The sequence below is a fragment of the Achroia grisella genome, unplaced genomic scaffold (genome assembly GCF_030625045.1).
Source record: "Achroia grisella isolate CSIRO2021 unplaced genomic scaffold, CSIRO_AGI_Agris_v1 utg1360, whole genome shotgun sequence".
Taxonomy (NCBI): domain Eukaryota; kingdom Metazoa; phylum Arthropoda; class Insecta; order Lepidoptera; family Pyralidae; genus Achroia; species Achroia grisella.
This window is the reverse complement of record NW_026712626.1, coordinates 2,244,389-2,316,477: the sequence shown is the minus strand read 5'-3', so window position 1 is coordinate 2,316,477 and position 72,089 is coordinate 2,244,389. Positions and strand designations below refer to the sequence as shown.

The 72,089-nt window shown below is 34.2% G+C and overlaps 2 protein-coding genes across 2 annotated transcripts; both read right to left on the bottom strand.

The window, feature by feature from the left end:
- Positions 1–22,934: 22,934 nt before the first annotated feature.
- On the bottom strand, positions 22,935–46,040 carry LOC131855367 (uncharacterized). Its single transcript, XM_059206626.1, has 4 exons — positions 45,740–46,040; positions 31,610–31,779; positions 25,075–25,192; positions 22,935–24,686 (listed from the first exon to the last, which is right to left on the bottom strand). Exons 1-4 carry the CDS (start codon positions 46,038–46,040, stop codon positions 24,559–24,561), a joined length of 717 nt encoding a protein of 238 aa, XP_059062609.1. The 3' UTR covers positions 22,935–24,558.
- Positions 46,041–60,013: 13,973 nt separating this feature from the next.
- Positions 60,014–70,759, bottom strand: LOC131855371 (UBX domain-containing protein 4). The gene is made up of 11 exons (XM_059206630.1): positions 70,529–70,759; positions 69,262–69,399; positions 68,603–68,728; positions 67,827–67,991; positions 66,805–66,974; positions 66,038–66,151; positions 65,379–65,474; positions 64,654–64,798; positions 62,009–62,133; positions 61,140–61,308; positions 60,014–60,674 (listed from the first exon to the last, which is right to left on the bottom strand). Exons 1-11 carry the CDS (start codon positions 70,608–70,610, stop codon positions 60,439–60,441), a joined length of 1,566 nt encoding a protein of 521 aa, XP_059062613.1. The 5' UTR covers positions 70,611–70,759; the 3' UTR covers positions 60,014–60,438.
- Positions 70,760–72,089: the final 1,330 nt, after the last annotated feature.

The following is a 72,089-nucleotide window of genomic DNA, read 5'->3' as shown; positions in this document are numbered from 1 at the left end:
TCTGTTGAGTAATTTTTATAATCTGTTCATTACAAATAAACAGATAGAAATATTTCAAGTTTAGAGTAACCAATAATGAGAGAGAGAGAGTTTTGTTATGACAAAACTGAACTCTAAAAATAATGTACTGGTTTGAGAAATTCTTTCACTCTTTTAAAGGTTATGTATCCGGAAAACAGTTGTTTCGCTGTATAAATATTGTGTTAATATCGCTATTAAATAAGGGGTTGATAGTAGAAGGGTGACAATAGAGATATGTATATATTTTTTAATTTCAAATCATTAAAAATTAAAAACATATCCTAAAAATTTCTGCGTGGGCCACCCTTATAACTTAGAATTATTAAAAATAGTTTACGCCTATTCGAGATCTCCTGAATCTTAAGCTTATTCATATTATAAACTGGAAAGTTTCTGAGTATGGATGGATGTTTGTTACTCTTTACACAAAATTAGTCAGAATAATATATAGCCTATTTTATTATTATGAAATTGAACGCGGATAAAACCGCCGGCACAGCTAGTATACACATAAAACTATATAAGAATCGGTCAAGCCGTATCGAAGGATCGAGTTTTGTTACAAACACTGTGACACGAGAATTTTATATCATCCATTAAGTTGTATATTATGTATGTATATTTATATAATCTGAAACATAGTTGAACCTAAATTAATAATTACGAACCGGTCCAGACATCCGGCCATAAAATATATTGTGTACGACCGCCAACTGCAATTTATTCGGTATTTCCAAAAGATACTTCGTTTTCATTTCGTTGTGATGACCGATTTCTGGGAAGGTTGAAGCCCCAAAATGCACTTTGTTCGATATTTGACTGTGTGTGTTTGATTCCTTTGCCCACAGAAATTTTATCTTTTTTTGTCGAATAAAGAAAAAACGTTTTTGGCGGGAATTTTAAATAAATAAAATAGACAACCCTGGGCAACTCACAGTGCAAAATATCGAAAATGAACAAAACATATTTTAAGATTTGGTTTGATAGCCAATAAATCAAATCAAATCAAAATATCTTTATTCATGTAGGTCTATTACAGACTTATGATATGTCAAATCTACCATCATTTCGGAGTTCTTTCGAGCTAGAAACTCGGCTCTTATCTTTTCAAATGTGTTCGTTCATGATTAAAAAAATAGATTCATTTTTAAATTCAATTAGAGAGAATATCGTGACCATCAGCATATGTTATTGCATTTTTATTAAAAGGAAATCTAATCTAATGAGTAGCCATAACCCGAACAGACCTGTAAAAGCAGTACTTGGCCTGCTCTATTCACTACGAGTAATTTAATCTTATTTAGTCACTTGATTGTGTATCTAATATTTTTAGTCTAATGAATTAGTGCTAGTTGGTAGTTTGCATTCTAATATTTCAACTTAAAAATGTAAAGTTACAGTAACTATTTAAAAGAGCAACACGCAAGTTTCTTGATAATTCTTCCTGTGATGAGACAGATTTCCGAAAAAAAGTATGTGTTGCAAACTCTTTGCACATTTTTATATGTTTATTTTCTACCAATTTTAAATGTATTTTTTTTTAGAATTGTCATATATTTTTATTGTCACTTTTTGTCTTACAACCGTTTGTACACGTATCTTCATTATAAGTATTTACCATATTATATCCATTTTTTTGGCGGATGATAATGGAATGGTGCACCAGCCTGCTCTAATGGTTTATGCTGGCTGGCACCAGTGGAGGATGATAAGATGAGCATGAGGTCAGGTCAGTTAGCCCATCGTGACAAATTCACCAGGAATTTAACAGGATGGTTTCCAGGGGGAACCGCGTGGAGGTCGACCTGACATGGTACATTGCTAGTAATGGGGTCATTATTCCACATTGCTAACAATCCCCCTTCCCCCCATATTATATCCATTGTTTGATTTACATCACACATACAGTCCACTCATTCTATCGCCCACATTTTGGTCCTACTTCGGTAGAATTCCAACATTTAGGTACATCCAACAGTAAGACTATTAAAAAGTGTATAAATTTAAGTGTATTTGAATAAAAAAATTTCTTTTCTATTCTTGTTAGTACTTCCAAATCCATAAAAATATATTTTCCCCATATTCGTCCATCTCTTTTTTAAATGATGGGACAGGCAAAGATCCTTATACACACAGCCTAGTCCAATTTTAAAATTCTTTGTATTTGTACAGATAATTAAGCTAAAGGCGCTATAAAAAGAGGTTTGATTTGAAACTGTTTTTTTTAATAGCTAAATCATAAAAGGAAATAAGGATGATGGCAACCTTGTCTATGATAGAGCTATAATTAGTAATAATTGAAAACTGCAACAATCGCCCACTTTGACATGATGAAATTGTTACAATCAACCTTCAACGTCTTGTGGCTTGTTTTCAGCACGATCGCTTCATTGTTGATTTCTAAACACATATCTATTTTTTACTAGCTTCTCCACGCCACTTCGTCTGTAACAAACTTACTTTTTTAACATTATATTATGCCCAATTTACATAATATCTTTTTAAATAATAACCTATCTGTTATTCTGATGTATAAGTTATATTGCTGTAGGTAGTATACAAGCTGTGCCCGCTGTCACCTGCGTGGAATTTATTATCCACGTGTTATTCTGATCTATAAGCTACACTGTAAAGTTTCATCGAAATCCGTTTAGTAGTTTTCGCGTGAAAGAGTAACAAACATCCATCCATACTCACAAACTCCAATGTTTATAATATTAGTAAGATTTATGTATATTTATGTATATATATATTTATGTATATATATATTTATGTATATATATACAATTTTAATTTCAATAATACACTGAAAATCAGCGCTGCAGTGACACACTGCGGCACCAGCTGTGTGGAAGCCCTCAGCTCAGCTCATAGCGAAATATTATTTTTATTTTGTACTATGATGTTGAATACATGATTATTACTATAATGCATACACAGTATTAAAAGTAACAGTACATTTGGCGGACTTAACACCATGCGGTATTTTCTACCAGTCAATCATAGGTAGTACAGAGAAATATTGTTGGCGGTGCAAATATCATAATGAAAAAAAAAACTAGGCATATAATGTTATATAATAATATTTATACTACTACATTTATATTACTATATCTACATATACACATATATTAGTCGTCGCCCAGTGGTCGAAATTCATATTTAATTTTACATTCAATAGACAAATAATATTAAAGATAAACGAAAAAAAAATTAATGTATTCTCAATTTAACCACAAACTTTAACAATAAACAAAAGAGTATATATGCAGAGTTATGCGTATATATAACAGTATATATACGCAGATATTTGAATAGATCCAGTTAGGTTCAATTCTCATAAAATTCTGACTCTCTGACCGTAGTGTTAATTGCTATGTGATGTTGATAATTTTTATTTATCTTGAATAAAACTTTAATATCACATACAAAATACTTTATTACAGTAACACAAAAAAAAACAAACAAGAAAAAAACGATTTTAAAGTACGAATTCAAAACCAAAACCGCACAGAACAGTGCATAATAAAACAGATAAATAAGATAAAGCTATCTACCACTGTACAGATACCATAGATTAAAAAAGAATAAAATATTTAATAAACAATATACAACAATAATAATTAATAAATACTTTTCTATATATTAACCAAAGAGAATTTGGTTTATATTTTTTTATCTGTACTCTCTGGTTACCCATGAATATGAGACCATAATACTTAGAAGGGAAGTGTGAATCTCGATCGATCCCTCGTCCAATTCAAACGAGGATCGAAATTACGGCCTGAGCCGAGGTTCGAACCCCTAGCGGTGCCCTCAGACTAAAATCGTATCCGTCAGGCAGGAGTTAACCTTCAGCCGCTCCATAAGTCCTTCTTTTGGTTTGGATTGCCATATGCATCCGCCCCCTATCGTCCAGTGCAGCTGTAGAGGCCAGCCGCGGCCAACATAATTTATTTTTTATATACTATATTATATGTACATGCATATAATATAACCTCCACATTTAAAAAGCAACTAGATTCTGAAATGTCAGTCACTAAATCTTTTAAAATAACTTACGAAAATTAGCGAATGCATTTTAACATTTGAAGGTCAAATTATCTTGCATTTGTTATAAAAATAGAACCATAAATATTGGTCAGAGACTAAAAAAAACATGAATAATCGTTCTTTTTTTTAATCAGATTAGATATTTTTAATGGATGACAACGGAAGTCGAGGGTCGAGGGTCCATAATGTTCCAAAACCAATTATTAACATCTTTCACCATGAAATATTGGCAGAACCAGATTCCGATGCAGCCAAGTTGTTGTTCTGGATGGTATTATATTAATTTAAGTTTACGATGGGATTGTCATCGTCACATTGTGTGCACAAAAATCCCAATAAATTATAAAAAAAAAAACATCTTTCACTGTAACATTATGGTTAATAAATATTGAGTATTGAGTATTGGAATGGCTCAGGTGAAGCACTAGTGGAGGATGATAGGATGAACATGATTAAAAAAAAAAAAGTCAGGTCAGTTGGTTGGTTTTCAAGTCTTCAAGGTGCCCCAAACATATAATGCTAGTAATGGTATCAGCAGTAGTTCTCATCATCATTTCGGCCTGGAAGAAGTTTACTGCTGAACAAATGCTTCCCCCAAAGATCTCCTCGGCAATAGTTCTCGTTACAAATTATGTGGTTTGTAGAGTCATATGTATGGGTACCTTTATCTCATCTTTCTGTTTACTTAGCAAGCCGCAAGGGTGATATATGGCAGTGAAATTATAGGGTACAGAGGCAAGATACCTTAATCCTCAAGATAGCAACGCATGTTCGTTAGTAGAGCAAAATATGTCTGACTGTTGGTTTAGAAATTGATCATAGTCATCACGTTATCATGCGACGCCCACGACACCACCAATGCGTTGTCATTCCTGAGAACTAAGATTACATACCTTTTATCCTGTAATTTAATTGCCATATATCATACTCTAATTGAAATAACTATCTTACAAAACAAATTGGATGGCGCCTCAGATAGATAGCTTTGGTAAACACGCGGGCGAATTTTTACAAAAATTAATTAAATAAATTATAATTGGTGACAATCCATGCTAATAAAAAAAAATCAGTACACACTAACTGTCAAAAATAAAGTAAAAATAATACGTCAAAAAATGGCGCCAAAATCAATTGGCCGCCATTGTTAGAAAAAATATAATCATCAATTAATTTAGACCACAGACAACAAATGAAATATTGTAAATTATAATAGTTCCAAATACAAAAAGTCACATTCTCCTATTTGCGTGGCTGTCTGAGTATAGCTGCCTAACTAAGCGTTATTTGCATATGACATTTTGTGTCGGTGTGTCTTGTTGTCTGCTTTGTAACCTTGAACATTGACATTTAGGAGAATGGAGTTAGGGATCTATTGGAGGATATAGAATCGAATTTACATCTAAATAAACTCGCGTTATTTAGATGTATTAGATAATATTGACTTCGCACAAGTGAAATCATTTTAGTGAATCTTTTTCTTTTAATCAAAGAGTGGCCCTCTTTGATTAAAAGTTACTACCTCAGAATGTAGCTTCCTACAGATGGATAAATATTTGAGATTTTTTTAAGTTGAACCACAACAAATAAAAAATAAATTCTTAATGTCTTTTATAATTAATATAATATGATAGAATAATGAACTCGCCTGCTCTAATGGTATATGGGTCAAAAATGAAGAATGAAAGATCTCTTAATCCAACGTAGTCAATTCAAAAAGAATGAACTGTAAAATCATTTTCAGGGGCCCGAGTAGGGTACATTTTTAACAAATGTCTTTTCTTCTGCTTCTTTAATACGCTTTCCATCCTTATTTTGCCATTTTAATCCCTGGGGATGAAAAGGATAGCTAACATATAATTTTAAAGTTTGTATTGTAAACGTTAAAATTTGTATAATTTCAAATTAGGACGAATATAAGGAACCCCTCTTTTATACAGAGCGCCAAAAATTCCTCCACATACCATAAGCAACCGATCCTCGCGAGTTTTTTTTTCATATATTATTTTTAAATCCGGCAACGGTCTAACGTCTCGGCGGGCAGTGCGCGCGCATCATCGATTATGGCGCCTCGCCTCGCGAAAATGTGTACCTCTGTCGGGCAAAATGGCGGTATAGATTGAATTTACAGTTGACTGTTATTTACCTACTGATTACACAAATATTGAATGGGTCAATCTATTAAAAACATCAGTTTCGTGAAGAAACTTTTTAAATCTCAGATGACAAGGATAATGACTTGAATTAATCAAAATTCCAACTAATTAATCAATTAACCAAATGACATTTGTCACGAACGTAACATAAAACATGTAACCTTTTGGAATTGGCACATCAACCGACCAGTTTCGTGTAGATACAGAAAAATTATCGATTCAATGTAATGCCGAGGACGTCGATTTTATACTTTTGCTCGGATGACGCGATTAGCGGACGATTAATTTCGATTCTCAGTTTGGATTCTGTATTTGTGCGTCGCCAACGTGTGTTGCGCGGGATTTTTTTATTGTGACAAAGACGTCGTAGCCAGGTACTGTCCTTGTTTTAGTTTGTCTATGGTAAATTTTGTTTAAATTTAGTTTTAATTTTTTTTCTTCTTGTGATGTGATTATGAACGTTTGGAAACCTGTTTTCTTTTGAATTATATTGTGTTTACGTTTTTTTTTATTATAATTGTTTTTTTTTATCTGTTTTTATAGCCTTCGGTATTACATCTGGTTTTCTCTTGTTTTAGTCAATGGGTATTTAAAATATTAATATTTATATTATGTGAAGGATAGACTTTAATTTATATATCTAATTTAAATCAATGAAATTCATTCTAGAGCGCCACTTTCTTTCATCGATTATTAAGTAAAATTTAAAGTTTTAAACCACACATTATAGTGATTTTAAAATTCTAGTTACTATAATTAAATATAATATATCTGTGGTTCAAAATACAAGTTCTTTTTATTTTATAAGTTTGACGGACTCGGTGGTCAAGCGGTTTAGTTACGATGGTCGCGGATTTGTTTCCTCGTTTTCAAACATTTGTATTCATACATATTAATATTTGTATTGGGCTAGCTATTTACAAATGTGTGTATGATTATGTAAACTGATCAAATACACATATTTTTTGATCTAATTGTTTAATATTAATTAATTATTTTATAAATATTTTAATTATATATTGTTATTATTAAATATATTAATATATATAACAATAATCACAAATATACCTCCGACTCTCGACTGTTATCTAAGATGTGGTAGTCAGAGATACTGTTATCCGGCGACCTCGGTTACTATATATTGTATAATCTGTGACCCCATCTAACCATGGTCTAAAAAAAAAAAACAAATATAAATAGAACTAATCTTTATTAAACTAAACTTAATGTAATCACTTTAGAATAGGCATATATAATAATATTTAGAATTTACCACTCATTAGGAATGCAGACTCGTCACAAGAAAAACGAGAAAGTATTTTGCGTGTTGCTCATTTCAATAAATGTTGTTCAGAATTACGTATTCAAGATTATGTTGATATCACAGATAACATAATATTACATATATGAACTGTCAAGGAAATAAAATAAAATCAAATAAAAATCATATATTCATGTAGGACATTCCAGCTGCTTATGAACGTCAAGTTTTTTGTAATAATATTTTTCCCTATCGTCTAATTCAGATCAATTTAGAAGAACTGGCAAGAAACTCAACTGTTTTTTTCTTAAAGTCTGTTTATTTTCATTCTGTAATTGTATAGGTGTCTATGTCTAACATTAAATGAAAGTCCAGTATTTATAGCAGTTAAATTGATAAAAATTAAGTAATATAAAACCTACTTAAGTAACAAAATAAATATAAGATACAATTATTCATCAATCAAGATCAAGACAATATAAAAAAATATGATAAAAATATACTTATATTTTTATCATATTTTCTTATATTTTTTTTATATTATATATAAAAAAATATGATAAAAATATACTTATATTTTTATCATATATTTTTATATTGTTTGTGAAATTACAGGGTAAGAAACATATCTTTGTCCTCAGTCCTCAATGGCAAAACAGGAGTGCTATCACGGGTGTCGCATGATAACGTGTTGATCCTAGTGCTAGTTGGGTATATAGGCGACAGTTACCACTTACCATCACGTGTTATATTGTTTACCATTCGAATAAATAGAAAAATTCTTAAATATTTAATATTTTGAAGTAGGCTTTTTGTGTCGACCATTTTCAACGTGATATCCGCAATGCTGTTCATGTATATAGGCGACGGTTACCATCATGTGTCAGGTTGTTTACCATTCAAATTACATAGAAAAAAATTAAGTATTTGAAGTAGACTTTTTATGTCGATCATTTTCAACGAAATGTCCGTATTGTTTGTTGTTCATGTTCAGGCGACGGTTACCACTAACCATCAGGCGGCAAATTATTTACCATTCGAATTAAATAGAAATATTGTTAAATATTTGAAGTAGGCTTATGTGTCGACCATTTTCGGTCGATATCGTAGTCACATAGCTATGTATTCACTTAATATGGTATTTGTATTCTGAACATGTTCTGGGGGCCGCAGGTTTTATGGCGGTTTATAACAAGCAGCTATATTATCTATGGTCATACATGTTTGTCTATGATTTCTTAATTCAAGTTTTTACGTGATATTTTCCTCTAAAATTGAATAAGGAAACTATAGAACTTAGTGTTTAAGACGAATAGGTTATACTTTTTATAATAGGTGAAATGTTTATTTTTGTTTCTGATATTGCTTGTACAACCACATAAAAAAAATTCAACGAGTATAATTTATTGTGTCCTTGATATAATAGATATTTTCTTATATGTGGTAATAGTGACTATTGCAATATGTCAAGTAGACCTCTGGAAACCGTGGAATTAATCCTGGTGATATCGCCATGATGTGCACACTAACTTGACTTCATACTCATCTTATCATCCTCCACTGGTGCCCCGCCAGCTAGCAAAAAATATATTTGAACGTACCACAAAACGAAATTTGTAAACAGATTTTTAAATACAAATGTATAAGATTGTTATGATCATAGTAATATTAATAAAAACGATGTGCGCAGGAGTTGATGCCCTCTACCAAGGAGATATTCAATCGTTTAAGGCTATTGGCCAATAGGTCATTTTATCAATCACGGTCAAATTAAGGGTATCTTGAGTTATACAAGATCTTTTTATTTTATATATATCACGGCCTCGGTGGTCTAGCGGTTTAGCTCACCGCTTTAATTTCGACGATTGCAGGTTGGATTCCTCGATCAACATTTGTATTCATGAATATTATTGTTTGTATTGGTTTAAATGTCTGTGTATATTATGTATGTATATACAAAATAATGTATCTATATATTTGTATCAGTTGTCTAGTACCCATAACACAAGCTCTAGCTAGCTAAACTTGGGACTAGATGACGCTGTGTGAATTGCCTTGAAATATTATTATATTAAAAAATAATTTTGAATATGTACATTATTATATACACATGTAGCTACACAAAAAATATACAAGTATCCCTAGTCTAAAAAATATCTAAGTATTTACATCAGTCATTAATCACGCTCGAGTTTGCCAAGTAGGAAACGCCACTACACATCCTATATGGTTGTAGCTCATTCATGCATAAACGAAATATCTCATTTGGAAAGTATACACTCTATCCTGAGGAGATAAAAACCATTGCTCCTAAGAATATCCTTCAATTCTTGTACCTGATGACTAAGTTAACTTTGAAAAAGGGAGAACACAAAAGATCTATATAGATGCAGTGGTACAGGTCTTAACACCTGACTATGGCCCAAAACCCTCAATAAAAAAAATACGTTTGCAAGCCCTAACAAGGTCCATATCGATCTGAATGTACCAATTATAAACTTAACGAATCTGCACCTTAAACAGTTATATAAAAACCGTTTAAACTAAAGTTAATATTTCGTTTTATAGTAATTGCGAAAGGTTTTACAACAAACTGCCAGATTCTGTTCTAAATCAGGTAGATTTAGAATTTGTCGTATAAAAATGTTTTCTCTATAAAAATGCTTATTATAAAATTTAAGAGTTTGTAAATGATAATAATGATTTTGTAGAAAAATTCACTAGAACATAAAATTCATAGCGCTGACATTATTATCTGATTGCACTAATAAAGAGTGCGTATCGGTTTCTATATTGATTATCATATTCCTCTTGTTATTATGTATTTATTTAAATAAACATTTATTCAAAAGAGCAACACACGAACTTCTTATGACGAGTCTACGTTCCGAATGAGTGGTAGAATAAAAAATATGACTACTCAAAAGTGCTTGTATTGAGTTTATTTGAATAAATATTATTTTTATTCTATTCTGCAAGTGTAAACATTATAGAATGCAATAAAAAAGAATAAGAATCATACTGCGCTGACTACAAACTAAGGTATAAAGGCAAGAAAATGATGATCACATAGGCTAGACATAATATTATTTATCCTAGGTTGAGTCAGAGGTAAATATATATTTAAAGATTCATTGGTCATTCATGTTATGACCAATGAATGAATTCATACGCTATGATTAGTGTTATAGGTGTTAAATTATGATCCTAATAACGTCATAGTTTTATAGTATACTAGCTGTGCTCGCGGTTTCACTTGCGTGAAATTCACAGCCTATATGTTAATCTAATCTATAAGCGTGAAAGAGTAACAAGCATCCATCCATAGTCACAAATTTCTCGTTTATAAAATTAATTAAAGACTAGCTGACCCAGCAGACGTTGTTTTGTCATATAAATTAAATAATACTTCCATTTATATGACAAAACATATAAAAAACAGGGGTTGATCGTAAAAGAGTGAAAATTTGAAGTTGTATGTATTTTTACATAAGTCGAAAGTATTCTCTATAATAATAGTATCTCAGGACGATTGATACAGCGCCATCTAGACCCAAGCGATTACCTTGTGTTATCGGTACTAGATAACTTCTAACAGTTTTCTATATGCATAGATATTTTTTTGTAAATATATATAATTCATATATGTAGACAACAAGTAGCACAATACAATCATATTCAATAATTTATATTTACACTGTACGAGGAATCGAATCCGCGACCATCGCACCTAAAGCTGTGTGTTTAACAGCTAAACCATCGAGAATATCCAATTTAATCATCAGCACCAAATAAATAATATGAATAAATTATTTATTTTGTTAACCGGGTTTTAACACGAATATGGTCTATGGTAAATAAAGATACATATTTACCTCTCTCGACGTTTCGACTAGGTTTCACTAGCCGTGGTCACGAGCTGAAGATTAGAGCAACCTGGTCGAAACGATGAGAGGGTAAATACTTTTATTTACCATAAAATAATTGGATTAATACCCGGTTAATAATATAAATAATGCATAATGAACTCTAAAATTTAATAATTACTATACACGAATGATATCGGGTTTGAGTTCAAGTATGTACAGACTCACAACTCGTTTACGATTGCTATATGTATAACAACTTGTGAAATTGGTTCAAATATCTGTGAAAGTTCAACAAATATATCCATCGTTGTATAATAATATCATTAATTGGTATTTAAATTAATAATGAATTAGCCATTAAAAACTATTTAAATCAGGTTAATTAATATGTTACGTCAAGTATTACATATTTAAATATATATAAACATATGTGAAATTAAAACCAAATCTTATTAATCTTTCGCGTTTACACATTGTTAGTATGTTTAATGATGTACATATACTCAACGTATTCACTATAGGTTTCACTAGATGTAACGACTAACAACGGCTAGTGCAACCTAGTTGAAACGTCGCGAGGTAAATATCTTTATTTACCATAAAATTATTTGTATTAAGACCTGTTTATCTATTTCAATAATGTTTATTAATCTATTTTTTTAAATATAATTGCTTATTTATATAATACTAGCTTTTTCCCGCGGCTTCGCTCGCGTTAATTTATCCCCTTAGGGATGGAAATTAACAAAATCCTTTCTTAGTGGATGCCTACGTTATAGTAGCTTTATGCATGCAAAGTCTCAGCCCGATCGGTTCAAAACTTTTATCCCCTTGGGGGTAGAAATGATCAAAATTATTTTTTAGCGGATGCCTACGTCATAACATCTACCTGCATGCTAAATTTCAGCCCGATCGGTCCAGTGGTTTGGGCTGTGCGTTGATATATCACTATGTCAGTCAGTCACCTTTGAGTTATATAGATTTAGATTAATTAGAATGTCTGGGGTAACCGTTCACCATCAGATAGGCCGTATGCTTATTTACCACCATCGTAGTACAAAAAAATGGCAAACAAGCTGACTGACCCCTTCATGGTAAGTGGTAATCGTCGCCTATATGAAGTATAGGAAGTGAAAATTTTAAAACACCTGTTTTTCGTTTAAGTTATTTTCAAAGTTCACTAGACCCGTGAGGGAGTAGATTTGGGCTATTGTTAGGTGCTAAGACCTGTACTACTGCGACCTGTATAGATCTATTGTGCTCGCCCTTATTCAAAGTTCACTAGACCCGTGAGGGAGTAGATTTGGGCTATTGTTATGTAGGTACTAAGGCCTGTAACACTGCGACCTGTATAGATCTATTGTGCTCGCCCTTATTCAAAGTTCACTAGACCCGTGAGGGAGTAGATTTGGGCTATTGTTAGGTGCTAAGGCCTGTAACACTGCGACCTGTATAGATCTATTGTGCTCGCCCTTATTCAAAGTTCACTAGACCCGTGAGGGAGTAGATTTGGGCTATTATTAGGTGCTAAGGCCTGTAACACTGCGACCTGTATAGATCTATTGTGCTCGCCCTTATTCAAAGTTCACTAGACCCGTGAGGGAGTAGATTTGGGCTATTGTTAGGTGCTAAGGCCTGTAATACTGCGGCCTGTATAGATTTATTGTGCTCGCCCTTATTCAAAGTTCACTAGACCCGTGAGGGAGTAGATTTGGGCTATTGTTAGGTGCTAAGGCCTGTAACACTGCGGCCTGTATAGATCTATTGTGCTCGCCCTTATTCAAAGTTCACTAGACCCGTGAGGGAGTAGATTTGGGCTATTGTTAGGTGCTAAGACCTGTAACACTGCGACCTGTATAGATCTATTGTGCTCGCCCTTATTCAAAGTTCACTAGACCCGTGAGGGAGTAGATTTGGGCTATTGTTAGGTGCTAAGGCCTGTAATACTGCGACCTGTATAGATCTATTGTGCTCGCCCTTATTCAAAGTTCACTAGACCCTTGAGGGACAAGAATCTAGCCACTTACTAAGAGTTCTATCGTGGGAACCTCCTTCATAGTAACAACTATAAATATATACAATATTTTACTATGTAAAGTTAAATATATAATCTTTATAAAGTATGATATCCATATATAAATAACCATGATATCGACCGGTTATACAAAATGGACACCTATTGCAATTCGAATAAAGTGGCAATTTAAACAGCAAGAACCTTAAATACTAAATGCTACACACATACAATACTACCATCGAAGCAGTAAGTCTGATTTTAAATGTTCATATTTGCATATATTAATTTTTGCCAGCGTATTTTGAACTATAATAAGTTGCGGCGGGAACTATATTCCGTATCTTTGATATTGGTTACTAGCGTCATAGAGCTAAATTTGTAGTATTTTTCCATTCAATGCTATTTCATATAATGATAATAATATTTTAGGACAATTAACACGACGCCATCTAGTTCCAAGCTAGGCAGAGCTTGTGTTATGAGTACTAGACAACCGATATGTATAATTACTATTTTTTGTTCTTATATAATTAGATATAATAATGTAAATACATATGGATATAGTACTATGTACAAAATAACACCAAAATAACATTTTTTACAATTTTTGTCTGTCTGTCTGTATATTCCGGCTAATCTCTGAAATGGCTTGACCGAATGTAACGGGACTTTTTTTGGCAGGTAGCTGATGTAATAAGCAGTAACTCAGGCTATTTTTATTAAAAAAAATGAAGTTAAATTCTACGCGGACGAAGTCGCGGCTGCAGCTAGTATAAAATAGAACTGTTCTAAATATACAGATTTTTAAATAATAAGTAATATTAAAAGAGCTCGTGGCGGCCGGTCGCCTACAAATATTGAAAATGAATTTTAATAATTGTTGTATTTCGTAAAATTCCCATGAAGAACGCGTTGATATCTTTCTTAAGGGATTCATTTGCAGACATTATTTTTGTTAATTTACATTAACAAACTACTTGTATAAACACTATAATAGCTCAAATAGGTTTATTGGTATTCATATAATATGTATATATTACTATATAATAATAATAATAATCATTTATTAAGCATAGCATAATATAAACAAAATTAAAGAACTTAACAGATATCTTAACATGTAAGTCTGTATACTTACATATATTATCATTTATATATTTTCACTTTACTTCAATGCTAAACAAATATATATGTATATTTGTATCAACTACTACGTTGTAATATGTTTTCACTGTCGGCTGTAATTACTATTTATTTATGGTATATTTTTGTATTCATATATATGTGTACATATGTAAAATTACTCTGACTGTCTGTCTGTCTGTCTCGCTTTTACGTCAAAACTACTGAACCGATTTAAATGAAATTATATATTTGTGTGTTTTATAAAAATGTTATAATATTATTTGCACCGTCAACAACTTATCTCTGCACAACTCATGGTTGCCTGGTAGAAAATGCCACTAGGTGTTAAGTCTGCCATTTTTACGTGCATTAAAGTTATTTAAATAAATATAATATCGCTATGAGCTGCATTGCTGCGGACCCAGGGCTTCTGGACGTGGACAAAGACATAAATATAAATATATGAATTAAATGTATAAAATTGTAATTTACTAACATAGTTTATAAGTTGTTTACTAAAATAATATGGATGGATAAATATCCGAAATAAAAGAAATAATAATAATAATAATGAAGCCAGTTTTGACAAACAATTTCCAAAAAGAACTGTTCTAAATCCAGCATATTTTTCAGTAGAATACGAGATATCTATGCAAAAATAGAAACATCTTCAAATACTACATAGTGTATTATTTTTCTATTAATCTATAGTGACTGAAGACCTCGATGGCCTTGCGGTTTAGTACACAGATTCACAGATTCGCTGCAGGCGAGATTCCACGCAAAAAAAAAACATATATTTTTATGAATATCATTGTTAGTATCGATTTGGGTTTTTTCTATTTCTATTAAACTAGCTGTACCCGCGGTTTCACTCGCATGAAATTTATAGTCTATGTTATTCTGTTCATCAAAATATGTTCAGTAGTTTTTACGTGAAAGTGTAACAAACATCCATCCATACTAACAAAGTTTCGCATTTATAATATTAATAAGATATTTTTTTGTACAATTGAATGAATGAATTTTGGTAAATCCAAAATGAATTTTAATATTTCTCGTAATCAGTGTTAATGAACTTAAAACAACATGTCTGACCATAGACATATTTACATATATACTAGCTGTCACGGAAAACGTTGTTTTGCCTTAAAATAAAAATAAAAATTAGGGGTGGACTACCCCTAACATTTAGGGTGATGAAAAATAGATGTTGGCCGATTCTCAGACCTACTCAATACGCTCACAAAATTTCATGAGAATCGGTCGAGCTGTTTCGGAGGAGTATGGGAACAAAAACTGTGACACGAGAATTTTATATATAAGGATAGGAGAGATTAGAATCTGTCTCATCACAAGAAGAACGATCAAGAAACATGCGTGTTGCTCTTTTAAACAATCATTGTAACTTTACATTTTTAAGTTGAAATGTGAATACAAACTACCAACTGGCACTAATTCATTAGAGTCAAAATATTAAATACACAACCAACTCGGTAAAGTAACTGAATAAGATTAAATTGAGGGGAAAGGGGATTGTTAGTGATGTGGACTGTTGACTCTATTGCAATGTAGGCTACATTCTTTCGTCAGGTTGACCTCCATGCGGTTCCAAATGGAAATCATTTTGATAAATTCCTGGTGAATTTACAACTGAGTGACTTTATGCTCACTACTTGACTTCTTATCATACTCCACTGGTACCCCGTCAGCGTAAACAATATATATATTGAATTACATTAAATAATATGTTATTGAACAAAACCAAACACTAAACGATTACTTGAATGACGAGCGTGCATGACAATAGTTGTTCATGCACGGGATTTTCATTTAATGTTAGACATAGACAACTATATAAATATACATTGTAAATAAACTGGCTTTTAAAATTAAAAGAAATTCAGTTGAGATTCTTGCTAGATACTGGACGGTATATATATATAAAACGAAAATAATACAAAAAAAATTATCTACATGATTTTTGATTTGACTTGATTTATCTTACGAGTAGGTATATATATAACAATTTTTTAGTAGACGTCACGTATTCTACAGAAAAATCGAACTTATTTAGAACCTAGAAAAGTTCATTTTGTATATTTGTTTGTTAAACTGGCTTTACTCGCAACTACTATTATAATCACCAATCTTATACATAAAATTCTCGTGTCACAGTGTTAGTTATTATACTCCTACGAAACGGTTTGACTGATTTTTATGGAATCTAAATATATATAACTCAAAGGTGACTGCCATAGTGATCTATCAACGCACAGCCCAAATCACTGGACGGATTTGGCTGAAATTTGGCATGCAGGTAGATGTTATGACATAGGCATCCGCTAAGAAAGGATTTTGATTAATTCTACCCCCAAAGGTATAAAATAGGGGATGAAAGTATATATGAAACTTTGTCAATTTTAAACCGATCGGGCTGAGACTTTGCATGCATAAAGTTACTATGACGTAGGCATCCTCTAAGAAAAGATTTTGATAAATTCCACCCCTAACGGGATAAATTAACGCGAGCGAAGCCGCGGGCAAAAGCTAGTTTTATATAAATACTGATAATACAGACGTAATGAAAGGTCTGAGAATCGGCTACTATATATTTTTTATTTTTTGGACATTTTTTTTTGTTTTATTGTAACGTGGCATTAAAAATTACATACAACTCCAAATATTCAACCTTCTATATATAAATACCTATTTTTTAATAGCGATTTTAATTTATATGACCTAACAACGTTTACGGGTCAGCTAGTAACATATATATATGTATGTCTATAGTCAGGCATGTCTATTTTGACCTTAAAACATGTAAATGGGTACTTATTTGATTGGTTTTATTGAACACTAACCAACCTTCAATATCACAAACATCACGCGATGTCTATACAGTACTATACACACAATATTTTTCATGACATACATATAAAACAAAGTCGTCGCCGCTGTCTGTACGTAGATCTTTAAATTCTTCATTGATTTCCACATCATTGTTTCATTTAAAATTTTGCTGGACTAATATTGTTACTCGTATTTTAGGTTTCCATCTTGAAATATATAATAATATTATATTATTGTATTATAATATTTATATTACTTTGTTATAGTAAACATGTACAATAACATTTATAAAAAATAAATAACAAAATATTTAAAATGGATTTTATTGTGTGATCACTAACTGGTTATAGTTAGTGCACAAACTTTCATCTCCTTTGTTGCTGTTCTTTAGGTAAAAGAGAGCATATGTCCATCCTTGTGATTAAATTATTTTAATTTAAAATTCGATTCTAATAAGTTCAGCCGTTCATTTAGGAAATGGTAACCGACCGACCGTTTATCATAACACTAGCTGTTCCTCGCGGTTTCATCTGTTTTATTTTGAAATAAACATAGCCCGTATTCTTCCTCGTTGTCCAGTCTATCTTTACTACAAATTGCATCACAATTCGTCAGCCCTTTAGTAGCGAAATAGTATGAGCTGTCTCATTGACAGACAAACAATGACAAACAAGCTGTCATCGGCCCAGATAATGAAAAGTTGCAGCTGTCATTAATTATGTTTTGTTTAATTGTTAGTAGTAAACCGATTTTGATGATTTTTGTCGTATAGAATGTGTTTGTATGTTGTGTTATGTATTTTGATTTCATACTATTATTTTAGAATTGAGTTAGATACTAAAATTTTTAATAAAGTTCATTATTTAATATTATTTCAAATATTTAAAAGAAGTTGTAATTAAATTAAGAAGTAAGAAAGAAGATTGAATAGAAAAATATACAGAAATATGACAGATGACAAAACGCTATAACCGCATGAAGAAAATTAACCATAACTTAATTCAGTAATATTGTCTCTATGTGCCTTCATATAATGAAAGAGTATAAGCTTTGGGCCCTATTATAGAAACAACAGTTTGAAATTAGGCCTAGAATATTCGAAGATGTGGCTTAAAAATTCATTAAAATAAATTATTTGCCAAAGCCAGAAGAAGAAAACATAGCCCAATTCAGTAACTCTGTCTCAATCAGCCAGTATGCAACAGAAAGAGAAAGCAATGGACTCCATTTTGTTAAAACATGACGGTTAGAATTTGGAACAAAATTTTAGATTAAAATTTACCGAAGAATAAGCTGTATGGTCAAGAAACTTTGCCTGTCTACATAAAAATGAAAAAAAGAAGATTGTGACCTGAAAATTCATGGAATCGACTTTATCTTCCAAGTGGCGTTGACCTAGCCTCTCCTAGGCTTTGTCTGTGTGTTCCATATGTTTCAGACATAGCCTGATAGAGGTTACGTTTTGTCCCACTTTCTCAACGGTACATGTCACATGCAAGACAAAGACGGAGATAGTTTGCTGCGGGAACTTCAAGACATCTTTAAATTTAAAGTTTTTATTCTTTGTTTTTTAATATGTGTACGTTATTGACATTATAGAATTTAAACAAATAATAAGTTTTAAAATAAGAACAAGTTTAATCTCAATGATATTAGTGAAAACTGAAAATTCAACAACATAACGAAATCATTTCCTTCCATTTTTCCAATAAAGATACGATTAAAAATAGTCATTCATCTTAAAAAAAATATATATAAAAGTGTTTTACGGGAATAGATATAAAATTTTACATTAAGTTACCAAAAGATATTCTGGAGTTACTTTTAAATAGATTCAATGCATTACTTAAATCACATTTAGTAGGGAAAGCCTAGCCTTTTTTTTGTACCATTGAAAACACCTAATCCTATACAAACATGTTTATACCGTGCGAAGAAACGAACCCGCGACCTTCGGAAGTAAAGCGGTGTGCTAAACTGTTAGAACCCGAGGCCTCGGGTTCTCCCCTCCGATCGATCCCCCATCCAATTCAAATGGGGATCGAAATTACGACGGCCTGAACCGAGGTTCGAACACCTCAGACTAAAGTCATATCCGTCAGGTAGGTGCTGGCCTTCAGCCGCTCCATAAGTCCTTCCGCGGGTTTGGAGTGCCATCTACACTCGCCCCCTATCGTCCGGTGAAGCTGTAAAGGCCAGCTGCGGCCAACAGCATTAGAGTAGTCCGAAAAAAAAACCTGGGGTTCTAACAGTTTAACAAACAAAAAAATACCTTACGTATTGAATTTGTGGAGATTATGACATTGTTTATTAATACATTTAAATATATATTTCGGAACCAGTTAGACTATATTAAAAACGTCAAATGTGTGAGGTTTTTTTTTCGGACTACTCTAATTCTGTTGGTCGCAGGCCTTTATAACTTTACCGGTCAATTCATTGAGGTGTAGTTTGAATTCTAATTTGCCAGGATTTCAAAATGATCTCTCACTAAAAAACATATACAGTTTTTTTATTGTTTAATAGCTGTTACTCGTGACTTGTCCGCGCGGAATAGACCTTTTTTTTTTCAAATAAAAATTCAAAAATAACAAACTAAGTTACTCCTTATAACATTATGTAATGTTAGTAGGTAAAAATCTAGTAAAAACGGTCCAGGTTTCAGAGATTGGCAAGCATAAACAGATAGACAGACTGACCAAAAATGCCAGACAATGCTGGCGCCTATAAAAAGGAAATAAGTAAGAATGTGTTACCTCGGCAGACGATTTTGTGAAAATAACCTAGGTGTTTTAATATTATTATTTGTTTAGCTGATTGTGTATTTAATAATATACCTATACATAATTATTTATTTTAAAATGATTGTATTAAATCAGTTTCTATTTTTAACATTCATTAATTTATTGTCAAATAAATATTCGCGCCATATTTTCATTTCGAGTGCAATGGAATTGGCGCCAAGTCTAAACCAAGATGGCGGGCGGTTGTCAGCTGACGTCATGCAAGTAGGTGCAGCCTAGTCGCCGTGTTACCCTTGACATGGCTTATGACCTTGTGTTACTTGAAACTAAAACTGGATGGAATTGAATATTTATATAATTAGCAAGGTCTAATAAGAAATAAAAATGTACTACAATGTAACAATCTCACTGTATGTTTTATTTTTTTACCTCTAATCATTTTATTTTCAAATATTTTTAAAATTATTTTTACGGCCCTGGATATTTCCTTTCAGCCAAACAATTATACACATACAATATAGCTATTATGTATTTACTAAGTAACTACTAGAGCTTCCTTATGGTACTGAGGATGAAGTCTATATACATATAAGTAGATAAATTTCAGATCAGGGATACCAAAACAAAATATTATACCTGTAAATAAAAATTGATTTATTAACTAGCCAACCCGACGTTTATATCAGACATATTTCGCAATATTTCACTCAATTTACACAATATCTTTTTTAATTACAGCCTATGTGTTATTCTGATGTAAAAGCTATATTGTAAAGTTTCATCAAAATCTGTTCAGTATTTACGTGAAAGAATAACAAATCCATCCATCCATCTACCCATCCATACTCAAAAACTTTCGCAATTATAATATTAGTAAGATTTTTGTAAGTCAAAATCGAATACATTTTTTATAGCATAGGGTAAAAACGAGCATGCTGCTCAGCTGATTGTAAATGATTACCGCTTCCTATGTGCACCCACAACACAAGGGGACTTTGCAAAATTGTACAAGGTTGAAGATATTCTCGTATCTCGTATTTAAGACCAAAAATCATGATTCTGTATGAAGATTCTTTAGTATGAACAGCAGCAACTGTTAGGCGCCCTGAGTATCATAGTTCCCACAAACATTTAATTATCCATACATAGTAAAACAAAAAAAATAATCGGGAAAACAGTTATAGGCTCTCTAATGCCTGGAATCCAGTGATTGGTTTAATTAAACAAAAACAAAAAACGCGATCGAAAAGTGTATTAAATGTACGTAAAGATACTGTGAGTACAGTTTGCCGAGATGAATATCGAGCGAGTTCCAGTAGTAGCAACAAACGAAGACGTGTGAAGGTAGACGCATATGTCTGCCCATAAAAGATTTCATTTTCCATCTACCCGCTGCTCTTCAGTTTACCCGTGATCATGGCGGTTGAAACGCTGCCGAAATATCGGGAACTCAATAAATATAAAACGTAGTAAGATCCCGTGATTTTTACTAATTATACGTATAAAAAATAAAAATAGAAAAGTTTCCATTATGTATAAATAACACTGGCAGGTAAACAAAAACAAATTATTTGTTTCCTTCTATTTTTTTCGTTTCTACTCTCTCACAGTTTTTGTTTTTGATTTCCAGCTAACTCCCCTCATTTACTATGTTCAACTTAGATTCACGTTTTTTATTGGACACCGAAATATATTTTGCTGTTGTTTTCGATATGGCTTCGTCAACAAGATGTTGTGTAATTAATACCGATTTTTTTACTATATTTGTGGTGAATATGCATTTATTTAATCGAATTAGGTGTTATTTTGCGGAAGGTTGGTAGTTTGTATTCACACGTTTCGAATTGTATAATGTGAACTTACAAGGATTATTTAAAAGTGCAACACGTAAGTTTCTTGCTCGATCTTGACGTTGACGAGACAGTTTTCCGAATGAGCGGTAGATTAAAAAAAAACATTGTTATGACTATTTAAAAGTGCTTAAAATAAGTTTGTTTGAATAAATAATTTTCTATTCTATTCTATTCCATTGGTTATTTGTTACATTCTTTTTAAACCCTAAAGTTAAGAATCTAATTCTGAAACCAAAGCATGGGGCACTTGTAGGAATTTGTTATAGGTTAGGCTGATTTAATCCAGCTCTGACTAGAATATTAATCTCTCGCAGGCTATACAAAAGGATACACGTATCTTTACAAAGGCTTTGCTTTGAAAACCTGTTTCAATGCCGAGATATGGTGTCCGGTAGTAATTATAATAACCCTGGACAATGCACATAGCGCCATCTAGTCTCGAGGTAAGCAAAGCTTATGATATGGGTATGTATACTAGACATATGTACTAGACAACTGATACAAATACTTAAATATTATTTTTTTGACAATGCATAGGAAACACCCAGCCCGACGCGAACAAATATATTCATTTATTCATTACAAATGTTTGTACAGTGCGAAGAATCAAACCCGCGACCATTGAGACGGGAAGAGACGTTAAGATATTACCCGCGACTACGTGGATTTTTTTTAGAAAAATAAATATTCTATAATATCTTCTAAAATAAAAGTAGCATAAGTTACTCCTTATAACATTTGCTATCTGCGAGTGAGGTCCCGTCAAAATCGGTCCCAGCCCTTTCAGAGATTACCAAGAACAAACATATAAACAACTTCTTCGATTTTATATATTTGTAGGTAGGTATAATTTTTACTTAGGTCTTCTTAATAATAAATAAAAAATAATACCATTTTCAGTTAGTTTAAATATTTATTAGCGTCATTGGGCAATATATCGATATATTATCGACATTTTATTCAAACAATATAATCCTAAAAATAAATAAGTATAAAATTACTCTTAACACTAAAGACGTACATAAACGGGGGAGTTTTGTGTTTATTTTACTCTATTAAAATATAAAATACTATAATAAAAACATATCCTTACGTAGAAGTAAGTTATTAAAGGGAAGTTATATTAAAGTGAAACGTAGGAATGAAGATCATATCCTAAGGACGGTGTTACATATGAATGTGGATGGTTATAAGGGTAGAGGAAGACCGAAAAAGAGATGGATGGACTGTGTGAAAGATGATATGGTGAGAAAGGGAGTAAATAACGGAATGACTGCGAACAGAGATGACTGGAAGAGAAAAACATATTACGCCGACCCCAAATAAATGGGATAAGGAAGAAGCAGATGATGATGATGATATTAAAGTGAAACTTCTATATAGATTTTGAGCGTAACTGAAAAACAATATCCTAGTATTAGAATTTTTCAGTCATGAAAAAGCGTTATTGTTGCGTGACGTGACGATATATCATCTTGTAAGAGAAAGAGAGAAAGGCTAGTGGCGGCGGAGAGACAACGGTCAATTGAAGTATCACTTCTACTTGTGCATTCCTTTTTTTATAATGGATGGTAATGGAATGGTGCACCCGCCTGCGCTAACGGTATACGCTGGCGGGGCACCAGTGGAGGATGATTAGATGAACATAGGGTCAGGTCAACTGACGTGACCCTATGTTCATCTAATCTTTATCACTGTGGCCTAGTTAGGCCACAGTGATAAAGATTCACTAAGAATTTAACATGATGGTTTCCATGGAGAGCCGCGTGCAGGTCAACCTGACATGGTTATTAATCCACATTACTAATAAGCCGTTTTCCCCCCAGGGGGAGGGTTCGGAAAAGTAAGAGAAAAAGAGCGAGCACAATAGATCTATGCAGGTCGCAGTGCTACAGGTCCAAGAACCTGACAAAAGCCCAAACGACCCAATAAAAAAAATGGTGTGAATAATGTCCGCGGCGGACAAACGCGGATTAAAACTCCCCCGCGTACATAGACCAGTAATTTAAGTTAAGTAGTGGACACTTCGCGAGATTTTGACGAAAAAACAAACCAAAAACGTCTATACATTTGACTAATATATTTTTTATAAAACTCAACTTATATGCTAAATTAATAAAGATCGTTTTTGTTTGTGTTCGTTAATAGGTCAAAAAGGTCGCGTTCCATAAAATAGACAGATACTAACTATTTTAATTTAACAATACTTCAGAAATATTATAAAGATTTGTGCTAAAAATGGAGTTTCCACATAAATTTTGAAATTCAGCCAAAAGTTGGAACATATGTATTATAAAAATAAACATGTAATTAAATTAAAATATACTTATTAAAGGTCTTAATATACTTATAACTCCTCTATCCTACAAAATATTTACATAAAAATATTAAAATGATTAATTAAATTTTAAAATAAATACTAGGAAATGTTCCTATTATAGGTGGCAGCACCATCGCTGAACTACGAACTATTAAATTGCACTTTAAATACACACACGTGACTTTCTTTTATCAACTAAAATATTCTCTAGAAGAAGTATACAATAGTGTTGACATAATATTTAAAGTATCAATACAGTCCTTAATTTTAATAAAGTCAGTATCACAAACTAGTCAATTTTAATATAACTTCCATACGGTGTGTTGATTGTTTGTGGTCCAGAATTGTAATATGGTTTTGCACCTAAAATATTATGCGTGTCAACTCCCAACGGCGAGCTACCTCGATTCCAATCGGCTGCAAAATAAAATAAAAATATCAAACGTTATGCATTTGTATAGCGCCATCTGTTGTGCAGTAGAAGAAGTAAAACATATGATGTTATCACTAAAATTTAGAAATATAAGTATTTAATTGATGAGTATATATATATTATTTATACTTAAATTATTTAAATATAATTTTTATAAAATCTTGTTAGATGATTCCCATATAAATTTCAGTACAATAAAAATTGTGTAAAGCGACATCTAGTATGAAATGCTACTATTAAATCACACGAATTCAATAGCATGCGCTACTCAATCAGTTTAAGCTATTCGCCAATAGATGGCACTATTTGATAATAATTATGAATGAGAATACTATTAAGAGAAATTATATAAATTACATGAAATGTACTCACATATGTGTTCATCAGTGGATACGTGACCGTTGTGGATGTGCAGGTGTATCTCTTTCTGATGCGGCTCCCAGCCCTGATGACCATGATGACCGCCCTTACTAGCGAACAGCGCCCCCAACTAGAATTGAATGAACAAAATGTTTATTTAGTACCACGTAACAAATATTATGATACCTATACAACTATTTTTTTTTTATCTCAGGACAATTAACACAGCGCCATCTAGACCCACGTTAAGCTACCTAAAGCGTGTGTTATGGGTACTAGATAACTGATACAAGTACATAGATATTTTTTTTTCGTAAATACATACATATTAAACATGGAAAACACCCAGACCGATACAAACAATCATACTCATGAATACAAATGTTTGTGCCGTGCGAGGAATCGACCCACCATCGGACGTAAAGCGGTGTGCTAGACCGCTATACCACCGAGGTCGTCTACAACTACATATTAATACTTATTTAACAATGCAAGTAAGAACTGATTTTTGTTCAAATTAATCTAATGCTGCTAGTCCCAACTGGCCTTTACAGCTTCACCGGACGATAAGGGCCCAGTGCATATGGCACTCGTTTCGAACCTCGGCACAGGTCGTCGTAATTTAAATTCCCGTTTCATTGGGTTATGCCTCTTAACATAATTTTAAAAATAAGACTTAAAGACAAAATGCTATTCCTAAATATGGTCCAGGAAAATAGAAATATTTTTAAAAGAATTTGTTCGGAGGACCGCCCCCTCCGATCGATCCCCCGAGGACCGATGTTACGACGGCCTTAGCCGAGGTTCGAACCCCTAGTGGTGCCCTCAGACTAAAGTCGTATCCGTTAGGCGGGAATTGGCCTTCAGCCGCTCCATAAGTCCGCGGATTTGGAGTGCCATCTGCACTCGCCCCCTATCGTCCGGTGAAGTGTAAAGGTCAGCTGTGGCCAACAGCATTAGAGTAGTCCGAAAAAAAAACCTTTACCACTAAAAGTGATCCTTTTTTTTAAATACATAATCTATTACAGTATTACATAAAAGAGAGAAGAAATATACAATCTCTAATAAGTTAGAATTAAGTTTGTATAAAAATGTTTTGTTTGTAAACAAGAAAAAATAAGACTATAATAAACAAATAGTTACTTGACTAATAAAATGATTCAGTCGTAGTGATCAGAACAGACCAGTCTCTACAAGCAGCACAGGTGAGTTATATCACAGACTAGCTGTACCCGCGACTTCGTTCGCGTGGAATTTTACTTTATTTTTATAAAATAAAAATAGCCTAAGTTACTCCTTATTACATCAGCTACCTGCCAAGAAAAGTCCCGTCAAAATCGGTCCAGCCATTTCAGAGATTAGCCGGAATAAACAGACAGACAGACAAAAATTGTAAAAAATGTTATTTTGTTGTTTATACCGTATTTACATTCATATGCATGTAGTAAAAAACGGTTATTTCAATATTACAAACAGACACTCAGATTTTATTTATATGTATAGATTACATTACATACTTATATGTTTAAGATGAATATTTTCTTTAGATCTTTTAGTGTTGTATGTTCTAATTATTATTATACATACATTAAAGACATTACAAAGTGTAACTAACACAAATACATCCGTCTCGTTCACTCCATATTGCGAAATAGTGACATCCTTATCTCGCAATTGGACCTTAGAAAGCCGCTTTCTCCCACTGACCACATGATATCATACAAGTGTAGATTGCTTTATAATCTTTGTATTGTTACGACAGATATTATTATTTTAGGGTTTCCATCTTGAAATTATATTACAATTTTTTATTAATATATTATTAGTAGGTAGGTACATAGATTTTAGAAGAAAGTTATCTAATCCATCACATCTATACATATAAATAAAATTGGAGTGTCTGTTTGTATTATTGAAATAACAGTTTTTTACTACATGCATATGAATATAAATGCGATACATACACAAAAATAACATTTTTTACAATATTTGTCTGTAAAAATTTCTATATTACAAACAGACACTCCAATTTTTTTTATGCACCTGTCTTCGCAAAGTACATGTATTATATATATATAACCTTCCTCTTTAATCACTCTTATTTAATGGCCATAAAAATATACAATAAAATCCCCCGTCACTTTAAAGAATTGACCATAAATTCTTTAAATACCAATTCCGGAATTGGCTAATTGACAATTGTTTTTATACCATAAATGAATTTTTCACTAAAAGCTAGGAGTTATATGTAGAATTATTAGATAATATAATTAATGAATGTGGATGGATGTAAAGGAAGGGGACGCCATAAGAAAAGATGGATGGATTGTGTGAAAGATGATATGAATAAAAGAAGAGTATGTTCAGATATGACGACCAATAGAGAGCAGTGGAAGAGAATGACATACTGCGCCGACCACAAATAATGGGATAAAGGCAAGGCAATGATGATGATAATTAATAGTATTGTTTGATATATTTGAATAATATTGATTGACACCCAACGAAAATACCTATATTTGACATATAATTTAAATTCATTAATTCTATTGTATAATTTGTATATTACTAAAAGTTTGCAAAAACATTGGCGAAATATGTGGACAATTTTATTAATACTGACATTCTTTTAATATTTATAACATATTTCATGGAAATCATTTCATTTCATTTCTCTCAATAAAAAAACCGCTTCAAATTTCATTGCGTAGTTTTAAACATTTAAGTATACATAGGGACAGACAACGACAGCGACTTTGTTTTACACTATTATACATATAGTATATGTATAATAGTGTAAAACAAATGTAGTAGTATTAGTATGTAGTAGTAGTATGATATACATCCATATTTATAAGACAATAGGTTACGCGTCTTAAAAAAGCTAATTTCTCTTATTATAATTCAGTTGTTCTTCTCTTATGACCTAAAAATGTGCATTCACTGCGTCACGTGGTTACAACAAACCAACGAAGATGGCGACTGATAATGTAATAGGTATAGCATCTATCTAACGACGTCATATCCTGGAGCTAAAACACCGGCAGTAGCTCTAGGAAGTTTCCAAAGGAAGCCCTTCTACATGATATCTGTTAAATCATATTTACTGAGCAAAGCCTATTACTCACTAAACGATTACTTGAATGACGAGCGTGCATGGCAATAGTTGTTCATGCACGGGATTTTCATTTAATGTTAGACATAGACAACTATATAAATATACATTGTAAATAAACTGGCTTTTAAAAAAAAGTAATTCAATTGAGTTTCATGCCAGTTCTTCTCAATTGGATATATACTGAAGTGGACGTTAGGGAAAAAAATATATACAGTGGACCCGCGGTAATCTGGCCCCTGTCTAATCCGGCCCCCCTTGTAATCCGACATTGTCTATTATTTGTTATTGAATATTACTTTGACAATATACTTCAGAGTGCATATACATACATAAATATATAACATAGAATCTTATCACTGGATCTGTAATTTGTCGGATTACAAGATACTCTTTTGTAAAAAATTCCGGACTATAAGCAGGGGACCCTTAAGCAGCACTCTATAATCCGACAAATACGATGGTCCGACACTGCCCTGCAAAACGTTTGTCGGATAACCGGGGGTCCACTGTATATGTATATAATATAAAGAATCATCTATAATTTGTCGGATTACAAGGTACTCTTTTGTAAAAAAATTCGGACTATAAGAGGTCTTAGGCAGTACTCTATAATCCGACAAATTCGATAGTCCGACACTGCCCTGCAAAATGATTGTCGGACTACCGGGGGTCCACTGTAATGTAAAACTTGATTTCTTGATCTTGAAGCTGCTAAAATGTCCTACATGAGTAAATGATTTTTGAATTTGAATGACAGCATCAGAGAACAGACTCGCTCATAGTCCTGGGACTGATCGCAAATGTACTCAGAGAAAAAATAATCTACAGCAGGAATGATAAACACACGGCCCGCAGACCGTTTGCGGCCCGTTACATGTTTTATACGGGCCGCCAAGCATTTCTAAAATTGAATTTACTTTTTCGGCTTTCTCTCATTAATGTATTGTTATAAAATTAATTATAATAAAATAGTAGTACATACTAAACCGAAACATTTTTTTTCTGTCGACTCACTTGTCGGCGACTTGTTCACGCAATACCAACGCGCCGCGTCTGAGTGAGTTTTTATTTTGTACTAGCTGTTCCTGCGATTTCGTCTGCGTGGAATTTAACTTTATTTTTCTAAATCAAAGAATTTTTCTAAAATAAAAGTAGCCTAAGTTGCTCCTTATTAGATCGGCTAAATAATAGAAAAGTCCCGTCAAAATCGGTCTAGCCATTTCAGAGATTAACCGGAACAAACAGACAGACAGACAAAAATGGCAAAAAAATGTTATTTTGGTGTATGTATCGTATTTATATTCATATGCATGTGGTAAAAAACGGTTATTTCAATATTACAAACAGACACTCCAATTTTATTCATATGTATAGAAAAAAACTGTATATATGAAACCATTACTTTTTTTAGTTTGTAATAAATAAAGTTTTGTAAATGATTACAGGTTTCAGTAATAGATAGAGTGATTCAAGAGGAAGGTTTATATGTATAACACATGATTATTATAGTATGGAATATTATTATAATATAACATAGTATAAAACAAAGTCGTTGTCGCTGTCTGTCTGTCCCTATGTATGCTTAAATCTTTAAAACTAGGCAACGTATTTTGAAGTTGTTTCCCTACAGAATAGCATCATAGCTTTTTTAATACTGCCTTGTATGTGTGGCCTTTAAGGGCAACAAAAATTATTTTTCTATCTATCTATATTGTTAACGTGAGGTTAGTTAAAGAATGCATCCGCAACTGCCCGGTCATTGTCCTCGATATGCAAGTTATATTAGTTTTTTTGGGCTTTTGTACTTTGGACGGTAAAAAGTGACCATGATACTGTCACGGACAGACTGTGGTTGTGTGTCACGGAATATATAATTTGTTCTTCTTTATACCTACTTTAATAAATGTAAGCTTGAAGTTTTATATACATACTAGCTTCCCCGGCTTGGCACGGGTGTACAACTGTACATGTATTATACATATAAACCTTCCTCTTGAATAGAAATAGAAATAATCTTTATTCAAATAAACTCATTACAAGCACTTTTGAATAGTCATATTTTGATTCTACCGCTCATTCGGAATGCAGATTCATCACAAGAAGAATGAGCAAGAAACTTGTGTGTTGCTCTTTTTAATAGATGTTTTTTTTTATATAAATAATTACAGTGTAACAAGTAAGAGGCATGCGACAATCAACATAGAAATCGCTACGCACTCATTATTAGTGTAATCAGATAATATTGTTAGTGCTATGTATTTAAAATTTTTCTACAAAAACAATATTATCGTTAACAAATTCTTCAATTGTATAGTAAGCTTTTTTGCAAAGGAAGTGTTTTATTTGACATTTAAATCTTTTTTCTGGCAGATTTATAACCGACTCTGGTATTTTGCCTTACGCAATTGCCATAAAACGAATTACTAACTTTAGCCAAACGACATTTAGGTAAAATCAGTTTGTTATTGTTACGTAAGCTTTTATTAGTGCAATCACTAACTCTTTTGAAACTGTCTATATTCTTCCTGGCATACATGATATTACCCTATCTATTAAAAAACCGCTTCAAAATCCGTTGCGTAGTTTTCAAGATTTAAGCATACATAGGGACAGACAGCGACAGCGACTTTGTTTTATACTATGTAATGATACTAGCTAACAACGCGACCTCCTTTCCGCCTCAAAATTGAATATGTCAAAGGTTTTTTGAGTTTATTTACGCAATAAATTTCTGAACGCATCCTGTTTTACAGTTATCAGCCGTTTGTATGGGAAAATAGAATTGTTGTTTTCACTACTTTAAATGCAATTTCTTCATATTTTATCACCGTTTAATCCTTTCCTGGACTTCCACTAATATTTTAAGACTAAAATTAGCCAAATCGGTTCAGCCGTTCTCGAATTTTAGCGAGACAAACGAACAGCAATTATTTTTTATATATATATAGATATATCGAAATCCGGTAAGATTTTTAGGATTTGCCTGTAGATTTGAAGGACATTGGAAATTTATCACTATTCAAAAATAAATTAAAATTATGAATACTATAAAAAATTTATTATAATTTAGACCAATATTTTTTTATGAACTGTACTTATGTTCAAACACAATTGTATTATTGTTTTATGAATAAATGACTAATGATTGGACCAATTCATAAGAATATATTTATATAAATACATGCCAATTTATTTTATGGATGATAATGATCATTCGGTTGCTTTTTCCTTTTTTGTAGATACTGTTTTATATAAATAGAACAATTATGAATTACGTCCTGAATCGAGGTTCGAACCTCTTGCCTCTTGCACTCAGACTAAAGTCGTATCCGTCAGGCGGGAGTTGGCATTCAGCCGCTCCATAAGTCCTTCCGCGGGTTTGGAGTGTCATCTACACTTACCTTCTATAGTAAACTATAATTTTATTACCTTCGCTGCTCCAGCCACTAGTAACAGTTTGAGTATAACGACAGCTACTATTAGAGTCTTGACTCCCACCAGAGCGGCAACCACCGCCCACGTGGATGCTGCGCCTATCTGGAACAGTACCGGCAGTAAAGCTCCCATCATCTTCTTAAGTGGTCGGCCGAATGTTCTCCCTGGAAAGATATGGAACGTCACATTATACATACATTATATTTTACTTTTAATATGATTTTTTTTAAAGAAAAACATATTGGCTACCTTTGTTGATATAAATACACATTTACACATTTAACATACATATATATTATAATTATTTATATATACACACGCAAAACAATGAAAAAAAACATCTATAATATTTATATATCTATAAGGTTGGCATTATTTTATTTCACCCCTTAACATTTTTACAAACCTGAAATGTCACATACTTTTTTTTAACAGCCTAATAAATAAGTTTCAAGATTCTACCTATAAAAATGACGATACTACAACCCGTAAGGGGTTTAAGAGAGAGATGAAGAAGGGTTGTAAGGGTTGAAAAGGGAGGTGGAGGGTTCTGTGGAAGTATCGTAATTTTTAAAGGTAGGTAAGCTAGAAACTTAGTTTTTTAGGCTGTTAAAAAAAGTATATGACATTTCAAGTTTGTAAAAATGTTAAGGGGGTAAAATAAAATAGGGGATGAAAGTGTGTATGGAAATTGTCATTTTTAAGGACAATGAATGTTTTTCTATGGCTTTTTTGGGTTAAATTATTAAATCTTTTTTCTTTATTTGGTCAAAGTCACTATAACACGCGGACGAAATCGCGGGCACAGCTAGTATATAATATTATATGATATACATTTATATTAAACCTACTAAAGTTTTACTTATATCACAGATAACATAATGCTTATATTAAATCTATGAGCAAGCCAGAGAGAGATCAAAATTCAAATTCAAAATATCTTTATTTATGTAGGTCTATTACAGACTCTTATGATATGTCAAATCTATCATCAGTACGGTGTGCTTTCGAGCTGAGAAGAACTAACAAGAAACTCAGCTCGTATTCTTTAAATAGAAATAGAAATAATCTTTATTCAAATAAACTCAATATAAGCAATAGTCATATTTTTTTATTCTAAATTTTATATCCAACATCCTTACCAATCTCTGTGATTAGCAGAATCTCGTGCAATTGTGTACCTTTGCAGTTAGACTTAAAGTCAATATTTGATTACAATCATATTTAAAATGTACTGCAAATGTTTGTCTACAATATTTGCATCAAACATTAGATGAACATACAGTTGACGTAAGTAACACATAATTACAAATTAACATAGGAAAATGAGATTCCTGTTAAGTTTACTGTTTGTCTTCAACAATGTTATATTATATATCTTATATATAAAATTCTCGTGTCACAGTTTTCGTTCTCATACTCCTCCGAAACGGCTTGACAGATTCTCATGAAATTTTGTGAGCGTATTGAGTAGGTCTGAGAATCGGCCAATATCTATTTTTCATCCCCCTAAATATTAGGGGTAGTCCACCCCTAAATTTTTATTTCAAGGTAAAACAACTTTGCTTGTCAGCTAGTATAATATATATTATAATGTGTACAACATATTTACATGGTAAACAAAAGAAAAACTATACAATATAAATTATTACATAGTATAAAACAAAGTCGCTGTCGCTGTCTATCCGTCCCTATGTATGCTTAAATCTTTCAAACTACGCAATGGATTTTGAAGTGGTTAATTTTAATAGATAGAGTGATTCTAGAGGAAGGTTTATATGTATAATACATGTACACTCGAGCGAAGCCAGGGGGGGTAGCTAGTATTAAATAATATTTACCTAAAACTCTTTCTTAATGACATTTATAGAATTTCTAGGTCAGTTCACATAGCGCCACCTAGTCCAGTCCCAAGATAAGCTATGGCTTATCTTGGGACTGGACACAAGCTCTTGTGTTATCGTTACTAGATAACTGATATAAATAAATAGATACATTTTTTTACATACACAATATACATAGAAAATAGTCAGACCGATACAAAAAAGCTACTAATGAAAAAAAAAATTTGTACCGTGCGAGGAATCGAAGGGTATTACTATTGGAAGCAAAGCGATGGGCTAAACCGTTAGACCACCAAGGATCATTTATTTTATCTATGTGAATATACCGCGGTATAAATTTTGATTGATAACATACTGCAAATATAAGAGATGCCTTCCCACGATTAATAATATGAATCCGCTTGACAATATGACCTCTCGTATGAACTCATAACCTTCAAACATGCTAACGACATGTAAAAGTGTTTAATTGAACAAAAAAGCAAAATGATAGACGCTTTCACTAGTGTAATACTTAAATTACACTTATTTAAGGTCACGATAAATGTATTATTGTTAAGAAAATCTAGTTTTAATAGCGTTAGGGTTCACATCGATATTGTCGAAAATCTGATATTTTATATTAAAAGGTTCATTATTACTCGGTATCGTTAAACTAGTTGCATATAACCCCCACTCATATCTTCTCTGTATAAAAGGGAGGGTTTTTGTAGCGATCGATCTCCCGTCCAATTCAAATGGGGATCGAAATTACGACGGCCTGAGCCGAGGTTCGAACCCCTAGTGGTGCCCTCAGACTAAAGTCGTATCCGTCGGGCAGGAATTGGCCTTCAGCCGCTCCATAAGTCCTTCCGCGGATTTGGAGTAGCATCTGCACTCGCCCCTAACGTCCGGTGACGCTGTAAAGGCCAGCTACGGCCAACAGCATTAGAGTAGTCAGAAAAAAAAAAAAAAGGCCGCGGCCTTCGGTCCTTGTGCACAGGACGTGCTGGTTGTATTTTAATTGCTAGAGACATAGTTAAATTAATGTTATATAGTTGTTATTTTATTATAATACATACTTTTACTAGTACATAGAGTTGATATATCTAACAATAGTGTTGGAAAAGAAACGTTGTCATATTAAAAATTGTCCTTAATTCATAAATAATAAATAGCCCTGGACAATTTATACAGCGCCATCTAGTCCCATGTTAAGCAGAGGTTGTGTTATGGGTACTAGACAACTGATATAAATACTTAGATCTTTTTTTTGTAAATACATAATACATAGAAAACATCCAGACAGATATAAACAATCATACTCATGAATACAAATGTTTGCAAGTATTTTCACTATTACAATTTCTTTATATCTCAATCGACAGGGAATTCATCCCCACACACTAGAACCTAAGTGGTCTCGGACAGTGCTGTTTCAGAGGAGCTTCCTCCCGCGTACACTTACATTGTGGAAGGAACTACCTGCTGTGATTTTCTTGAGAGACTACAGCATGTGGTATTTCAAGAAGGGTACATTAAGGTTTCTTAAGGGTCGGAAACGCCCATGTAGCACCCCTAGTGCTTCAGGCGTCCATAGGCTATAGTAACCATATACCATCAGATGGGCCGTATGCTTATTTGTCACCATAGTAGTATAAAACAATATATAACTATTGACCATCGTATCTTCTATAACTTTCAAGTTAAATTATTATTAATTTGAAAAGAAAGTTGGTAGATGTAGAATTTATTGATTGTTATTAAAAAACAAGAAACCTTCATTGTGACTAATTATTTAGATTTCACAATTTATGACCACAGAACAAATACGCCCACAGATGGAATAAATATTTTCTTTTTGAGTTTCTCTCTTTAGGATTCTGTAGATTTTAAACCACACTTAGACAGACAGGGTTATTTTATACTATGTATAAAATAACCCTGTTTATACTATGTATAAAATAACCCTGTCTGTCTATGTATGGTTAAATCTTTAAAACTACGCAACGGATTACAAAGCGATTTTTTTAAATAGATAGAGTGATTCTAGAGGAAGAAAGAGTGATTCTACTTCTACACCCGAGCGAAGCCGTGGCGAGTTTTTTTTTTGTGAATGATAGTGGAAAGGTGCACCCGCCTGCGCTAACGGTTTACGCTGGCGAGGCACCAGTGGAGGATGATAAGATGAAAATGAGGTCAGGTCAGTTAGCTCATCGTGACAAATTCATTAGGAATTTATCACGATGGTTTCCAGGTGGAACCGCGTGGAGGTCGACCTGACATGGTGCATTGCTAGTAATGGGGTTATAAGTCCACATTACTAACAATCCCCTTCCCCCCCCCCAGCCGTGGCGAGTAGCTAGTATTGCAATGCAACAATCAAGGCATATATCATAATATTGAACTATATTGAACTTGGCTATCATTTCACATTTATCTTTTTGATGAGTTAGCTCACAGTACTTACCCAAGTGAGTCATACAATATGTTTTAAGTAGACTCCAACAGATTCCAACAGACTGACCCAACCTGTGGTGTCGTGAGTAATGATTTAATGATAATAACAGAAATAGAAAGTAACGACTTTGCCACGGTCATCATATGACCATTCAAAAGGCAGGTGCCATAATTTGTTTGTGGTTTCTACAAAAAAATTAAGTGAGACGAACTTCTTAACATTCCATCGACAATCCATCGTGTGGCAGAGATGGAAACTCCGAGCAGTTCCCGTAGATGGGCGGGTGTAGGTTTTTTTTGTATATAATAATGAACTGTTTACGCAGGCGGGGCACCAGTGGAGTATGATAATATGAGCATGAGGTCAGGTCAGGTCACCTGGTATTTATCACGATGGTTTCCAGGGGGAACCGCGTGGAGATCATAATATTAATACTAGATTTAAAGACAAACTTGCTGTCCCCAAGTATCGTTTAGAAAAAGTCAATAGGTCTTTTATGGGAATAGGTATAAAAATTTACAATAAGATACCAAAGGATATATTGGAATTACCCTTAAATAAATTCAAAACATCTGTTAAATCATATTTACTGAGCAAGGCCTATTACTCACTAAACGATTACTTGAATGACGAGCGTGCATGGCAATAGTTGTTCATGCACGGGATTTTCATTTAATGTTCCACATAGACACCTATATAAATATACATTGTAATTAAACTGGCTTTAAAAAAAAAGTAATTCAATTGAGTTTCTTGTCAGTTCTTCTCAATTGGATACCGAACTGGACGGTAGGGAAAAAAAAGTATAATGTAAAAACTTGACGTTCATAAGCGGCTATGAATAAATGATTTTTGAATTTGAATTTGAATTTGATCAACCTGACATGGTAGATTGCTAGCAATGGGGTCGAGACCCCACATTACTAACAATTGTATTCCCCCCCAGGTGTAGGTTTAGGGGGCCCCGCACGTACGTCAACACTCACCTCCACCGCTCATGTTTCTGTCCCTGAGCAGACAAATCTGGTGCAGCGTTATATGACGGCCTCGGTGGTCTAGCGGTTTAGCACACCTTAGTTTCGATGGTCGCGGGTTCGATTCCTCGCACGGTGCAAACATTTGTATTAATGAATATGATTATTTGTATCGGTCTGGGTGTTTACTATATATATTATGTATATATTTACGAAAGATATATCTATGTATCAGTTGTCTAGTACCCATAACACAAGCTTCAGCTACCTTAACTTGAGTCTAGATGGCTGTGATGTGAATTGTCCTGGGATTATATATTTTTTACGAAGAAATAAAATATTACAAAAATAATGTGTGTCAAGATGGCGTCAAGATGCTGCATTTCTTATCAATGACCCAGTAAACCCTATTACATGAAATTACGAAGATGCATGAAGTCACGATGTCTACAAAATAGTCGTGGTAACTTTTTTTTAAGTAGGTTTATGGTTTGGTTATAAGACCTTTATGCCATGTCGATTATGATAAACTTGCTACACTCAATTGTAGCACACGATGCCCGCCCACTTTCTATTTTACTTTTTTTTTTACAATCTGTACGACAAGCACAGATAATAATTGATACGTCCATCATATACAAATATTATAAACACGAAAGTTTGCGAGTGAATAGATAGATGGGTTTTCTCTTTCAGGGCCGTCTTTCACCTATTAGAGGCCCTGGGCACATTAGGATAGTGGGGCCCCTATGACCATAGTAATATAGCACTATTTTGTTAGACTAGACAAAGTCATTTTTGAACATGAGAGATGTATATGGGGATGACCTACCTTCAAAAAAGACAATATTAATTTTAAAAAGTTGTTATATGATGAGGAGTTCAAGTTCTTGCTAGGCATTTATAAAAAAAATAACAAAAACGAATGAATTGACCATAGTGTGTAAACATTTGTTAAGACTTATTTTCAGACGAGAGTAGAGTAGCTATCGGTTACAGTTTGGTAATGGAGTAGAGACTAGACTAGACTAGGGGGCCCCATTCCATCGCGGACCCCTGGGCAAGTGCCCAGTGTGCACAGTGGGGAAGAGGGCCCTGCGTGGGAACTACTGAATGTATTTGAATGAAATTTGGTACACAGATATAGTATTTGTTTTTATATAATATAAATTTCCCCTACCATCCAGTTTAGTACATAGAACCAATTGAGAAGAATTAGCAAGAAACTCAATTAAATTACTTTTTTTTTAAAAGCCAGATTATTTACAATGTATATTTATATAAGTGTCTATATCTAACATTAAATGTAAATCCCGTGCATGAACAACTATTACCATGCTCGCTCGTTATTCAAGTAATCGTTTAGTGAGTAATATGGTTTGCTCAGTAAATATGATTTAACAGATGTTTTGAATTTATTTAAGGGTAATTCAAATATATCCTTTGGTATCTTATTGTAAATTTTTATACCGTTATGACTGTTATTAGTCAGATGTATGTTTCTTGTGTCGGTTAGATTTGAATTCACGACCTTTTTGTAAGTCCGCGTCACTGAGCCAGAACAACTATTGCCATGCACACTCGTCATTCAAGCATAATACAAGCTCTATTTAGCTTGGGACTAGATGGCGCTGTGTGAATCGTCCCAAAATATTATATTATTATTACCATTCAGGCAGTTCAGCTTGTTTACCATTCGTTTATATAAATAAAAAACAAATAAACATTGTGTAAGTAGTTGTAAGAGCGTCGACCTTATTTGTACATACATTTTGTTTGCCCTTCATGAAGTTGGTCAAGTGAGCGATGAGTTTCACCTCGTATTGTTTGCTTATATGACTGCATCGATGCATGCCAGTGCATTGCATCGATGTAAGTCAGTGCATTGCATCGACACTGTATAAATAAATAATAATAATACCCCTGGACAATTTTGCCTATTACTCACTAAACGATTACTTGAATAACGAGCGTGCGTGGCAATAGTTGTTCATTTGTTCATGCACGGGATTTTCATTTAATGTTAGATATAGACACCTACATAAATATACATTATAAATATACTGGCTTTTAAAAAATTTAATTGAGTTTCTTGCTAATTCTTCTCAATTGGATCTATGTACTAAACTGGATGGTAGGGAAAAATTATAATATAAAAAAAAATTACTATATCTGTATACCAAATTTCATTCAAATACATACAGTAGTATATATGTACACAATGTAAATACATTATTATATATACGTCTAACATACAGCTGAATTTAAAAAAAAGATTACATAGTTTAGTTTCTTACTAGTTCTTCAAGATTGAATCTGTATATCGAATTGGACATTGGAATTGTAGGGAAAAAATATTGGTAAAAAAAATTATGTTCATAAGCGTCTATAATGACCCGTATGCTTATACATGATTTTTGATTTGATTTGATTTGATTTTTTTTTATAATAATATAATAATCTCAGGACAATTCACACAGCACCATCTAGACCCAAGTTAAGCTAGCTAAAGCTTGTGTTATAGGTACTAGATAACTGATACATATACATAGATATTTTTTTTTGTAAATACATACATATTATACATAGAAAACACCCAGACCGATACAAACAATCATACTCATGAAATGTTTGTGCCGTGCGAGGAATCGAACCCACAATCATCGGTCGTAAAGCGGTGTGCTAGACCGCTAGACCACCGAGGTGTCAATTTCAATTTGATTTTATTTGATACACAGCTACATCTAGCCCCAAGTTAAGCATAGCCTGTATTAGGTATATTAGACAACTGATATAAATACTTAGATACATAGAAAACATCTAGACCGATACAAACAGTCATACTAATGAATATAAATGTTTGTACCATGCGAGGCATCGAACCCACGACCATCAGAAGTAAAGCGGTGTGCAAAACCGCTAGACCATTGAGGCCGTCGAATTAATATGTATTTACCATATTTTTTTTAATTAATTAAATAGGTTTTGCAGTTTTTTTTTATCGAGTACAACTGTGTGACAGAGAAAGTAGAGCCAAAGTTGTGTCCCGGAAACAATAAACAATGGTGTAGGTGTGATTATTTTATATGTATTATGTCTATATTGTTACATATTATTGTATATAAATAAATTATAAATAAATAAATAATCTCAGAACAATTAACATAGCGCTATCTAGACCCATGTTAAACTAACTAAAGCTTGTGTTATGGGTACTAGATAACTGATATAAATACATAGATATATTTTTTTTTTCGTAAATACATGCATATTGTACATAGAAAGCACCCAGACGGATACAAACAATCATAATCATAAATACAAATGTTTGTGCCGTACGAGGAATCGAACCCACGACCATCGGAAGTAAGGCGGTGTGCTAAACCGCTAGACTACCGAGGTCGTCAAAATATATATAAAATATATATGAAATGACGTCCCGAATTAATCAGTCTGTGTGTTTCCTATGTATATTATGTATGTATTTACAAAAAAAAGTAGTTTCAGTTGTCTAGTACCCATAACACATGCTTTTGCTTAGTTAGCTTGGGACTACATAGCACTTATTACATATATACGTATCATAATGTTGGTATATATATCATTACATAGTATAAAACAAAGTCGCTGTCGCTGTCTGTCCGTCCCTATGTATGTTTTAATCTTTAAAACTACGCAACGGATTTTGAAGCGGTTTTTTTAAAAGATAGAGTGGATTCAAGAGGAAGCTTTATATATATAATACATGTACACACGTGCGAAGCCGGGGCGAGTAGCTTGTATATATATATTGGAACATTTATTGAAAAGAGCAACACGCAAGTTTCTTCTTCATTCATGTGATGAGCCTGCGTTCCAAATAAATAGTATAAATGAAATAAATTGAATAAGTATTATTTCTATGACCACTCGGACGAAGCCAGGGCCAATTACTAGTCACTAATCAAAGAAAGTAATATCGAACCGGTGTCAGAAAAAAATCAGCTGTTACAACGAGCGAACAAAGAATCAACGAAGCGAGGAATTCGATGCTTAATGAATTATGCAATTTCATATGTTACTTGCATTACAGCGCATGCAACGAAACAATCAGGCTTTCAACCGACTTCAAACAAACTGAGGTAGTTAGACTGCATTTTTTTGTAGACACTTATTTTATTAATTCACTATGAGTTAATAGTTTTTCCGTGAAAGAATAACAAACATCCATCCATACTCACGACGACCTCGGTGGTCTAGCGGTCTAGCACATCGCTTTACGACAGATGGTCGCCAGTTCGATTCCTGGCACAAACATTCATGAGTATGATTATTTATCTATATCGGTTATATATATATATATATCGGTCTGGGTGTTTTCTTTATATAATATGTATGTATTTACAAAAAAATAGCTATGTATCAGTTATCTAGTACACATAACACATGCTTTAGCTAGCTTAACTTGGGTCTAGATGGCGATGTGTGAATTGTCCTGAGATTATTATCTATCTATTATATAAATAAAATTGGAGTGTCTGTAATATTGAAATAATAGTTTTTTACTACATGCATATGAATATAAATACGGTACATACTGCAAAATAATATTTTTACAATTTTTGTCTGTCCGTCTGTTTGTTTATTCCGACTAATCACTGAAATGGCTGGACCGATTTTGAAGGGGCTTTTATTGGCAGGTAGCTGATGTAATAAGGAGTAACTTAGATTACTTAATTTTAACAGAAGTTAAATTTACTTTGATTTTAATTCAATTTAATTTTGAAAAACAAAGTTAAATTCCACGCGGACGAAGTCGTGGGCACAGCTAGTTACTATATATGAACAGCACGGATATCACCTCATCATATAACCTATAACATCACTCTTGACTTTTATTCTGAAGGACTAAGATCTGTAATTTCACTACCCAATCTGCACCCTGCAACCGAAACAACTTACAAAGCAAGCTGCTTGACGACTGAAATAGGAGACACTGAGGTAGGTACACACGCAGACGAGTTTTTAGTCTATTTTGATCTGACATATGCATATAAATGAAGAGTAATAATTATATTTAATTTATTATTTATATAAATTATATATTTAAGTATTTTTCCATGTTATAATGTTTAATATAAATGCTTACGATATGTAATATTTTTAAGCTATATTAATTTAAATTTATTACTAGTATTTACATAACCTAATTGTACAACTAAGAACCTAAAATTAAAAAGCTTAAAAAAAATGTAATATTATGTTATCTGTGCTAATATTATAAATGCGAAATTAACTCTGTCTGTCTCTTTGTTATGTTTTCACGGCAATACTACTGAACAGATTTAAATAAAATTTTGAAAAAAACACAGATAGTCTAGACCCTGAGAAAAGTAATAGACTACTTTTTAAACTCTAAAAAAAGAGCTTGAAAGGGGTTGAAAGGGGAGTTGTAAGGTCGTATGGAATTACCGTAATTTTTAATGCTAGAAGTTGGAAATTTATTTTTTAGGTTGTTGATTATATATAAATAAACATGACATTCAAAGTTTGTAACAATTTTACACTTAGGGGTAAAATAAAATAGGGGATGTTCCATACAAACTTTTGTATGGAAATTCGTCATTTTTGAAGCTAGAACTATGTCAGGCATCTTATTTGTAAAATACTTGGCCTAAATAATTAAAAATGCTATTGAAGGTCACTATTCCACGCGGACGAAATCGCGGGCACAGCTAGTATTATATATTTAATATGTCAAGGTATGTAAGCAGGTACAAGATATATTGTGTCTAGAGGTACTTTAACCACTTAGCATCAGGTGAGCCGTAAGCTTGTTTGCTATTCTAATTATGGTCAAGTTTTTTTCACAGCACAGGGGACAAACGAACTTACGACTCACCTGATGGTAAGTGATTACCGCCGCCCATGAGCACCCGCAACACCAGGGAAATTGCAAGCGCGTTGCCGGACTTTTAAAAAGGAATAAGCTCTTCTCTTGAAGGTTTCAATATCGTAGCGGTTCAGAAATACCATTGCTGAAAGGTGATTCCACATGTGGTTGTGAACAACCACATGGTAAAAAGTTTCTAGAAAACCGCACTGTGGAGGACCGCCATTGATCCAGATGATCAGGATTTTTATTATAGTCGTCCCAAACCAAACAAAAGCAAAGCCTGTATTATGGGTATGAGTAGACAACTGATATAAATACTTAATTACATTGTTTTTGTATATACATACATCATATACATAGGAAACACCCAGACCAATACAAACAATCATACTTATGTATACAAATGTTTGTACCGTTGTGGAATTGATCCAGCGACCATCAGAAGTAAGTCGGTGTGCTAAACCGCTTGACCATCGAGGCCTACAATATATATATATTTTTTTTATTAATATTTATACATATATATATATTTACATATATATCAGGCATTCTGTTTTGGCCTCAAAAGATATAAAAGGGTAATTATTATATATACCTATCTTATATATATCCACAAATAATTGCCACTTACCGTCAGTTCGTTTACCATTCCACTTAAATAAAAAAAGGTCAAGTTTATCAAATAATATATGTATTTACGTAACAATGAAGCGTCGAAATCATTTCAATGTTACACGTTTTAGCTACTGAACCTAAATATTATTTATGAATTTTAAAAGATTTTCTGTATTTCCATTTATAACGATATATTAAAACATATTTGACGGCCTCGGTTTACTTCCGATGGTCGCGGGTTAGATTCCTCGCACGGTGCAAACATTTGTGTTCATGAGTATGATTGTTAGTATCGGTCTTGGTGTTTTCTATGTATATTATGAATGTATTTACAAAAAAAGGATTGAAGTATTTATATGAGTTGTCTAGTACTCATAACACAAGCTCTGCTTACCGTGAGACTAGATGGTGCTGTGTTAATTGTCCAGGGTTTTTATTTATTATTGTTAAAGAGAAATATTGGGAGTTAATAGAGATGTAAGAAAATATTAAGAAATATGCCGTAGGATACGGATAGATTTGTTACTCTTTCACACTAAAACTACTAAACGGGTTTTATTGAAACTTTGCAATAATATAGATTACTCATTTTTTTCGGACTACTCTAATGCTGTCGGCTGCAGCTGGCCTTTACAGCTTCACCGGACGATAGGCGGCGAGTGCAGATGGCACTCCAAACCCGCGGAAGGACTTATAAAGCGGCTGAAGGCCAACTCCTGCCTGACGGATACGACTTTAGTCTGAGGGCACCGCTAGGGGTTCGAACCTCGGCTCAGGTCGTCGTAATATCGATCCCCGTTTGAATTGGACGGGGGTTCGATCGGAGGGGGCTTATACATCAGAGTAACACCTAGGCTATAAATTTGACGCGGGTAAAACCACAGGCAGAGCTAGTAAGATATATTTTAGATGTATTTATTGTATTTTTTATTGGTAAAGTAAAAATCATTCTGTCATCTACATTATGTTCAGTGTGTACTGAACATAAAATATAGATACAGAGGAGTTTTTTTTATATGATTTATTGACCACTAAACATTGGTACAGAACACTTAATGCTTTAACATTATTTCCCAGTCAACCTTTAGAATGTGCAGAGATACTTGAATGTAGCTAAAATAATTATAATATAACTAAATGTTCCCGCGACTTCGTCCGCATGGAATTTAACTTTATTTCTCTAAAATAATAGTAGCCTAAGTTACTTCTTATTACATCAGTTACCTGCCAAAAATAGTCCCATCAAAATCGGTCCAGCCATTTCAGAGATTAACCGGAACAAACAGACAGACAACAACAAAAATTGTAAAAAAAAATATTTAGGTCTATGTACCATATTTATATTCATATGCATGTAGTAAAAAACTGTTATTTCAATATTACAAATAGACACTCCAATTTTATTTATATGTAAAGATGTATAGATTATAATAACAAAATACATATAAATACGTACATACATTAACAGAATTGATCTATAGTTTTACCATATGTGTATAAAAAAAACCGGCTCAACAATAATACATATTAATATAACGACTATACAAGTAGGCAAGTGGGTTAAATAACACGTGGTGAACACATTTTTTTGGCGAACGACAAACGGCCCACACGATGGAAATCTCTGTCTCTGATGAAAAGTCTGTATCGCCTATATACTCACACTATTTTATTTTTTTATTGAGTTTTGGGCTATTGTCACGTGCACTGTAGCACTGCGACCTACATAGATCTATTGTGCTCGCCCTTTTTCAAAGTTCGCTACCTAGACCCGTCAGGGACAAGAATTGAAGGATATTCTTAGGAGCGATGATTATTATTATATTTACACTAGTTTTGCCCGTGGTTTCACCCACATGAAATTAGCCTACGTGTTATTGTGATGTATAACTATATTATTTTAAAATATATTGAAATGCATTCGGTAGTTTTTACGTGAAAGAACAAACAACATCCATCCATTCTTTCTTTCTTTCATCCAGCTACACTCACAAACTTCTGCGTTTGTTATATTAGTAAGATGCATCCGTAATACAGTCTATTTTCATGTTAAATTTTACTAAAATACGTTCAGCTGTTTGATTGATAAAACATAGCGAATAGACAGACAGATATTGCATTTATAATGCCAGTAGCTATGGATACATATAATAAACTTGAACGTGAGATTCCGTGGTAATTTCTTAGCTTCTTTACCTATTCTATAATGGCTCTACTAACTGTAGTAAAATTTCGCATAATATATAATTGTTTGTGTGGATAGACTATAAAGGGTATAAATCAATATGTTACTATGATAATTATACACAAATAGAGTCAGTAAATTCTACTATATATGTATTTACATATATGATTTCTTAAATACACCAAACTTACCTACTGACGCACCATCCGAGCTAAATTCTAGATGGTTCGCATTATTCTTCCCAATTTCTTCACTTTGGTTAAACTTGGACACTTCTCCATTATTAACTATATTTTTGGTACTATTAATACTATTTTGACTTAAATTTAACTGTACATCACTATTTACCTTTGCCCCATCAATGGAGCAGAAATTAAAAAATAAACACAAACAAACAAATGTCAATCGTCTATCCATAATTTTATTGAAAAGTAGCAAAATATGAAAACACGGTATAAACCATTTAATAATCTCTTTTAAATCCATAGTCATTTCTTTTTATATTTATTTAACTGTATTATAATAAATAAACACGTTTCGTGTAAATTGGATGCAATATGGACGTCATTTCGCGCCAAAAGCAACGTCAAAACTGACAGTAGGGCATTCGATAACTCGCCATTTCTTCTTTCACCAAAGTCCGTTATACTCGGCATAGGACTTACGGAACTAGTTACAATAACTTTCGCTTTTTCATTTATATTCGAATCCTGACCGATTTTAGCCATTTTAAATCAATGAGGAAGTAAGTTACGCATTTGGGCATTATGCTAGAGAAACTCGAGCTATTGTTAACAGAACGTTTGTGTAATTGTACATACATAAGTATACTTTTTAAACGAAATATTATAATCTAATTCGCTGTAAGTGTTGTATTGTAATGTTAAATAGTTATTTAAAAAAAAGTTTCTACAAGTTTGCATTTCTATTTTACCTATACTTTTACTTTTTAAAAAGTAGCTGCTTAACAGTATTGGCACATATACCACAGAATAAATATTGCTACAGATACTTTTTTTAACGTCTATACCTTCTTTTTTTTTAAATTCTTTGGCAAAGCAAAGGAAATTCCTCAATTAAATTCTATATTCAAAATTACGCATGACGCCATAAATGTAATATATTCTTACCTGTTTTACCTGTTTCTTGCCAAATTAGATAATCAATGTTTATATACTAAAATGTTTATAATTATGTAATTATTGTATTCCAGCGAATAAATTATGCGAAATGTGGTCGCGGTTTATTCGTCGCGCATATCTAATTTTTGCTTTCTATCGAAATCAAAATTTTTGTTACGTAACATTTTTTAATAATTTATATAACATTATTATGAGATAACGTGTAATAAACTTTCGAAATTTTAATGGTGTTGTGATACACCATATCCGTTGTGAACGAAAGAGGAAAATGATTGCGTTTTTTTTTATGAATGATAGACTGAAGTACTTACTTATATGTATATGTAATAGGCCCTTTATCCAGCAGTGGGACAAAATACATTCTAAAAAAATATTTACAAGGGTGAATCTTTTACAAAAAATCTCGTCTTTTTTATACTACGACGGTGACAAACAAGCATACGGCCCATCTGATGGTTAGCAATTACCTACGGATATCTGAAACACCAGGTATTATGTGAATATTGCCAACCCTTGAAAAACTCCATGCTGTAGTCTCTTGACAAATCTTTGGCAGGTAGTTTATTCCCTTGAAACCGCACTGTCCAGACCACTTAGATTCCAGCGTCTGGGGATGTCGGTGCAATAATAATGTATTACATTATTAATAATTATTATCATTAATAATAATAATAATTATTATTATTATTATTATTAATAATAATTATAATTAATAATGTATTACATTATTATCGCACCGTTTGCCACTCTATTCTCTACCTGTACCCTATCTTCTGGGCCGTTGTGCGGTGCGTTGGTAAAACATAACTCTGAACATCATATAGAACAATTATAATGGTAGCATAGCTGTGGTTCTACAAACTAATGGTAAATATTATAATGTGTACTTATAACTTAATTATATTTATGTTTAAAGAATAGAAAAATTACTGTTCACTTAGCACCTGACAATAGCCCAAAACTTCCAATAAAAAATATGGTTGACTGCCAGTAATAGTAGGGTGTTAAGTCTGCCCTGGGCATTTTTATTTTTGTATTAGTGTTTTAAAGTTTTAATAAATTAAACATAATCAGCAGCCATAACTTATTTCTTATTTTCCAAATATGGAGATTTCAAAATAAAGTCTCAATAAACTAACTGCATCTGTGGAGCAATTCCAACTTCCAACAGTACAGTTAACCAATGAGTGTGAATGACCGCTGCGAACTGACCGCTAGAGATTTGTTTTAACCGATTCAAAATAAAGGAACCTGGTCTACCGTTTTTTCTTTTGTGTGCTTATCGTTTTTACGAACATGAAATAGTAAACAAACTGATGGCTGGACTGATGAAAATTGGTGACTGTCGCCTATATATCTAATAATAATGCTTTATTTGTACACAACACAAGATTACAAAATTAAAAAGGAACAATCATTACATAATATGAAGTCGCTATCGCTGTCTGTCCGTCCCTATGTATGCGCTTAAATCTTTAAAACTACGCAATGGATTTTGAAGCTGTTTTTATTAATAGATAGAGTGATTCAAGAGGAAGATTTACATATATAATACATATACACTCGTGCGAAGCCGGGGCGAGTAGCTAGTATAATATGTAACAGAATAAGAAATCCTTTGTTCCTATACTTACCTTCTTTTAATCTACCGCTCATTCGGAAAGCTGTCTCATCACAAGAAGAATGAACAAAAAACTTGTGTGTTGCTCTTTTAAATAATTGTTGTAACTCGAAATGTGTGAATACGAACTACTAACTGGCACTAATTTATTAGGGTCAAATATTAAATATACAATAACATTAAATCAGTCGTAATGATTAGAGCAGACCAGTCCCTGCAGTACTTGTTCACGAGTATGATGGAAGATCCAACCCTCACTGCACTCGACCATATTTTGCCCAATGACGCGACAGAAACTATGCAATCTATAAAGTCACAAATTGAATACATACATTTATTATAAACGTAAGCATAAAGCTAAGTAAGGACAAAGGATTTTTGAAAAAGTCATCTTTCTAACATCCTTCATTAAAAAAGTAGCGGTTATTAAAAATCATATTATTTACCAAACCTTATAGTAATTTTCATTAATTATTTAAATTATTAACCGGGTCTTAACACGAATAATTTTATGGTAAATAAAGAATAGAATAGAATAGAATAGAATAGAAATAGGTAGATGGTAGATGAAGTAAAACTGCTGTCACCTATCTATATTGACATCGCTGTTACTCCAGTCAGCTCGTGAGCACGGCTAGTGCAACCTAGTCGAAACGTCGAGAGAGGTAAATACCTTTATTTGCCATAAAATTATTCGTGTTAAGACCCGGTTAATAATTTAAATAATGTATATTAAACACGAAAGTTTAAAAATAACTAATTTTCATTAACTCAAATTAAAAAAAAACAATACCTTCCATTAATATTCGTAATTGTAAAAATGGTAATATCTACTTTATGTATTTGCGTTAAAATCTAATTTCCAAAATGTATAATAAGTAAGTGTACTCTACTGTAATTTAAAAAACAAATTACATCATATCAATATTCATATAATATAAATTAAAATATCTACTTTATGGATTTCTCTTTAAGGTTGAATTTCCGAAATATGTAATAATTCACTTAATTCATTTTATTATTAAGCGTATTAGAATATTGTGTTTGTTCGATTCCATATATAAGACATCAACGGGTGCAATAACCTTCAAGCAAATAAATTGAAATGCCGTGCATTACGTTTTTAATGTTTGTTTACTTAATTATATATCAACAGCGACAAAGTCTTACAAAACAAGTAAGTACTGATAATGTACTGACCATTTTATTAATTAGCATAGAAGATAATTTTTCAAATATGAATATGAAACGACCTATCTGCGCTAACGGTTTACGATGGTGGGGCACCAGTATAGGAGATAAATGAAGATGAGGTCAGGTTAGCCCATCGTGACAAAGTCACCAGGAATTTATCAAGATGGTTTCTAGGAGGAACCGCGTGGAGGTCAAGCATAGAAAAACTATTTCATTTTCCATTGCTTTCCAATAATACCTCACAAGTTAGCGTGTGTATCGAAAGTATGAAGTAGTGTGACAGAGTTGGTAATGGTCCGGAATTTTGAGACGTCATTGACGTCACAATACAAAATCTAATATAATAATAATATATCAACATAAATGGGTAAATTGTTAAGAAAAAGATTTTTAATAAATAAACATTATCATAGTAAAAGTTCTCCTTAATTACTGAATAATAATAAATAAATAATCCTGGCCAATTAACACAGCGCCATCTAGTCCCAAGCTAAGCAGAGCTTGTGTTATGGATAGTAGATAACTGATAGTAAAACGCTGATACATTTTTTAAATAAATACATAAATAATAACAGATACAAACAATCATACTCATGATTACAAATGTTTGAGCTTGCGAGGAATCGAACCCGCGACCACTGCGGAAGTAAGGCGGTGTGCTAAACCGCTAGACCACCAAGACCGGATGTACATAAGTATTAAATCATGAGATTAGAACTTTGGTTTTTGATAAAAAAAAATGTGGGTTAAAAGAACGAAACCCATGTGACGTATTAACAAAATATATTAACAATATAGTTAACTATACGTATAATTAGTAAAAATCACGGGATCTTACCACGTTTTATATTTATTTGTTATATTTATTCATCTCGGCAAACTGTGAGTACCGAGTTTGCCGAGATGAATATCGAGCGAGTTCCAGTAGTATCAACAAACGAAGACGTGTGAAGGTAGACGCATATGCCTGCCCATAAAAAGATTTCATTTTCCATCTACCCGCTGCTCTTCAGTTTACCCGTGATCATGGTGGTTGAAACACTACCGAAATATCGGGAACTCAGCAAATAAATATAAAACGTGGTAAGATCCCGTGATTTTTACTAATTATACATATAAATAATGACCGCGTCAAGTTTAAAACAGTATATAATATAGTTAACTACCTACATTTGGCAGATAAAATTTATGAGTATTATTTATTATATGTCATCATCATCATCATCCCAGCCCGGAAGACGTCCACTGCTGGACACAGGCCTCCCCCAAAGATCTCCACGACGATCGGTCCTGCGCTGCTCGCATCCAATGCCTTCCAGCGATCTTGACCAGATCGTCGGTCCACCTTGCTGGAGGCCTTCCCACGCTGCGTCTTCCGGTCCGTATTATATGTATTTTTATACAAAAGAAGAGGCGCACAAAGAGGGTCAATCGAAACCATTGTGGCACAGCATCGACAGGGCCCAACTTTTTGTTACGTACCGCAACACCGACCACGGCAATGTTAGGTACATTGCCGTGGTACCCGCCTACACTACGCTACCAAGGAACAGGACATTGTTGCCTATATCCGGACCAAAATTAACCTGACATTGAGGATGACGCAGCTGGAATCGAGTCACAACGCGAGCTTCAAAGCGTTCATGGCCCGGGTCCCCACCAACAAGCTGCCCACCGTCATGAAGGAGGACTACCGGCCGAAGGGTGTGGTGTATCGGCGCTACCGTGGCAGATTGCCGTCGACAGTGCCATCACCACACAGACAATTTTATTTAAATTTTATTATTATTTCTTATGTATGTTAGTCTGTAAGATATTTATAATATGGGCCATGTGACCTGAATTAAATAAATAAATAAAACATATATATATATATACATATTACATTTGGATTTTGACATCCAAATCCCAATCAGTTGAAGTTTTCTTCTATCTTTTTTTAACGAACAACTAAGTGTAGAACCATACCGTATAGAAATTTGAAATCTGTCTCAACTGTCGGTTTTTTTGTGCACGTAAGTAAACCGATACGACAAAAAAAGGAATCATCAAAATCGATTCACAATTTGCAAAGAAACCCCGTGAGATGACGCATTTGTTTATTTGCGAAATCGGACTAAAATAACTATCATCTTGTGTAACTATATGCACACTAATATTATACTGAACCTCTAGTGGTGCCATCAGACTAAAGTCGTATCCGTTAGGCGGGAGTTAGCCTTCAGCCGCTCCATAAGTGCTTCCGAGGCTTTGGAGTGCCATCTGCACTCGCCCCCTATCGTCCGGTGAAGATGTAAAGGTCACGACCAACAACATTAGAGTAGACAGAAAAAAAACATATTAAGGAAAATGCGGACCTTTTCACGACTAAACGGCCGAATATGTGGATAGTAGTTATATATAGTTAACGGGCTCAGTAGTCTAGCGATTTAGCACACCGCCTCACTTCCGATGCTAGCGGATTCGACTCCTCACCTCTACAAACATTTATGTTATGTTGGTCTACGTGTTTTCTATGGATGTTATATATGCATTTAGAATAAAAAAAGCTTAAGTATTTCTATCAGTTGTTATACCCATAAGACAAGCTCTGCTCAGCATGGGACTAGATGGGCATGGACGACGTGCGAATTATCCAGGGTTCTTGTTATTATTGTATAACGAGGACGAACTTTCGCTATCTTTTACATAAGAAAACAGACGTAGTCGCGGGTAATATATAGTCATTTATATATAGGATACTATTGGAGTGCGGGAGAGAATTGTGAAAAGTGGGGACTAGTTTTTTTATGTATGATTGTATTCACACACTTCAACTTAAAATGTAAATTAACAATAAAATTATTTAAGAAAGCAACACGCAAGTTTCTAAGTTCTTCTTGTGATGAGACAGCTTCCCAAATAAGCGGTAGATTAAAAAAAAATGTGATGACTATTCAAAAGAGCTTCAATGTAAGTTTATTTGAAAAAATGATTTTCTATTCTATTCTATTCTATGAACCTCATGGTCATCCCATCATACTCCTCTAGTGCCCCACCATCGTAAACCGTTAGCGCAGGCGGGTGGACCATTCTATATTAATCTACTTATTTTTTAGAAATACTACCGTAGTTAGTAGTTATCAGACTGTGATAAACACACGAAAATTACTACGGTACTTTAATTATGTATATTTGATTTGCCAAGCGTTTAGTTCAACATTTACCTAATTTTACAGTTAGCATACAGAGAGAGGCGAATATAATATATTATATATTATATGACTAATTAATTATATTACTGTAATATACTGTTCTAAATATGACGCGGTCATTATTTCCGTATAATCGAGTTTCAGTAGTAGCAACAAACAGAGACGTGTGAAGGTAGACGCATACGTCTGACCATAAGAAGATTTTATTTTCCATCTACTCGCTACTCTTCAGATTGTCCGTGATCATGGCGGTTGAAACACTGACGAAATATCGGGAACTCAGTCAACATAAAACGTGGTAAGATCCCGTGATTATTACTAATTACTGTAATAGTTATTATTTTTAAACTTTCATATTTAATATATACTATTTTTACAGCTAGTGTAACCTAATCGAAACGTCGAGAGATAAATATCATAATTTACCATAAAATTAGTCGTATGAAAATCCGGTAATTTTTTTTTCGGACTACTCTAATGCTGTTGGCCGCAGGTGACCTTTACATCTTCACCGGACGATAGGGGGCGAGTGTAGATGGCACTCCAAAGCAAAGGAAGGACTTATGGAGGGGCTGAAGACCAACTCCCGCCTGACGGATACAAGTCTGAGATCACCGCTAGGGGTTCGAACCTCGGGTCAGGCCGTCGTAATTTCAATCCCCATTTGAATTGGACGGGGGATCGCAATACTTATCTTAAAGTACAGGATTTTTCCTCCTTAGGGAGCAGAGTTTCACCTTATATCGTAAGGATAAATGTAACATTGTATTGAACAATAAATATATATTATTACAGGCATAGGCCCAATATAATCTTATATATAAAATTCTCGTGTCACAGTTTTCGTTCCCATACTCCTCCGAAACGGCTTGACCGATTCTCATGAAATTTTGTGAGCCTATTGAGTAGATCTGAGAATCGGCCAACAGCTATTTTTCATCCCCCTAAATGTTAGGGGTAGTCCACCCCTAATTTTTTTTTTTATTTTAAGGCACAACAACGTTTACGGGGACAGCTAGTAGTGTATATACTACTATATTATGACACATGTAAACTCACCAATTAACAAAATAGCTAGGACCGGCAGGAACAAAGCGAGTAGGTTGACAGAAAAAGGTGATCCGATGACATCAAAGATATAACAGGGGAAAACTGGATGAGTGTAGCTACGAATAAAAAATCATAGAGCAAGTTGGGGAGGCTTTACCCTCATGGGATCATATATAAAGAAAACAAATTAATAAACCACTTGAAATATAAATATAAAATTGTAAATATATGGAAAATAAACACGTGTAATGTGTAATATTTATATTTTACACTAGCCGACAACGCAAACTTTGTTTTTCCATATAAATCGCTATTAAAACATAGGGGTTGATTGGTTAGGTGGTAGAAGGGTGAAAATTTAGGGTTGTATATATTTTTAATGCCATATTATAAAAAATAAAAAAGTAGGTGGACTTCACTTAGGGGTATAAAAATAATAGCCGACTCTCGGACCTATTGAATAAGCATATAAAATTTCATAAACATCGGTAAAGCCGTTTCGTAGGAATATGGTAACATTGTGACACGACTATTAATCGTATGAGATTTGGTCATAATCAAACTCGCACTCACCTGTATAGAATGAAAACGGTTCACAACCCAAAATGTCCTCACTGCAATGAAGATGAAGATTTGAATCATATTATATTCAAATGTAGAAAATACGGACTAGACAGATTATTACTCATTCACGAGATTCAAGAGCATAGTAATGAAGTACCGAAGTCTCTAGAAGAGATCTTATCAAGGCCTGCACTATTCAAGACTTTATATAAATTTATTTCCAACACTGGGAAGAAATTATAATTTTTTTTTTAAGTTTTTGTATTTTATGTTGGGCTAAAAAGGACTTGTATCCAGAGCCGTAAAATAATAAATAATAAAAAAAGCGTTTTATATGGGTATATAGATGAACCGAGTAGTGTTCAGAAATGACAACGCTTGAGTAGGTAACCACGCATCGAAGTTTTACAGTATAATCACTTTCGCTCGTTTGTTAATAACCTTAATTACTGTTATCAGACATGTTGGCAATTAGTTACGGCTGCGTGTTCTGTATTTTGTCGGCGCGGTAATGGGTAATAAGAATTGTAAATGACGTACCACTCATAAGGTCCCAAATGTACGTATAGTAGGGACTAGTTACTAATCTTATATATAACAATAGCTATTCACGTGACTTCGTCCGCATGGAATTTAACTTCATATTTCTAAAATAAAGGTAGTCTAAGTTACTCCTTATTATGTCCGCTATCTGCCAATAAAAGTCCCGTCAAAATCAATCCAGCCATTTCAAAGATTAGCCGGAACAAACAAACAGACAGATAGACAAAAATTGTAAAAAAGGTTATTTTGGGGTATATACCGTATTTATATTTATATGCATGTAGTAATAAAACGGTTATTCCAAGATTACAGACACTCGAATTTTATTTCTATGTATAGATTACTTATCGTACGTACGTTGTTTGTCCGCGATGGACTCCTAAACTACTGAACCGATTGCAAATTTGATTTGCACATTGTGTGCAATTTGATCCAACTTGAAAGATAGGATAGCTTACATCTCAATTTATAGTCGCAATATTATTTTATTCAACAACCTTAGCCACAGCAACGCGTGGCCGGGACTGCTAGTAATATTATTAATTTACGTCTCGTACGTGAACACTCACCTTCACTGCTCGTATTTCTCTCCCTTATTTCTCTAATCTCTAAATAGATCCTTTAAAAAAACTCTAGAAAAAAAAGACAACGATATTCCAATAACAAATTTATTATCTAATATTTTACAATGTTGATTTAATTTATAACTAGACTACTGAATTTAGTTAGAACTAGCATTGCCAAGTCTTTCAAAGTACTTGCCATATTTCGGACATAAAATTCAATGTACCGTAGGTATTTATCAAAGTATATAATAATAATAATAAATAGAGGGAAGGGGGTTGTTAGTAATGGGAATTTGTAATCCCCATTGCTAGCAATGTACCATGTTAGGTCGACCTCCACGCGGTTCCTCCTGGAAATCATCGTGATGAATTCATAGTGAATTTGCCACGATGGACTAACTGATCTGACTTCATGTCATCTTATCATCCTCCACTGGTGCCCCGCCAGCGTAAACCGTTAGAGCAGGCGGGTACATCATTCCATTGTCATCCATAAAACAAAAAAAAATTGGTAAAAAATAACAACAAAAGCTGAGAAAATGTGACAATAATAAATACACATATACTACACAAGACATACAGCGTCTAGTCCCAAGCTAAGCAGAGCATGCATTATGGGTACTAGACAACTGATATAAATATTTAATTTTCTTTTGTAAATAAATACATGTTTTTGTCGTTTTTAAACAGCTGGCAACACCAATCCTAAATAATATGATATTGATTTTATAATAAATTGCAAATGACTGATTACGTGAACAACATTATTTATTATAATTATGTTGAAATGTTTGAAAATTCTCAACTATGTTTTAATATTCTCAGTTGAGAATTTTGAGAATCTTGGTTATATTATTCAATACATTCAAAAGTTTTAATAGGCAATACTTATACAATACATATCCCGTAAGAGGTTATACATGTATAAAGCCACACTTATATTAAGTATATTTATATATCACAATATATATTATACTAGCTGTACACGCGACTTCGTCCGCGTGGAACTTTTACTTTATTTTTCTAAAATAAAGGTAGCCTAAGTTACTCCTCATTACATCAGCTACCTGCCAAAAAAAGTCCCATCAAAATCGGTCCAGCCATTTCAGAGGTGAGCCGGTACAAACAGACAAAAATTTAAAGAAATGTTATTTTAGTGTATGTACCGTATTTATATTCATATGGATGTAGTAAAAAACGGTTATTTCAATATTACAAACAGACACTCCAATTTTATTTATATGTATAGAGTATAGATTTAGGGTCGACAACGCAGACGTGACACCTCAATTGTTTCAGACGTCCATAGGCGACGGTAACCGTTTACCATCAGATGGACAGTGTTATAAATACTAAACAACTGACATAAATACCTCTATATATTTTTGTAATACATAACATACATTGAAAACAACCAGACCGATACAAACAATCATACTCATAAATACAAATGTTAGTACCGTGCGAGGAATTGAACCCACGACCTTACATTACGACTTATAACACTGTGCTGCTGGGGGGAAAGGGATTGTTAGTAATGTGGACTCTCGACCCCATTGCTAGCAATGTACCATGTCAGGTTGACCTCCACGCGGTTCCCCCTGGAAACCATTGTGATAAATTCCAGATGAATTTATCACGATGGGCTAACTGACCTGACCTCATTCTCATCTTATCATCCTCCACTGGTGCCCCGCCAGCGTAAACCGTTAGCGCAGGCGGGTGCACCATTTCATTAACATATACAAAAAAAAAAACACTGTGCTGCTACACGGACCACGGCTATGTACCTGTCCCGCCTTATCTACGTCACAAGGAGCAGGACATTGTCGACTATATCCGGACCAAAAGTAACCTGACATTGAGGGTGACGCAGCTGGAGTCGATCCACAACGCGAGTTTCAAGTAGTTTGTAGCCCGGGTCCCTACCAACATGCTGCTCATCTATATGAAGAAGGACTACTGGCCGAAGAGTGTGGTGTATCGGCGGTACCGTGGCAGATTGCCATCGTCAGTGCCGTGACCATACAGACAAATTTAATATCTTAATTTTATACAGAAATCCAGTGCCAGAGGGATCATCATTCCCAGCGTGGCCTTCTGCGAGCGCTAATGGTTCTCCATTTATGGAATTAGGGAGAGAGCTAGAATTGAAGGGGATACTGTTGGAGGAACGAATGCGTTTCTGGGACGCTATCTACGAGCAGTACTATCGCCCTCCTGTTACTTCATATGTATGGTAGTCTATAGCGTACATACCTTATAGACTGACATAATATGGGCCTAACAAATATAAAAAAAAAAAAAAAATTAAATAAAAAAAATAACATAGGAGTAGTCACGATGAGACTGATTCTGACCTGTAATGCTACGTTTACATTCAGCCGCTTCCCCTGCCACTCGCGCTGCCGGGCGACAACTGAGCGAGAGGGCTGAATGTAAAAACACGCTGCCACTCGCGCTGCCAGTCCTTTGACTCGCACACGAAAAACCGACAATCGAGGGAGCGTCGGGCAGCGGGAGTGGCAGCGTCAATAGCATGGGAAGTGTTTCCACTCGTGTTTACTCTCGCGCTGCTCACTTCCCTACCCACTAGGGCTGAGTGTAAATTGGGCATTAGGTACCTAACCAAACCAAAAAATAAACTATCCAAATACTAACTACGATACTTAATATCCGTAAGAAAGACTCAACAGTCGACACACAAAATAACATACAAATACAGGGTGCTACAGGTTTGTATGAAAAACAATCGGGGTAATACCGCGGGTATAGTTTGCTGGTTACTTAATATTTTAGTTTTTTTTGCCCAGTGGCGTGCCTTGGTAGAGGCCTACGTCCAGCAGTGGACTGAACTGGGCTGATGATGATGATGATATTTTAGACTGCTTGCGATAGTAGTCCCTGGCTACGCCCATGCCTCAAAATTACATAAAAAAAAACAGTCTGAAATGACGTCTATGCTTTTTGTAATAATAGTAATATAGTCATTCTTTATTGGAAAATTAAAACAATATTTAACAAAGTAGGGTAGTGTAAGAATCCTTAATAATATTAAAAATGTGAAAGTAGGGATTTTTGTTATGCTATACGCACAAACTGATAACTTACTAAAGGGACTATCATGAAACACACACATATGTACACATATTCTTCGACGTATTAGAATGAACATAGGATACTTTTTATTTAAAAGCATTTTACAAAAAAAATACAATATCAACATTTTGCTACTTCAGCACCATCTGGCAGCCAGCAATGAATAATATATAATGGATTCAATGCGAACCAAGCCGCAGGTAAATGTTAGTAATGTAATATTTCTTCATTGGAACATCAAAGTAATATTTTACAAAGTAGGGTAGTGTAACAATAATATTATATATATATGTACTATCAGACCCGGCCGTGCGTTGCTGTGGCTAATGTTCTTGAATAAAATAATATTGCGACTATAAATTGAGATGTAAGCTATCCTATCTTTCAAGTTGGATCAAATTGCACACAAAGTGCAAATCAAATTTGCAATCGGTTCAGTAGTTTAGGAGTGCATCGCGGATAAACAACGTGACACGTAATTTTTATATATAAAGATGTTATAATTTAACAATAAATAACGAGATGACTGCGAACAGGGATGAATGGAAGAGAAAAACATATTACGACGACCACAAATAAATGGGATAAGGAAGAAGCAGATGGTGACGAATATGTCATAATTTATGAGAACAAAAAAACTAATGATTATCATTAATAATTTATAAATTTATTTACTTTAAATTGTACATTATTAACACTTGAGTGTAAATGTACGAGATTTTAAAGACATATCGAACGAGAATGACTGAAAATGACGTTAGGGGACACTTTAATTGAATATCCATCATATTATTGTGCAAGGTATCCGAACATATTGTGTGACAGAGACGAAAGACCGACGAAAGAGCGAACAAGCGAAAAAAACAAAGAAAATCTTGTAACTTAATTTTAAATTGCATTAAAAAAAACAGTATGAAGAAACATCGCACATAATTTTTAAACTTTCGCGTTTTTTAACTTTATTAATATAGTTAAATGGGTTTTAACACAAATAATTTTATAGTAAATAAAGTAATTTACCACTTTCGATGTTTCGACTAGGTACTCGAGTTTATTTTTATTTTTTTATTTATTACTCTTTATTGCACCATAATAACAAAAAAAAAACATATATAAAAACGAAAACAATATTTAGATTATGGGTACAAAAGGCGGTCTTATCGCTTATGCGATCTCTTCCAGACAACCTTTGGGTAGAGGAGAAAAGACAGAAGGTTTACTGGAGTAATTTACCATAAAATTATTTATTAATAATTAATAATATTAATAATCACCCCAATAGTAATATAATATTCCGCGAGGCAAAATTACTAACATTACTACATTAAATTGTATAAATATAATAAATTTTCAACAAATTTTCGATATTATAGGGTGGTAAACTGCATCTAATTTCACCATTACAATATATAATAGAATATCAAAACTGATAGGAGACCTACCATTCAACCATTTTAAATAAAAATTAAAGAAATGTTTAATTATAATAATATATTTTTGTAATCATGTACAAGCTCAGCTTGAAAAGAATAAAAGCTGAGTTTCTTGTCAGTTCTCATTTAGAAATCATTCCGAACTGACTATAGATTTGACATATCGTAAGTCTGTAATAGACCTACATGAATAAAGATATTTTATTTGATTGATTTGTTTAATAAGAGCTGAGTTTCTTGTCAGTTCTTAGCTCGAAAGAATCTGAACTGAAGGTAGATTTGACATATCACAAGAGTTTATAATACCTACAAGAATAAAGATATTTGATTTAATATGACGTCAGCATTGTGGCAACACTGTGATCCAGATAATATGCAACATTAATATATTTCACTAACTATTACTAATGATTCAATTACAACATCTATATCCTGCTTTCTCCAATCATCGAACTCGCACTCAGTCTTCCCACCCACTAGGCCATTACATCTGCTGCGTGGAGTTCCCGTTCCACGTGTTGTTGTCGTCGTCTGCAGACCTGTCTCCTGGCAGTCGGTGGATGTTCCCCCTTCTCCTGACGCCGGGTGGGGGAGATGGTCTCCGGGGCTCCGGGGGGGAGGCGGCGCGGGGTGGGGGAGGGAACAGACGCACGCGCAGCCACGTGTAAAACTGCTGCGTAGGCTCCAGAATGAATGATGTGAAGAATTGGGTGAAGAATGCTGGGGAGAGAAGAAATATAATATATGAAACTTAGGAAAAAGATATATATAATTGTCATATAAACTAAAATAGCTATTAAAAAATAGGAGATAGTGATAGAAGGGTGAAAGTTTAGATTTGTATGTATTTTTAATGTCACATTATAAAAAAATGAAAATAAAACAATAAAAAAAATGTTAGGGGTTGACAACCCTTATCACTTAGGGGTATGAAAAACAGATACTAGCCGATTCTCAGACCTACTGAATATGCATATAAAATTTCATAAAAATCGGTCAAGCCGTTTAGTTGCACGTAGAAAAAAATAGACTATTTCAGTGAGAACTGCACACCTCCCAACAAGATTATTTATTAAAACTATACAAATAAATAAAACAAAAAAAATTACGTTCATAAGCGGCTAAAATGTCTGTCTACATGAATAAATGACTTTTGATTTGACTTGAAATAAAGAATGTACTCACTGATGAGTGTGGCGAAGGGCGAAGGCCGGGCCACCGCGGGCGCGGGCCGCCGCGGGAGCACCAGCAGCGCGGCGGAGGGAGCCAGCTGCAGCGCCCGCAGGCTCGCTGCACTCTCCGTCAACTCCCGCCGGGGAAATGCGATCCACAACGAGAACGACGAACGACTCATCTGTAACATTCAAATTTATTATATATTTATATGTATAGATATATACATATAAATAAAATTGGAGTGTCTGTTTGTAATACTGAAATAACCGTTTTTTACTACATGCATATGAATATAATTACGGTAGATACACCAAATTATTTTTTTTTACAATTTTTGTCTGTCTGTCTGTTGTTCCTCTATCTCTGAAATGGCTGGACCGATTTTGACGGGACTTTCATTGGCAAGTAGCTGATGTAATAAGGAGTAACTTAGGCTACCTTTATTTTAGAAAAATAAAGTTAAATTCCACGCGGACGAAGTCGCGAGTACAGCTTATATATAAATTTGACGACCTCGGGTTTAGCACACGCCTAAAGACAATGGTCGCTACTTTGATTGTGGCACTATACACAAACGAGTAGAATTTTTGATTCGAATTAGATGGCGCTGGGGTTCGATTCCACGCACGACACAAATATTTGTATTCATGAGTATGATTGTTTGTATCGGTCTGGGTGTTTAAGAAAAAAAATATACCTATGTATTTGTATCAGTAATCTAATTTCCATAATACAAGCTTTAACTAACTTAAATTGGGTGTAGGTGGCGCTGTGTGAATTGACCAGTGATCTTCTATTGCTATTGTCATATATAGCCGAGGATCCATAAAATAGATCAACAGTCAATGTTAGCAATTGTAATTAAATTAAAAAAATACCTGAAGATTATCAGCGATGTACTGGTGAACTTGAGAAAGAGCATCGTCAGCATCGAACTGCGCCGTGTGCGAACTGCCGTCCGGTAACTTGAACTGCAGACGGGCGCCTCTACCAACATCCCCTGCTGCAATCACACCGGTGAACAATGGTCACAAATAGTGAAGGACGGTCTGAATCGATGAAGGACGGTCACAACCCGTGAAGGACGGTCATAACAGGTGAAGGACGGTTACAACAGGTAAAGGACAAGCACAATCAGTGAACGATGGTCACAACCACTGAAGGACGGTCATAACAGGTGAAGGACGGTTACAACAGGTAAAGGACAATCACAATCAGTGAACGACGGTCACAATCAGTGAAGGACGGTCATAAGAGGTGAAGGACGGTTACAACAGGTAAAGGACAATCACAATCAGTGAACGACGGTCACAATCAGTGAAGGACGGTCATAAGAGGTGAAGGACGGTTACAACAGGTAAAGGACAATCACAATCAGTGAACGACGGTCACAATCAGTGAAGGACGGTCATAAGAGGTGAAGGACGGTTACAACAGGTAAAGGACAATCACAATCAGTGAACGACGGTCACAACCACTGAAGGACGGTCATAACAGATGAAGGACGGTTACAACAGGTAAAGAACAATCACAATCAGTGAACGACGGTCACAACCACTGAAGGACGGTCATAACAGGTGAAGGACGGTTACAACAGGTAAAGAACAATCACAATCAGTGAACGACGGTCACAACCACTGAAGGACGGTCATAACAGGTGAAGGATGGTTACAACAGGTAAAGGACAATCACAATCAGTGAACGACGGTCACAACCAGTGAAGGACGGTCACATCCGGTAAGGAGTGGTCACAACCGCTGCAGGACGGTCATAACAGGTGAAGGACGGTTACAACAGGTAAAGGACAGTCACAATCAGTGAACGACGGTCACAACCAGTGAAGGACGGTCATAAGAGGTGAAGGACGGTTACAACAGGTAAAGGACAATCACAATCAGTGAACGACGGTCACAATCAGTGAAGGACGGTCATAAGAGGTGAAGGACGGTTACAACAGGTAAAGGACAATCACAATCAGTGAACGACGGTCACAATCAGTGAAGGACGGTCATAAGAGGTGAAGGACGGTTACAACAGGTAAAGGACAATCACAATCAGTGAACGACGGTCACAACCACTGAAGGACGGTCATAACAGATGAAGGACGGTTACAACAGGTAAAGAACAATCACAATCAGTGAACGACGGTCACAACCACTGAAGGACGGTCATAACAGGTGAAGGACGGTTACAACAGGTAAAGAACAATCACAATCAGTGAACGACGGTCACAACCACTGAAGGACGGTCATAACAGGTGAAGGATGGTTACAACAGGTAAAGGACAATCACAATCAGTGAACGACGGTCACAACCAGTGAAGGACGGTCACATCCGGTAAGGAGTGGTCACAACCGCTGCAGGACGGTCATAACAGGTGAAGGACGGTTACAACAGGTAAAGGACAGTCACAATCAGTGAACGACGGTCACAACCAGTGAAGGACGGTCATAAGAGGTGAAGGACGGTTACAACAGGTAAAGGACAATCACAATCAGTGAACGACGGTCACAATCAGTGAAGGACGGTCATAAGAGGTGAAGGACGGTTACAACAGGTAAAGGACAATCACAATCAGTGAACGACGGTCACAATCAGTGAAGGACGGTCATAAGAGGTGAAGGACGGTTACAACAGGTAAAGGACAATCACAATCAGTGAACGACGGTCACAACCACTGAAGGACGGTCATAACAGATGAAGGACGGTTACAACAGGTAAAGAACAATCACAATCAGTGAACGACGGTCACAACCACTGAAGGACGGTCATAACAGGTGAAGGACGGTTACAACAGGTAAAGAACAATCACAATCAGTGAACGACGGTCACAACCACTGAAGGACGGTCATAACAGGTGAAGGATGGTTACAACAGGTAAAGGACAATCACAATCAGTGAACGACGGTCACAACCAGTGAAGGACGGTCACATCCGGTAAGGAGTGGTCACATCCGGTAAGGAGTGGTCACAACCGCTGCAGGACGGTCATAACAGGTGAAGGACGGTTACAACAGGTAAAGGACAGTCACAATCAGTGAACGACGGTCACAACCAGTGAAGGACGGTCACATCCGGTAAGGAGTGGTCACAACCGCTGCAGGACGGTCATAACAGGTGAAGGACGGTTACAACAGGTAAAGGACAGTCACAATCAGTGAACGACGGTCACAACCAGTGAAGGACGGTCACATCCGGTAAGGGGTGGTCACAACCGCTGCAGGACGGTCATAACAGGTGAAGGTTGTTTGTATTCCACCTGTTACACGACTTGCAGCTTCAGTACGCACGTGGTGCGAAGGGAGTAGTGCGATCGTGTTTTCTCTTGAATTGTGTCAAATTAAGTTTATTTAAGCAGAAAAAGTTAAACTATACTTCTGATAGTCTAAAAATTATAAAAACATATAGTGTTAATTTTCGAACTTCACTTGTTCCTGTTGTGGACCTAATAACCCCAGACGGACCGATCCCAAATAAATGGGACTAAGACCAGGCAAAAGAAGAAGAATCTAGAAAAACTTACTAGGTGCCTGTACATTGGCGGCGGGTGTGGGAGCGGATGCTGGGGGCGCATCTCTGGCGCGTCTCTCGGCGCGGTCCTGCGCGATCTGCTCGAGGATGCGCTGCCGGGCGAGGTTGTTCTCCATCTTCTCACGTTTACGCTCCTCCTGGATTTTTTAGGGTATTTATAGGTCTATCATCGACAGGGAATTCATGTCCACATGTTCTCGGACGGTGTGGTTTTAGATGAAGTTCCTCCCGCGGGCACTGAACGTGGAATGAACTATCAGCCAAGGTTTTACTACATTACACAATGGGATTTTTCAAGAAGGGTACATTACGGTTTGTTAAGGGTCTGTAACGCGCACGAGACCCCCCTGCTGGTTCAGGTGTCCATAGACTATGGTAACCATTTACTATCAGATGAACTGTAAACTTGTTTTCCATTTTTATAACATACTAGCTACTGGCCCCGGCGTATTATATACATAAAGCTTCCTCTTGAATCCCTCTATCTATTAAAACAATACCGCTTCAAAATCCATTGCGTAGTTTTAAAGATTTAAACATACATAAGGACGGACCGACAGCGACAGCGACTTTATTTTATACTATGTAATGAAAAATAAATCAACACAGTGAGCTAACAGAAACCGAAAAAAAAACTACCATATACTACAAAGCTAAAATACTAATTACAAATGACTACAGCCTTAGGACGGTTACAACACCAGACCATAGGTATACCTGAATCTGCTTAAGCTCCTGGTCAGCCTGCCACCTCTTCAGCTCAGCCACGCCCTGTCCCAAGTTGCGGCGTTCCAGCTCCTTCTGTTTCTCCAACTGTAAAAAAAGAGATATAGAATAGAAAATTAATTCAAATAAACTTATATTTAATCACTTTTAAATAGTCATACTTTTTTAAATCTACTCATTCGAAAGGCTGTCTCGTCACAAGAAGAATGTTGCCCATTCTTCTTGTGACCAAGACTTCTGCGCTTTTGGAAGGAGCTTGGCTGGCTACTTTAGTAGCCTCGGCTCTACACATACAACGGCCCAGATCAGAGGCTGATTGCGGAGAATGGAGTCTTACATTTACATTTATAAGAATAAACATACAAGATCAAAGAAAGCATATCAAAGATACAGGAATTATATCAATTTTTCTTTTGTTCTCATCCCATATGTAGTATATGTATGTTATTGTAAATATATTGTCTACATATATAAATCGGCTTTTACCCTACAACCAATACATAGCTTACAAAGCAAGCTGCTTGGCGGCTGAAATAGTTGAGACTGAGGTACACACGCCGGTGTTTTTTTACAGTCTACCTCTGTGTATCATTCCATTTACATAAAAATATAGTGGTCAAGGAATCAGCTGTAGAACAAAAACTATATACCTCTTTTTCTTTTGCGGCCTTCTCCCTCCGTCTGACTTCTATCAGCTGTTTAGCTTTGTCCAGCTTATCTTCCATGCTTGCACTGCTGTTAGCAGCTTCCACACCAGTCTCCATCTTTAAAATGAAAGGTATGATAAAAATTAATATTTATTTATTGTCTATATTATGTTATTGTTAATCATAGACTAATATATCTTTGTATATTATGTTAGTCTATATTTACCGATACAAAAAATCATACTCATGAATACAAGTGTTTGCTTGTTCGAGGAATCGAACCCCGCACCATCCGAAGTAAGGCGGTGTGCTAACGCTAGACCACCAAGGCTATCAGTAACTTTTTAATATTATAAACGCGAAAGTTTATGAGTATGGATGGATGTTTATTATTATTTCACGCAAAAATTACTGAACGGATTTTGATGAAACTTTACAGTAATATAGTTTATACATCAGAATAAGATATCCTTACTAATATTATAAATATAAAAGTAGAGATGTTTGTTAGGCTTTCATGCAAAATCTACTGAACATCATGGTCATCATGAAATGTTGTACATATTCTTGGAGGTATTACAATGAACATAGGATTTTTATTAAAAGAAACAAATATTTTATATAAAAAACAAAAAAATATAATTTTGCTACTTCAGCGCCAGCCAGTAATGAAGTTATGCGAGCGAAGCAGCGGCTAAAAGCTATATATAGGCTATAAATTTCACACGGATAAAATCGCTGGCACAGCTATTAATAATATCATCACTCACAGGTTCAGATATAGCTATGTTCGACCTCTGACTAGGTCCGGGCTCCTCCACCTTGACCTTAGGCCTCCGCACGCAGACGTCCCCGTCGCACACCACCTCGTACTCCTGCTCTGGCTGGCTCACGTGGTGCTCCGTTTTCTGGACCTTCGCAGCTGGAGGTGATGAGGACTCTACGGATTGGTTTCAAAAAAGCTATATTAGTGTGTAGCGTTCTATGTTGATTGCATGCCTCTCACTTGTTATTGTGTAACTATTTATTTAAATTAACATTTATTCAAAAGAGCAACACACGAACTTCTTGTGACGAGTCTACGTTCCGAATGAGTGGTAGAGTAAAAAAAAATACTATTCAAAAGTGCTTGTATTGAGTTTATTGGAATAAAAATTATTTCTATTTCTATTTATTTACATACACTTAATTGAAAACTTGCTGTTCCTAGAATAGAATAGAATAGAAAATCATTTATTCAAATAAACTTACATTGAAGTACACTTTTGAATAGTCATCACATTTTTTTTAATCTACCACTCATTCGGAAATCTGTCTCATCACAAGAAGAACGAGCAAGAAACTTATGTGTTGCTCTTTTAAATAATTTTATTCTTACTTTACAATTTAAGTTTAAGTGTGTGAATACAAACCACCAATTAGCACTAATTCAATTAAATAAAAAAAATATTGAATACACAACAACTGTTTAAACTATTAATAAGAGGAAATCACCTAATCACCTAAAATATCATACTACATTGCTAGCAATGGGGTTATTAATCCCATTCGCCATTTTTATATATTTAAACTAGCTGTCCATGCAAACGTAGTTTTGCCTTAATATAAAAAAAAAATTTAGTGGTGGACTACCCCTAACATTTAGGGGGATGAAAAATAGATGTTGGCCGAATCCCAGACCTACTCAATACTCTCACAAAATTTCATGAGAATCGGTCAAGCCGTTTCGGAGGAGTATGGGAACGAAAACTGTGACACGAGAATTTTATATATAAGATTTAAAAAAACATACCCGCTTCTTGAACAGGAGGTCTCGCCGGTTGTTCAGCGCGTGAAGGTACTGCAGGTTCAGTGGCGGGTTGGGTAGCAGCCGCTTCAGATTGCAACAGATTCACTGTTTGCTCCTTTACATTGTTAGATGAAGTTGATGGTTGTACAGATGATGGCTTTTCTTTATCTAGAAATTTATAGATAGATAGATTACTTTTATATCAAAAGACAAACAAACACATTTTACAACAGAGTATAAATTATAAAAAAAAAGAAACAAGTACAATCCTTACTAATATTATAAATGCGAAAGTAACTCTGTCTGTCTGTCTCGCATCTGTTTCACATCAAAATTACTGAACCGAATTAAATGAAATTTGGCGTACAGATAGTCTAGACTCGGAAGGATATTTTAATGCGAAAAAAGGGTTGTAAGGGGTTCAAAAGGGGACAAAAGCATCGCTTTTAAGATTATCCTTCAATTCTTGTTCCTAACGAGATGTCTAGATAGCAAACCCTTGTGGGATTGGTGTGTAACGGAATGACAGTGGTAACTGAACTATGTATGCGTGAATTGAAACGTGAATGACGAGAGAATGGATATATAAGTGAAGAGAAACGAATAAACAAGTGTGTTGAAAGCTAGAACGAATCACGACAAATATTTCTTGCTAAATATTAGTGCTTTCTTATAAATTATGAAATTAAATTCATAATATGCAGAAATTCTATTATTTGGTCTCCTCGGACCTACACTCTGAAAGAAAAGGTCAAATAAAGAATAATATATTTGCTTACAGTGTTCTTCTAAGATCCTGTCAATCCTTGTGGCCAAGTTGTTAGGTTGTACTCCAGCGCATACCACCTCCAGTGGCGTTCCGTTCCGTCCGATGAAGAACAGTGATGGTACTGGCACAAATTGGTCTAATTCCAGAGTTAAGGCTTGATCAGAATTAAACAGTTGTTATGGCTCTTAGTTTTACAGATATATAGAGAATCACCTTTTCATACAGTGGAAGCAATGGTGATTCTCTATAGATAAACTAAGCTAAGGTAAGTTCTTCATTATATTAACACATAGAGAAGTATATGAATATAATGAAGAAGGAGATGCATGTTAATATAAATAAGAAACATTAATATAAGGATGGGGTACTATTTTTATGGATGATAATGTAATGGTGCACCTGCTTGCGCTAACAGTTTACGTTGGTGGGCACCAGTGGAGAATGATAAGATAAATATGAGGTCAGGTCAGTTCATTTGGTAAATTCACCATGAATTTATCACTATGATTTCCTGGAGCAACCACATGGAGTTCTACCTGGCATGGTACATTGCAACAGAGTTATTAGTGTACATTGCTAGCTATCCCCGTCCCCCCAGGAAGAGATATTTCTATTCATTATATTTATATGCTTGTTATTATATTTATGAATCAATCTTTAAAAGGATACAGATTTGTGCAAAATGTGTGTAATTAGTTGTTCCACTCCTGAGTTTGATGGCCAGGAAGTTGGTCTCGTTGGCGAGCCGCTTCACAACCGCTGAATCATCAATGGTGGCCGCCATCTCAGTGGACAGCTCATTGTCTCCTGTTAATTATTTTCACAAAGTTAATTTAGTAAATAACAAAATTCATATTAGATTAGTCAAAATTTCTTAATTGTAAATGACAATTCTTGTCACCTAAGTCTTTATCATTTTATTTATCAGGATTTCCATAGCATAGCTTGCTCTCTGGCAGCTATCATCATTAACAAGAATATTGATAATTCTGGACAATTCACTTCACATAAGACGAGTGTCTTCTAGTTCCAAACTAAACAGCCTATACTTTATATGCAAATCAGTAAATAGAAATACTTGAGTATTTTTTTTTCTAAATATATAATTCATATTCATACAATATAGTCAGATCTATATTCGAAGTAATCTTTATTCAAATAAACTTAATATATATACTTTGAAAAATCTGACTCATTACTAGAACAGTTTCAGAAACTGCTCAACTACTAAGGATCCCTAATTGATTATTATATAATTAAATCTAATTGTGTGTGACATAGACTTTGTGCAAGATTAATTTTCCTAATAATTTTTACCAATAAGCAGCTAAATTTGTAAATAACCCTGCAGGTTGAAGGCTTTGACTCAAGAAGCCTATGAAAAATAGCTTATTAGTTACAATAATCATACAACAGCTCAAATGTGCAGCTAAATGAGGAAAATAGAGTCATGCATTCATTATTATATATATTCATTATTATATTACAAAAAAATATTATCAATCAATTTAAAAAACCACTATGTAAAGTGGTTTAGATGTGTCTATGTCAGTAGATTAGCCATTATCCTGTAGTGTGTATAAATTTCAAATATAAATAGCCTGTATTATTAAATAATATGAGTGCTAAAATGGGACAGGTACTTATACTCCTATCCAGCCTACCACCTTTTATAGGCCTTTAATAGCAACACCACTTGTTGCCATTATGCTATAAATGTCTGACTACAATTTTTATGAGCATTCTTGGCTGGTATACAAAGGATATCCGTTGAAACGAGGACAGTATAAGCAGAGCGCACGTATGCACTAAACTTAAGTATGACGTAATTTTTAACAATATTTTAAGCTACGGAATTGTTTGTAATCACTCTGTAATGTAGATTAGTTAAATTTAATGCCTCAATTAGTCGATAATTAAGAAAATCAACACAAACCTTCAATAAAAACGACGAAAATTGCATTTTTTTGTTTCGATAAATTAACCGCTTCGGCTATGCTCCCGTCGTACCAATGCATCCTGGTTCTAACTAAATCACAGTTTACTAGTGTAGTTACGAACTTTTTCCTGTTATTTTATTATTTTTTTGCAATTTATATGTTCTGATAAGAACAAAAATAATAGTGCGACATGACACTACAAATTTTGACAGCAGACGTGTTTTTGTTTTTTGTTATCGTTCAGGAATGAACTCCACATATGATATAATCGATGGTTATTTCATTAAATTTGAATTTTATGCAAACCATAAAACAGTATAGGGAATATGGAATAAAAAAACATAGTAGTTTAGCTAGGACTACTTGATGTCAAAAAATTTGTAAACATTGTTAAAATATATTTTACTTATCCATTTAAATTATGATACGATAAAGCTGTAATGGATCTGTTTCCGAACGTTCATTAACTTTGTATGTACGCAAATATCTATGCTACATTTTTACATGTGACCTTGTAAAAGTTGTATCAGTACTATTGGACACTAGATGGCATTATCAGTGAATATATAAATCAGTTTGTCTATCTAACACCAGATGTCAGCACTTATATTTAAATTATTGATTATAATAAATACAATTATAGTAATTACAAATCTGTTCTTTACAATAAAGCACTTTCAACATCAGCAAATATTAATATTAAGAAATTGAATATGTAAAGAGAAATTTCATTGCTCTGTTTTGTCCTATAATTATGATCTGTGCTGATACCTACTGCCCCATATTTTATTAGAGCGATTTCGTATCGCATTGATAACGAATAATGATGTCAGTTCATGATAGAAACTATATTTTAATCAAAACAATTCGACCTCCACAGATGGCAGCCAATCGTGGTTTATTCCTGATGAATCAGTTACAATGGGCTAACTGATCGCATTCTCATCTTATCATCCTCCACTGGTAACCCGTCAACCTTTAACGCACCGTAATAACATTATACAAAAATATAATTAAAAACATAACATACAGATGGAGAGGTTTTTTTTTTAAGGATGATAATGGATTTCTTTTTGTCCATCAATCCAATTCAGTGGTGCACCCGCCTGCGCTAACGGTTTACGCTGGCGGGGCACCAATGGTTATAAGATGAACACAACGGCGGATCTAGGGGGAGGGGGGGCCTTGGGGGACGCGACCCCCCCCCCCCCCTTTGAGCTCAGGACTAAGGTGGACCACTAAATGAACGTAATGATTTTATTTATATATTTTTTCACTATACAGATTTTATTAATATTTTTAAGTACAGTACTTAAGTACATTACTAAAATACCTACTTTTTACTTGTATCTATTGTTATCAAAATTAAATTATAAGTTCTTGACTTTGGCGCCAAGAGGGGGTCACACACTCGTGGTCAAGAGTGTGTGACCCCCTCTTGGCGCCAAAGTTGGATCCGCCCTTTCATCCGAACAAGAGGTCAGGTTATTTAGTCCATCGTGACAAATTCACCAAGAATTTTTCACTGTGGTTTCCAGGGGGAACCGCGTGGAACTC

Coding starts and splice junctions, on each gene's coding strand:
- LOC131855367 (XM_059206626.1), bottom strand. CDS start 46,040: ATGACTATGGATTTAAAAGAGATTATTAAATGGTTTATACCGTGTTTT. Junction 31,780..45,739: donor CTCGGATGGTGCGTCAGTAG/GTAAGTTTGGTG, acceptor ATATCTTTCCAG/GGAGAACATTCGGCCGACCA. Junction 25,193..31,609: donor TAGTGGCTGGAGCAGCGAAG/GTAATAAAATTA, acceptor ATTCAATTCTAG/TTGGGGGCGCTGTTCGCTAG.
- LOC131855371 (XM_059206630.1), bottom strand. CDS start 70,610: ATGCATTGGTACGACGGGAGCATAGCCGAAGCGGTTAATTTATCGAAA. Junction 68,729..69,261: donor CACACATTTTGCACAAATCT/GTATCCTTTTAA, acceptor CTCTGGAATTAG/ACCAATTTGTGCCAGTACCA. Junction 62,134..64,653: donor CGCCAATGTACAGGCACCTA/GTAAGTTTTTCT, acceptor GTGTGATTGCAG/CAGGGGATGTTGGTAGAGGC.